Genomic DNA, 72,089 nt, shown 5'->3' with positions numbered 1-72,089 from the left:
ACGAGGGCTTCTTATGTGGGTGTTTGGTTATATATTGCTCCAGATAACCAAGAACATTCAAACACGGTGACATTCAAACACTATGATTACCCATTATTGCAACACGCCTGGCACCTTCTTCAGACAGGCGTGTTCGCTAGCCTATATCAAAATCCAGTTTTCACCCTTCCATTTCCGTTCTAACCAAGTGAAATGGCAAGTGTGAAAACTTTTGTCCTCACCACTTGAATTAGAATCACGAAATATCGCGATTATTATTTAACGAAGATAGACACATCTGTGGTAATTTTTATAAAATGAAGACAAGCCATTCAACCGAAAAGAAATATTACAAACAAAAATGACAAAAACTGCAAAGTGCGCTTTTCAAGAAATACCCATCTTGCCTGCGATAAACATCATCATTTAGTTTTGATCACAGGGTTACAATCCTACTAAGGATCGGCAGTCTGCAAGCGGCTGTATCAAGCAGTGTGTCAGCGTACGAACATCACAAGCACAAACTGAAAGAAAACCTGGACCCCGTTCCGCAAAGCGATCTTAGTGCTACGACTATCGTAAGCCAATGGGGGCGGTCGGGTAGCCTAGTGGTTAAAGCGTTCGCTCGTCACGCCGAAGACCCGGGTTCGATTCCCGACATGGGTACAATGTGTGAAGCCCATTTCTGGTGTCCCCCGCCGTGATATTGCTGGAATATTGCTAAAAGCGGCGTAAAACCATACTCACTGACTCACTCGAAAGCCAATGTTAAAGTATGGGAGTTACGATCACCTGAGCGCTAAGTTGGCTTTGTTGAACGGGGCCCTGAAGGTGTAGTATTTGAAGCACTATAGTCAAAGCTCACGGCTACATATAACAGCTTGCAGTCATCACGTGAAACAACGTCAAACAAAAGGCCCGCTGTTGCTCTTCCTCCACGATGGTCAGCCTCGGGCAATGTCATTTCACGCTCCAAGCTGTCGATACACGTCAATTGCTATGTAGAGGGGTATGCCCGAGTAACTCTCCATTCCGTAAAAATAATGGAGCAGAGGCCGAGGCCCATTATTTTTAAGGAATGGAGAGTTACGAGGATATTCCCCTACTTAAAACTCATCCCTACTTTTACACTTTACAATATTCTGTAGTTGAAAATATTTGAAAAATTCAAATGCTGCTTCAAGATAATGTTCAGTTGACAAGCAACTCTCCATTCCTGAAAAATAATGGAGCGTTCAAACAATAGAATGACGTCACAGATGTGTTTTAATGCCAACTATATATTGCCGTGAGGGGACATGGTTTTATCGCCTTCAATTACGGTCGCGAAAAAGCGATAAAATGAGACGACGAAAACGATAATAGGAGATGAGAAAGCGAGAGCACGAGACGAGAAAGCGATAACACGAGACGAAAAAGCGATAAAGCGAGAAAGAGATAGAACCACTCGACAAGTCCAGAAAGGAAGAGAACGAGAAAGCGACATTTCCCATAATGCCGTTCATTAAATAGTTTTTTGCTGATCCATTCCTTTAATTTTCACATGCAGTTATTTTATCTATTATACCTAGAAATGTTCAACAATTTGTTTTTTTGTTTGTTTTTATAAACGCCGCTCTCAGCAATATTCTGACTCGCTCGCCGAATGACAAGGACGACGCCATGTTTGTTTCTAAACACTGAAAGTAGTCCCTACTTGACCATTAATATTTGCATCTCTGTCCGCATATGACCCCAACGGATGTCGTTTTTATCCTTTGGCTTTTTCCTGCCGAGAAACCTACCAATTATATGATAAATTGTTTTATTTCCCTTAAAAATTACAGACCGATTAGATAAATGTCTTTACCTTATAGTCTCGTATACGATTTTTGAGAGTCTCAGTAACCCGTAACCTAATTCCTTGGACAATAGGAATGGACTTCTTTGTAAATCTTATTAAAAGACTTAATTTCTATAATTCCTTTCAAAATGTCTTCGGAAAATAAATTCAATCCTAATTGCTTGTAAAATGGACACACACACACACACACACAGACAGATAGACAGACAGACAGACAGACACAGACACACACAGACAGACAGACACACACACACACACAGACAGACAGACAGACAGACACACACAGACACACACAGACAGACACACACACATACAGACAGACAGACAGACACACACACACACACACACACACACACACACACCGACAGCATGGCAGTTTATCATATGGAGACAGACATCACATCCCCCCCACCAAACAAAATATTAGAATGACGGCTGTTTTAACGTATGTAATAGATAATCATAGTAATGCCCTTCATATTGTCATCAACGTGAACTGTGTGGCCACACTTATTATTTCATCGTATAGAAACACACACGTGCGACTCTTATAGTGGCCGTGGGAGATATTACTTTACCGTGAGAAAGCGATAATACGAGGCGAGACAGCGATAACACGAGGCGAGAAAGCAATAAACAATATCGCTTTTTCGTCTCGTGCTATCGTTTTCTCGTCTGGTGTTAACGATTTTTCATCTGGTGTTATCGCTTTCTCGTCTGCTGTTATCGCTTTCTCGTCTCATTTTAACGCTTTCTCGTATTATCGCTTTCTCGTCTCGTGCTATCGCTTTCTCTTCTCGTGCTATCGCTTTCTTGTCTCCTGTTATCGATTTCTCGATTATCGCTTTCTCGTCTCGTACTATCGCTTTCTCCTCTCGTGCTATCGCTTTCTCGTCTAGTGTTATCGCTTTCTCATCTCGTGCTATCGCTTGCTTGCGGCCGTACTTGAAGGCGATAAAGCGATGTCCCCTCTCGGCCACCATACAACCACCTTATCGCGCAGTGCAGCCAACTCGGTATGAACGCCATTTCCTGGCTTGCATTTTTTGCAGTCTGCTAATAATTAACATTTGTGGTGAAAACATTAACGACACAAAACAACTCAACTTACAATGCCAGCTACACTACATCGGTTATGTTTTACAGATGTTACCTCGACCCCGCAATGCAGCTGTGGAATGTTTAGTGTCACGTGATTAAACTAAACCAAATTTATGTAAAAACTGACGATTATATCCTATTTATTGTTGCATAGAGTTTGGGTAATCTCACACTGGACTGATAAATAAGAGTGACTTCTATAACCCTAAACGTCCTAAACTATTATGCGTACAACGCATTTTGTCTCTGAAGTTAGGGCGGTGGCAATTAGGTGGAACAGCCGATCAGGAAGCCCTATTTGCGGGATTTCAATTTAAAGGGGCACTGACACTGCAAACACAAAAAACGTCCTTTTTTCCCGTATATGGTCATTGGACGGAAAAACGACGTTATTTGGACGCTTTCAAACCATCGTTTTTCCGTCCAAATAACGTCGTTATTTGACATCGGAATTTACTTGGAGAGAACGATATCATCAGGCTCCTCCCTTTCTTGATCGACATTTTCAATCAAGCAACAGCGTCTACCGGTATTCCTACTTCTCAGATTTCATTGGTTAGTTCTCGCGTGTTAGATTACAGGCCCGAGTATGACGCTATACCCTAAGTGCTTAGCGGAAGTACTGAAATCAATCGTTCTGCGCATACGGATTGCTTAATGCCTTGTCTAAATTGTCCGTTCTGTGGATGCGCGACTTCGCGTATTGTTTCCACTATGTCACCACTATTTGACAATGATTCATAAACACAGTCTCGTGATAAGTTCGGAATCATATAATGTCGCTTTAATTTATTGCACGTACTTGATCGTACGCACGCACGAACACACGCACGCATACACGCACACATACACACACACAAACACACAGACCTAATTAACCTGGACAGGAAATAATGCTGACAGCCTCTGGTCAACACCGCCGCGCTACCACAGAATGTTCGTCCAACTCTGGAAGGGGCATTCTCAGTAGCTTCAAACGCGCTGAAATGTTTTCGCCTTGCATCCAAGATGGTGGACAACTGAAATCGTATGACATTTGGCTATTTTAGGTCACTATCTCTTTTTGGATTACCCAATAAAGTCAATTCATAGTTACACGGTTGTGAAGAATCTTACAACTTTATAACACTTATTCATCTCCATCTCCAATAGAGCTACTCGCACTCACATAAAGTTGTAGTTATTATGTCACTGTTTTATTTCTTTAAAAATATATTACGTGTTCATCAATAACAATTAAGATGAACATTCAATTTCCGATACAAGTAAATGAATAAGTGTGTTTTACGCCACAATCAGTCAAAGACCAAAGTTGTCCGGTTTGATGACACACAATCTACCAGGTATCACATTATGTTCACCCGATCCCCATTTAAGTCTCCTCTGTGTGGATATTCCTGCCGAAAAGGCCCCATGTACCTGGGAATTCCGTTAATACATTCATGCGCGGCATTCTCTACCTTCAGAATATCATAGTTAACATGTTTATCCAACTCGAACTACCATCCCGCTCAAGATGAATGTTTTATGTAATATCCAACAGACCTACATTTACACACACACACACACACACACACACACACACACACACACACACACACACACACACACACACACACACACACACACACACACGTGCATGCACATCGCTATAAAAGTGCAATAATCGTGGACGCGACGTTAAACCCCATTTCACCTCACCTCACTGTGCAATGTGTAATTGCGGCCACCATGTTCCAATTGTCTCAGTGATCGAACGATTGGGAAGTAATTGTAACTTGTATAAACTGCCGGGCAAAAGTAAGTATACACCCATGTTTGATGGGGGTTAAAAATTAAACAAACAAGAAATTGTTATTCGATGGAGATATATTTGCTTCGGGTATCTTAGGCGATACTACATGCATCATATCAATGAGTGTCTCACAACAGGTGACGTGCACATGACGTCTTAAGGAACACGGGGGTCGCAATTTCACAGTACACAGGAGTGACATTAGAAGGGCAGGCATTTTCTTTTGCCCGGTTGTGTATATATATCCTGGGAATATAATTTTAAACAGTTTGAGAATAGGTGTCGTTATTTTCTTTTACTGTTCTAATATATTTGATACTGTACAGCAGTAATGAATAGTTTCCTAGACAGAAAGCATAACTATTAAACGGTTTCTGGTAGTTCGTTGCACTCTTTGGACGACATCCACCTTGTGTCTGCAATCCGACTATCCCCTCTCCCTGTAAGTAACATCATGTCAAGAAGTCTCTGTGTGTCAAGGACGTAAGGAAATCAGCTGATGCCCGATGCTGAAGAGCCGTGTTCACAGCTGACCAACTTGGTATTTTTCTGCACTGACAGAAACTGGATATACTGACACACAGCTATTGTGGATATTTAAATAACCCCTGATCAAATAGATGCCCTTCGTTAATCTCTGTATGGAGTACCGTATATACCTGTGATAACGATACCGGTGGCGATGCTGATGCTGATGGTGGTGGTGATGATAATGATGGTGACGACGACGACGATGATGATGATGGTGATGGTGATGGTGATGATATGCTGATATCCTTGCATTTTACAGTGGTGAAAACGTTATCTGTGATTGCAAACTTTAACATTTGAAAAATGAAAACACATATAGTTGATCATATGATCAAGGCCGCTGGCGTTGCCTAGTGGTAAAAGCGTTCGCTCCTCGTGCAGAAAGTCAAGGTTCGATTCTCTGCATATCATAGGCACAATGTGGGAATCCCCCGCCGTGATATTGCCGGAATACTGCTAAGGCGGCGTAAAATCCGACTCACTCACAAACTCTCATAAATCACTGTGCCTTTGCTCACCAAGGTTCTGCAGAACGCACACGCACACGCACGCACACACAAACGCACACACGCACACACACGCACGCGCACACACACACACACACACACACACACACACGCACACACACACACACACACACACATTATTTGTTATATTAAATGTATCCTCGAGAGTCAGTAAGAAACTAGAAATAACTGCCTTTGTTCTGTAAATCTCACCAAGTTTCAGCTTTCGCTTCTTCCTTTGTGGAATGAGGTTTAACATTTGTAAAATGATCTCTGTTATCTGTCTGTACCATCAACTTAACTGCCCTCACACCCTGCAGTTTTCCCGTCCCATATTGCCAAGCAGGTGACCCACAAGGAGGAATATGGCCCTCCGTGAGTCCAGAATCATGAGTTAAACGTTAACTGTGCCTAGCACAATAAGTTGTGAATACGTAGCCTTGCTGTGGCCAAACATTTTGTAACAATTTGGCAAACTTAGATATGTAAACAGCACATAAAATTCAGTTTTAATTCATCTTAATATATCAGTTGAATCCCATTTGATCGTTGAAGATCCAGGGTAGCGTAGGTCTTTAGCAACCCATGCTTGCCGTCATAGGCGACTATGCTTGTCGTAAGAGACGACTAAAGGGATCGGGTGGTCAGGCTCGCTGACTTGGTTGATGCATGTCATTGTATATCAGTTGCGTGGATCGATGCTCGTGATATCAATCACTGGATTGTCTGTTCCAGACTCGATTATTTACAGACAACCGTCATATAACTGGAATATTGCTGCGTGCGGCGTTAAACAAAGAACAAGAAAAACGGAAAAAAAACCCTTATCCTACTTATGTTGTGGATACCATAACAATAAATCAAACCAATAGATCATTTGAGCTAACTAAATATAAAATATAGTCGATAGTCATAATTCCCGCTGTTGGTCCCACGTGAAATGTTCTTCATGAATACTGTAAATCATGAAATTAACGCAATAATGCGAGTATAGAACCCTGGCCTAAAATGCGTCATGACATTTATGAGAGAAGCCTTGCAAAAATCATTGTAGACTCACAATTTAATAATGTAGTATTGGCTGATAGACGTTCGACCGATTAATACCATTTGCTTACTTCAACTGTTCATCTTATTTCTATTTATGTATGTTACACAGATAATATGTTCATGGGTTTCTTCTCTGAACGTATAGTGTTGAGGACTACTTCAGTTGAGGATAAGTAACATAAATAATGATGATTGTTATTATTATGATATTATTGTCATTAGTATTCCTTCAGATTATTAAAAAGAGTTATTATGTTTTCATATTAAATATAGAGAAAGAGGTATGGATATTGTGGTGGTTATTTTTTAGCATCGGCATTGTTAATATAATTATTAAAGATATTATGTTTTGTTTAATTTATTGTCTAATTCCGCACTCAGCAACTTAAGGATATTACAACATACATACATTTAGGTTCAGTTGTATTATTAAATTTGTTTTATTTTGCAAATGTTACAGAGACCTGATGAAGTGATATAAAAATATATAGTCGCTATTCTTAAAAGTAAGCATATGTTAGATTTATCAATTAGAAATATTGCACGCCAAAGGATAATTATATATCATGACACTATTCTATGTCGAAATCAACTATATTTGTGTTTGCTATTGCAACATGATTGTTATGACACGGATACGTCATGATAAAGCAATGAGAAATTGACATTTGATGATATAAGACAGCTACGCGATAAATCGAAAAGAACAAAGAAGAAGGAAGCGATATTAATTTCACGATAAAACATTGTTCGATCATGACGTCATTTATGGAGATTCGAACATGCGCTCGCAACTTGAGGACGTCGTTAATTTGACGTTGTTTGTGAGAGGGAAGTGTCCAGTGAGTTGTTCCCAATAGATGTAGCTGGAGAAGGTAGATAAACGCAGTGCCCGAACAATCGCATCCGAAAGTGAGAGCGAAATGACAATCGGTATTGGGAGAAAAGGTACAGATAATCGACGAGAAAATTGTGAGAATATGCGGGAAAGACCAAATTCAAACCCTCCTGTTCATAAAATGGATTTATCGGGCATTGCCGCGGTCGGATTCTATTCAGGGAGTCAAGTACGGGTAAATATTTTTAAAGCGTGTACTTTTTCCTAATTTAACAGTCACCCTTAAATAGGCTGTACGCAATGTTGATATCTCATATAAGAAATAAACGATTCGTGGTCGTTGTTTATCGTACAAAAAACAACACCCACTTACGGTTTGTGACCATATACACTGACATTATATGTCATGTTTAAAAGTTGACAAAAACGACATAGGCCGTTCCATCATCATAAGAAACCCTTTCCAAAAGTGGCGCCAACTGCACGATTCCGACAACACCGGGAGCATGTGTCATTATTCACCATAAAAAATGGTGACTCTGGGTGCTTGCAAAAAGGCGAGCTCATCCCGATCAACTAGTGGCACCCGCCACAAACACATGCAAAGACAAGCCAAGTGTTCACCTGAAAAGGCACGGAAACACACGGTACAAGTCAAAATAGAGAATTGCATCAGACATCATTTTGGTCATTGTACGTCAAACCGGAAATGCCAAAGCAGGACCCGAATCCTTTAAACCCGCCCTAACAACCCCCCGAGCACGAAGCTTGCCGAAATCCAAAGTTCTGTTAATTACATACATTATCCCCTAACCTAAAGTCATCTATACTAGTTCTGAAGTAAATCGTGTTTACCCGCATGAATCGCCTTATGTCATTTATAAACAGAATATGCACACTTTCTGACAGTAATGTGTGATAAGTCACGCACCAAACCTATACTCTCGATATACATGTGGCTCTTACTTAAAGCACTATAGGGGCTAACAAGATATTAAAGTGCCATGCTTTCTTGATGTGCTATTATTCTAATTTGAAATAATGACATAAATAGTTACCACTCATCCTTCATTGTTTTTCAAGGTCGGGTTAATCACAAACATATTTGAATATATACAACAGCTATACTTACTTATCTTTATACTTAAAAGCCTTAGGTTTGTCTGTCATGAAGACCCCGAAACAAATATGTCCAATACAGCCCAAAATTTGGCAAAGTGAAGAAAGTCTCTTGGCTCCTTTTAATTATATTTTATAACTATTGTTTAACAGCTGTGTTTTTTCTGTCAAATATGTTCATTTCAGAGATTAGATGTTATTCTAGCATCAGGTCTGTGGTACGTTCAGTGCATCAGCGTTGGCTTAAAAACGATATTTACATATATAAATACATACAGAGAAGAAATGCTTAGCATTTATCTAAGGAAGAATGTGGGACTTTCTTAATACATATGTATGTGGACATATATATATGGACATTTGGATGAAATAGATATACCTCCTTGTAGATAGTGATCGTAGATTATTGTAGAACGTGCATGAAGAAAATGGAATAATTATGTGAGTAATCGGGTAAATACCACGTTTAGCAATATTCAGCCGCATTACGATATTGGTGTCCAACATACAAGACGGACCATGAAATTATGACTTGAATTCGGACCTGGCTTTCTGGTGTGATGTAACACCCCATAATCTCCTGTAGAAAAAGAGCTAAAAGCACGAATAAAGATCACGAGGTTGACTAGTATGTACATTACTACAGTGATCATGTGCCTGATAATGCCCTTCGTAATATCAGAGACGATATAATAGATCTATTATATGGTCTCTGGTAATATTAAATACTAATATGTTATTGTGTGATGAATTTAACAGGATCATTGGTGACATGTGATATTAATATTCCATCAATTTCTTTCCTGGTTGGTCTATCCATGTCTTCAAGAAAATATTAATAAAATTAAAAAGGAGGACAGAACAATTCTAAATTTCAGGCTAGAGCTGTGGAAATCTAGACTTTCCCAATCATTATAGCCTTGCGTTGGTCTCCTTTTTCACTTTATTCTCACGTCACAGCTCATACCACACAATAACAAGACCAGTTTGCCCCCCGCCGGAGCTCCTGGATTTTGGTTATATCATCTAACATGGCCAACTTCGCTCTCAAGTAAACAGGAACATAATCAATGAGGGGTTACGAGGTCGCAGGTCAGGCGTGCACTCGTCAGTTGTCTTATACGGTCAAGAATAAGATCTTCCGGACGATCACTGCACTGGAGGAATATGGATTGTTGATGTTTACAGTGTGTTTGGAACTGGGAGTTGAACACTAAGCACTTTTAGAGAAGAGCTCACAACATGGACTCGCGAACATATTTCTATTTTGAAATTGAAAATGTCGCGTTACGGCATTGTCGGCCTTTTGTAAAATATAGAAAAAGATTAGTCAAAGAGCGACAACGCGACAATGCGACAAATGGCCAAAATGTCGCGTTGTCGAATTGTCGCGCTTTGGTTAATTTTGACACGTTTGCTTGTTTTTGTAAGGGCGTCAATGCGACAATACGACAACGCGACAATGTCCCTTCCAAGATTCCATAGTGATCCGTGCAAATAAAACTGAGTTATGAAATAGAAGTCTAACATGCCAATTAAAAGATAAAGTGTTAAAATGCGCTATAGCAGCTTCTGATTTCATAGCTCTTCAAGAAGGATTATCAATAATGGGATGGGTGATCATCTGCATACCGAGTCTATACGCTGTGATTAACAATAATGCTCTGAGTCAATACATTTTGTCAAATGTATGACATGTATTCCCTGTAGGAACATATTGTTTATACTCGTCCATGTTTTTGACGGACAATATAATTTACATGCTCGGTAATGGTGAGGACGGGCATCATTGTGTGTTTCCGTGCTTTGTTCAGGTGAACAGTTGACTTGTCCTTGCATGTGTTTGTGACGGGTGCCACCTTTGTGGCAGGATACGCTCACCTTTTCGCGAACACCGGTTGGATGGCCTGAACCACTTCAGTCTGATACACCGTGATATAACTGAAATACTGTTCAATGTGGTGTTTAATGCGATCCCGTAGTGTGTTACTGCAACTGTCCAAGTTTTGTGTAGTGATGTTATGTAAAATGTAAAATATAGCATATTCAATTATCCAATTGATTTGATTAGAATATACTTGCGTAAGTGTATTTTATTAACGCCAAAATACGTATTTGTTAAACACATATAATAACAGATCATATAAACGCATGGTGCCTTGACTTATTATTAGCTTTAATAGGCCATTTCGGAATAAAATAGTTCCTCAAAAGATGCGAGGAACATCTGTTTTAGTTTGTTTACAAGAAATGTTTTCCAAAAAATAACCTCCTAAGATGAGAAAGTCTGTTAAGAACTACCTAAGTAAGTCAATCACAATGACAGATCGTCGTTATACATTTACATCAAGTACAAGACGTCAAAATGGCCAACACGATAGACATGACGGGAAGACATGTTCGAAGTTGTTAATTAACCTGTGACGATTTCAAGCCTTTTTCATCACTGATCAATTGGCAGATCATTGACAGGTGATAGTAAAGTGTCAAATAGATACTAAGGTAAATTCATAGATTGCTGTAGATTGTCACTACGATAGTTTGGATTTTGGGTTTTTTCTTTTCTCTAGGGTGGGTTGTTGCGAGGGTATCCTTGAATGGGCATGCAACCAAACTATGACTCCCAGAGTATGCTAAGACGCTACGTTCAAAATTAAAGGCTCTAAATGATGAGACACAACGCTTCTGTATGAATACGTACTATGGAATTCCCAGGGTTTTCCCCAGGAATGTGGAAGTAGTCAGTGTTTACGTCATTTCAAGAATACAGTCACGTGAAACACGTCATGTGACCCACCTCTCGTCCTATGGAAAAGCCGTATATCGTGTAAACTTCACATTGCAAAATTAGTTACTGTTATAACCAAATGAAACACAATCCATTTTCCGATAGAGGTAAATGTGCATAGCGGAGAGATATGTTATCTCAATAACCTTGGTAACATGGTTTGGTTTGACTTCTTGCCGCGTGTCTGAATTCCATTAACATTTTACATATCCTAAAACTGACTAATCAGCAAATCTCGCTGAACTGTGCGCGACAGATACTAGAGCAAGGCATGCCAGAAATACGAAACCTAATGCTTCCGAAAGGAACCCTTGGGCATCACGTGCGTCGGAGGACCAGCGCCATCTGATTGGCCGTTAACAGTTGTACAAGGCGGAGCAAAAAGCATCGTTTTTCCGTCCATTTTACGCTTGAAAAACTCGACGCTTTTCCGGACACTTTCTAGACGCTAACCAATTAATTTTTTTTTTATGAATTTTTAGTCGTTTTTCCGTCCAATGACCATATACGGGGAAAAAAACGACGTTTTCGTTTGCAGTGTGATCTAAAACAATTCTCCGGGACTGGTTGTTGCCTTTGTTATTGTATTTTCCCCGGATGATACACAACGAAACTGAGCGTGACCAGAGACTGGGCTACCGTCTGCAAGAACAGCTAAATTAACTTGGAGGCAATATTTGTTTTACTCATTGTTGAACACTGATTGGTTAACCGTGATCTATAAAGATTTCGACAAAGGGCGCATGTCAATTAATTTCTTCAGCCTAAACAAACAGACAAAAAGAACGACCGGGCTCATCGAACGTCGTCATTTGGAAATACCCCTGATTGTTATTGTTTAATAATAGAAAAGTATCCATGCAGTGAAAGCATTTTCGGATTTCGGATTGCGTCGATAATACGATTACTACTCCCTTGTTGTCATCCACGTTTTCTGTTATAACCCTACACTTGTGTGTATTTGTCGTCATTCTCTTGATGCTTCGTTAATGAATTTATTACAGGTATAATTAGTGGTAGCACCACTCAGATTACCTGACAAAGATTCCCATTTGGCATTTATTGTGTCGGGGGTAATTATTCAATCTAAATCCAGGTTGGAAATAAGGTGAAATGTGTGTTATGTAATATGCACGTGGCAGTCCAGCAAGAGATGAATGATCAGTTGAATTACTTTTTTGCAAATCAACGGATCGTTCCTAGTCATCAAAGGATTAGCAGAAAATACGTTGATTGATTAATCACTGTTATCTTGCACAGTGGATATGTCAAAAGTGAGTATTTACATGTCTAGGTTTACTAAAACAAAGGGAATACACTCATATCATGATCTGAAGTACTGATGTAAAAAATCAACATACTTTGTTCAAAGGGTTAACCGATAATACGTTGATTGATTGCTCATTGTTATCTAACTCAATGGATTTTTTAGGAACCGTGGACATTATGAAAATAGTTGTCACGTGGGCTTTCTCAGACGACCTTTGAGACTTGACACCTATGTGAAACACCTGAAACAATCTAAGTGAGTGAGTGAGTATGGTTTTACGCCGCTTTTAGCAATATTCCAGCAATATCACGGCGGGGGACACCAGAAATGGGCTTCACACATTGTACCCATGTCGGGAATATCGAACCCGGGTCTTCGGCGTGACGAGCGAACGCTTAAACCATTAGGCTACCCGACCTCCCCTAAACAATCTAAGTGATCAGGTGAGAAACGAACACGGGGTATAATATCCCGAAACGATATTAAAATATTTGATTGTTACAGAGACACGTGACATCGAATACGTTTCTTTGTACACCTGCAGATGAGTGGGATATTGTTCCTTTGTGTGGATATTCACGGATACATTCCTCGAACAAGGAAAGTGCCTAAAATTATGCACATAAATTTGGTAGGTTGTAATTATGATATTTACAACCTACCTAATTATATCCTTCATTTGCTGTAGTATTGGACAGATTCATTCTTGTTCCTCTACGTCTTGGTTGGGAAATTCTTCGATGCGCGATAGACGTTGTTTTCACAAGTCTTTTCCTTTGTAAGCGAGTATATATTATAGTCAATTTATAAAATGTGATTCTCTCAGGCAATTTCTAAAATGTGTAAAAATTTCAGTTATTTTGACTGAAATATTTTTCCATTTCTTTAACAGATTGACTAAAATTGATTAAGACGATCAAAAGGGCCTAAAATCATCACAATAGATTATTATGTAGGATTAAAAGCCAAACAATATAGAAATGTACTTTTCATCGTAACATTTTCAGTCTCTTGGTGATGATATTAAACATAAAAATGTTTGGAATTCGTTGTCATAATACAGATGGACATATTTTTCAGTCAATTTGTAAAATAACTGAATATTCAGGCGTCTCATAAATTTCCTAAGTGAAATTTTGCACATTTTGACTAAAAATATAAAGACGACAAAATAAGCAATGCTCAGGAGAAATACTTACTTTGTGCTGCAAGTCAAAATAGTGTAAACGAAAATCGCACAATTACCAAGCAAATGACTTTTCAAAACTTCGCCCCCATTACCGATGCTACCCACAAAAATACCTACATTTCCTTGTCATTTTGTTGATCAATGTGACCATACGCCCATATACTATCATTATAGTGACAAATGCGCTTACGAATTGCGCAGCACAGGTCGCGAACTAGTCGAGGTTTCTGCTATATCATCCGGGCACTCACGGGAAAAACAATAACAAAGGCAACAACCAGTTCCGGGGAATTGCTTTAGACCCCTTTAAGGTGCCGCTTATTACAGTGAGTGAGTGAGTTGGGTTTACATCCGTTTTAAACAGTATTCCAGTTATATATATCACTGCGTGTCAGCTTAATGTGGGAGGAAGGTCCGAAGTGATGCAGGTCTCAGACCTTTACCAATTTGGTGAAACCCACGACCACGGGTATGGTGCTGACAAACCTAGAAATATAATCCGGGCGAACTCGAAACCAATCAACAAGAAACCCTATAAAATACAATGTTAGTCTTAAATTCGGCATACTAGAAAAATAATAAAGTTTGCTCTCCCACCATGTGTACATGTAGTGTAATAAAGTATAGTTTATACCCGGACTATTAAAACACTATGACACGAGTGTCAACTTTATTTTGTTAATAACAATTATTAGTTAGCACGTGAATTACTTGAAACTATAGCAACATTATACTGATCACCAAGCTTTAATGACACACTTAGTAACTAATAACGCATGAACATCAAGTAAACAATTGATTTGTGTACACATATTCATATATGTAAATACTAACTTATATTATATTATATTATATTATATCTCTTTGTTAGGCGAGCGTTTTGGGGCTCCAACTAGCCTCAAGACATACATAACGCATCCGTTATGTATGGCCTGAAGGGAATTTTGGAGACATCTGTAGCATATTAATTCACTCCTTATTATTAATGTTTATACTGCCTGAGGGTTGAATTATATTAATTTGAACTTATATAAAACAAACTGGTTAACCATGGTATTGCGTATCTATCTGGTACGATAAACACCCTGGAGCCAGTTGCCACCATAGCCTTGTTTCGGAAGGGACGTCAGTATTGCCATCTCTCCAATCACAAACTAAGCACAGAATTTCTCTCGCTGTTGAAAAGTACTTGATTGGAAGGCCATTTGCAGGGTTTACAATGCACTGAGTGCATTTCAATTTGTTTCATAAAAAAACAAAAAAACAAACAAAAAAACCATTGACAGCCTGAATACATGTATGATCTAGTATCACGATTTCCATCAGGGTGAGCCCAGCACTACTACATTCACGGACTCCTACTTTTTAACGTAGTTTATGCTGGAACTCAACCAGATCCAATCAATAAACATGGCATACGTTGATGCATGGAGCCCTTGTGTTGATGATATTGGCTTTCCTGTTGAATACTAATTCCCCAAGGGGACACGGGTGGCCCAGTCGTCAAAGGCGCCGCAATTCGCTGTGCAGAGTTGCGTCCCTTGGGCACGCCAGAAACCTTTGATTGTGGGTTCGAATCCCGGTTCGCCCCGATTATGTTTCTAGGTTTGTCAGCACCATACCCGTGCTCGTGGGTTTCACCGAAGTGGTAAACGTTTTAGACCGCATCACTTGGGGCTTTCCTCCCACATTAAGCTGACACGCCGCGATATAACTAGAATACTGTTAAAAGCAGCGTTAAACACAACTCACTCACTCCCTAAATCCCCAATCCGTCTCATTTCCACAAATTAATGTTATCCATTATCCACACATGGTGTACACGAGTGATAGGGATACGCTTACAGCCAATATATGTGCGCTAACTTTTCATCATGTTTTCGAATAAAAGATGGCGTTTCTGATTATTTCACTGTAATGTTGACGTCGGTACCCGTCAGGGGTGTGTTTTGAGCCCAACACTTTTTACCATCTTTTTAAATGAACTCAGTGATGTTGAGAAATATGGTGGTCCAGTCATATTCATTGGTAGTGAGATACCACATCTATTTGCATTAGTTTACGCAGACGGTGTATCGTTTGTTGCGGACAGTGCTTTACAGCTGCAAAAGAAATTGAATGTTGACAATTTCGAAGTATCCACTGGAATGGAAGCAAACCAATCAATCAGATTCGTCAACTACTATCAAAAGAAAAATGGATACCTATCATTTCAAGAAGCCTTAAAAATATTTGACAGTATTTGACGTTTGGAGAACATCGGGCATCAAATTAATTGAAAATGTCCAAAGATCCTTCTGTGAACGGTTTCTTCGATAATATACACCTAATAAGATGGGGTACTTGGGGGAGACTGGCAGACCCCCTCTGCAGTCTATCTAGGTGACAAGAGCAGTGACATATTGGTGCAGACTTCTTCACCTTGACACTCACAGATTACTTCGTCAAGGCTTCTTAATACTAAAATCACTTGATGAGGTGGGAAGAGGGACATGGACTACATACATTTTGTTCAGCTAAGGTTTCTAGTTACAACAAGACATCGGTGATATAATATTATTCCCAAATGAATTTCGACAAAGAATAGCAGAGTGAGTGAGTGAGTTTGGTTTTACGCCGCTTTTAGCAATATTCCAGCAATATCACGGCGGGGGACTCCAGAAATGGGCTTCACACGTTGTACCCATGTCGGGATTCGAACCCGGGTCTTCGGCGTGACGAGCGAACGCTTTAACCACTAGGCTACCCGACCGCCCCAAAGACTATCAGATAACCCGAATCAGAACTGACGTCTTTCAATAGAATTATCTTCGAAATGTAATTACTTTGTTCAGCACAAATCTGTGTTGAATACAGAACGCTATTTAACAAATGGCATTCGATATTACATTATGATTTATATTTCAAAGTTTGATGTAATACTTTTTGTTTAAATGTGAAACTTGGAAGACACATGTACAGCTAGACTCAGCTGAACGATTTTGCGATTTCTATTTGACCAAAAACTTTCAGCATATATATTGAAGATGAATACCATGCGATGTTTATATGTGGACGATTTGTCACTATAAGATGAAAATACATCTCGCCATTTCACACCGATTATCCATCTATTATACAATTTACACTGCTGATGCAAACAGGTGATAATCTTGTCCTTCATAAATTGGGTTTATACTTAGCAAAAACCTCAAATAAAGATATGCCTAATATCTTTTCGCCATGAATGAAATTGCTACATACATAATGTATTGGGTATATGTGCAATTATAGAAATATAATGCTTATATACAACTAAATGTTACGGTACAAAGAGGTATTAAACTGTAACAGAAGCTTAACAGTATCGAGAAGGTACATGCTGTGATGTGCGCAGTACATTCACTATCGGGTGATCATACCTTCGGATCTTGAGGCAAGAAAAAAAAGGTGAGGTGAGGTGATATTGGGTTTAACGTTTAAAATGTGTGAAGCCCATTTCTGGTGTCCCCTGCCCAGATATTGCTGGAATATTGCTAAAAGCGGCGTAAAACCATACTCACTCACTCAAGATTATATAGCGACGTGCATGCACGTGTGTGTAGGGCTGCATATACTAGCCCTGACTGATGCCGATTGATAGTGCTAGCCCCTTAATGCCAAGCGTCAGACAGGGTAACAACAAGTATTATCTTTTAAGGTCTTTTGATATGACGCGGCCGGGGATCGAACCCCGGACCTTCCGTTCTCCGGGCGGACTTGAGCAAAAGAGGTCCAGGGTACAACAATTAGGTGGTTTCCATGTGTGGGCTGGCTTAGTGAGGATTGGGTGGTTTCAATTTGTGACCTGGGTGATTGGGGATTGGGTGGTTTCCGTGTATGACCTGGCTGATTGGGGATTGGGTGGTTTCCGTGTATGTCCTGGGTGATTAAGGATTGGGTGGTTTCCATGTATGACCTTGGTGATTGGGGATTGGGTGGTTTCTGTGTATGACCTGGGTGATTGGGGATTGGGTGGTTTCCGTGTTTGACCTGGGTGATTGAGGATTGTGGGGTTTGCGTGTATGACCTGGGTGATTGGGGATTGGGTGGTTTCCGTGTATGACATTGCTGATTGGGGATTGGGTGGTTTCCGTGTATGACCTGGGTGATTGAGGATTGGGTGGTTTCCGTGTATGACCTGGGTGATTGGGGATTGGGTGGTTTCCGTGTATGGACTGGGAGATTGAGGATCGGGTGGTTTCGCTGTGTGACCTGGCTGATTGGGGATTGGGTGGTTTCCGTGTATGACCTGGCTGATTGAGGATTGGATGGTTTTACTGTGTGACCTGGCTGATTGGGTATTGAGTGGTTTCCGTGTATGACCTGGCCGATTCGGGATTGGGTGGTTTTCGTGTATGACCTTGGCGGTTGAGGATTGGGTGGTTTCCATGTATGCTGTGATTGACTGAGGCATCTTGCTCCGCCTGCATGGGTCGTTGGTCTTGCAGTCAAAGTGTATATTTCTGGTCCAGTCTCCATTACTCGCAGGCTGCTGTGATATAGTTGAAATATATTGCCAACAGCAGAACGCCATGCAGGAATATACACACAAACACAATCTGGCGCTACCATGAGATGGCATGCTGGTATTCACTCTCAGAAGCGGAGTACAGTGTTGAAAGGAGGAGGTTAGTTTGTATCATACAACAAAATAAAATATTTACCTACATATTTGTCTATATTTTCTTAAACAGACCTAAATCATATCATGAAAATGTTTTTGATCTTCCATTTCAATAAGGGGAGGTAGGGTAGCCTAGTGGTTAAAGCGTTCGCTCGTCACGCTGAAGGCCAGGGTTCGAATACCCAAATGGGCGCAATATGTGTGAAGCCCATTTCTGGTGTTCCTATCTGGTGCCGTGATATTGCTGGAATATTGCTAAAAGCGGCGTAAACCCATACTCACTCATTCTATTTCAATATTGCAGGCGTATACATTATGCTGAGTCACTAGCCACGCTGATTACTAATTTTCTATGACATGCCGCTGCATGTATCCAGTGTCATGACTCGTGTCTATATAAAGACGTAAACAATAGAGTTACCTCCCTTCATTCTGACGCGATGGCTGATAAAGTGCCGGTCATAGATTTCGCTGCCTACCGATTGCAGATTAGTGACCCCGAATCTGTTTCAGATTCAGATTTGGAGACACTTGCAGACAGTTTTTATAATGCCTTAAGTACAGTTGGATTTTGTTACATAAAGAACCACGGACTCTCCCAAGACAAGGTAGGTTGCACTTCCTCGATACGAACGAATCCCGCACATGTCGGATCGTCTGCACTGCAGCCCTACGCTACAGCCCTCGTCTCTATAGCCACAGAGTTTCATAACATTGTATTTAGAAGCTACTGTTTATTATGAAACTTCTTGTTATCGATTTGCACGTCGGAGTTAATATTTCAATATATGTTTGAACTTTCAGTTTCATTTTGGTCTGGTTTTCGTAGGCGGAAAATGTATCGCTAGCGGAACTAATGTGCTTTCAAAACACGTTCTTAACGCCCGTTTGTGGAAGCAGTAGCCGATATGACATGTATCTATACAGCAATATTGGCCAACATTCAGTCATTTGGTTCCCACGCATGTACAGATTTACAACAGGCCACCACACTCCTTTACAATTTGACTGGGTTCATATACGCGGTGCATTGGGAGATCGGCGTTTCGAGAAATATCCAGATGTATTCCCAGTCTAGATTTATAGTCTCGTGGCGACTCGCGATCGGCCTTGTTTACCTGACCCGAGTAGCACTACATGGTCATGCGTTGTTAATTACACATTGTCGATTATTATCTAAATGGCTGTTGGATAGCTATTGATTTCCCGGATGTGCTAGCGTGTGGACAGGTTGGGTTGGACGCATTCTCCTTACTTCAGTGTATAACATGCGTCATTATGTTGACCAACATTATTATTGCATGTCATTCAGATCTTCTGATTATATATGTACTACTGATAAAACGTTACAAAGTAGCTAAAGTATTTTGATAATCCGATTTCGTTTTGAAAACGAGGTAAAAAGTCTTCAGACAAAGCGCCTTAAATCATTTCCTATGTTTTATATCAGTGGGAATTAATAACAAACGCATTTGATCAATGTACATAAGGGTTTCACATTTATTTATGTTTATTTATTTTGTAAATTTTTTCGGGGGAGGGTGTTAAAATAGAAGTTGTTAAATATATAAATATAGATATACAGAAGGGAAGTGGTTACACGCGTAACCTGGTCTTAAAAGGACTGCCGAGGATTAATTTTAAAATGTTGGTGTTAAGACCCCCGGGGGATTCTGGGTGAGAATAGGTCCCCAGCAACCTATGCTGGTCGTTAAAGGCGACTAAATGGACCGAGTGGTCAGACGGAATGACTTAGTTGATTAGGTTTTGATGTACTATATCGTAGTAGTCGATACTAACAGCGTGGATCTATAGTGCGCAATAACCATTAGTAATGTGTCGATACTTGCATTATATAAACTGTATTAGTTGCAGCAAGTTATTAATAAACACGTGGCATGTGCCGATAGTTATTGCACACTACTGTTTGATCATCACCCAGGCCAGCACATACCGATAAGGCCACATAACCTATCGTGCATTCATTGCTGAATTATATGCGATATTTGGATTTAAACGTAAATCGATACAGACCAGAGGAAACTGATTCAGACTATAGCTGCATTAGCTATTATATTAGATTATGCCAACCAATATGCAAATCCCAACCAAATACTTGCATTAGTCCGTTCTATTCTGATTTCTGAAAAAGCGCGTTTGCTTATAAACAAGAGAAAAGTCCGGTCACGTGATATGCAAATTAACCTGTGGCAGTGGTGTCATGCGTTCGTCACCACTCGCCCCTTTCCGTAACCTGCAAGAAGACTCGTCCCCCTATCGATGAATGTTATGTGCGAAAATACGACAAACCAATCAGAATGACTTCAAGTTATTCGTCAAAGAATCCCTCAGAAATAATTTTTGATTACACATGTCATGCATCTAAAAATATACCCAAGACACAGTTAAATGTGTTCAATCATACTGACTGTATAATTCCGCACATACCGATGTGCTTCAAATTGCATCTGAAATATATATAATGTATGGGTATTTTTTGGTGAAATGGCCATGAGAGGGGAACGAGGCGCTATTCGGCTTGTCCCGAATGTGGTGTTATGCTAAGTCAACACTGCGCCGGAGTGTGTTGATTGCACTGTTTGCGAAGAATCCGTACGAAATGACGTCATATTTACGCTTCGTCCTAAATAATCAACATGACGTCATCTATTGTTCATGACGATACAGTCGTTTTGACGTGAAGTCGTCCAAGCAATATAATGACTGAGCCTTTCACTCGGAATATACCCACATTTGAATTTAGATTGCATTCACAGTACAACAAGGTGACTATTCGTTATCCTAATAGCATGTAACACTATTCAGTGTACGCATGGACACGATGGGATGGCCGACCTATTGAGAATATCATTGTATTAGATCATGTTAATGTTAACAGCTACGCTCATGGAGGTTACAAGCCACAGACCGTCCCCGATACCTGGACAATTAGGAGATAAACATACTGTGTTTTCAATGTTTTCAATGTAGAGCTAGGTTACCTGTAGATTTAACCCCGCTAAATTGAATTTGGAACCGAACGCGCAGCGTGAGGTTTCAAATGTTAAATTTAAACCACGGATTTCAGCATGATAACGCCCGTGCCCACACTGCGAGAGCAACAAGAGACTTCCTCCAGCGGAATGGAATCAGAACCATGCAGTGGCCTGCCCTCGGTCCCGATTTAAATCCCATTAAGCGCCTGTGGGACGAGATTCAAAGACGGCTGAATGACGTCCGACCAAGGCCGACAACTGCAGCTGAACTGCGTCAGGCGTTCCTCAGAGTGTGGGCTTAAGTGCCTATGGCCTTCATCAACCGCCTCATCCATTCCATGTATCCACTTTAAGAACATTTGATACTTTAATTTTTAGCCTTGATGATCAGTTTTGCCAAGTTTTATCTCTTTAATATGTCTCCAAATATGTTTACAGTGTTTGGACAAATAAGGTTTCTCATACATCTATCCATGGTGACGTTTCTTTTGCGGTCCAGTATATTATGAGCAAGTCCCGAGCGTTATGTATCGCTATCTTCCAAGTCACTTAGCCTAACTTACTTTAAACATCACAGGACCCGTGGAGATTCGGGGTAGAATAGGTCTTCAGCAGCCCATGCTTGCAGTGAAAGGCGACTATGCTTGTCGTAATAGGCGACTAACGGGAGCGGGTGGGCAGGCTCGCTGACTTGGTTGAAGCATGTCATCGTATCCCAATTGTGTGGATCGATGCTCATGATGTCAACCACTGGACCGTCTTGCCCAGACTCAATTATTTGCCGTCAAAAAGCTAGAATATTGCTGAGTGTGGCGTTAAATAACAAATAAACAAACTAACATCACAGAGTGCCCGGCACCTCTTATGTTACCGATCCCCACTGGGTGTAATTGAGAAGCAGTCGAGTCGAATGCAATAATTGTATTAGAGTACTGATTGCCTGACGTTCCGCTGAGTCACCAAGAAACTCGATACTACATGACATGAGGTCGATGTCGAGCAAAGGCACCGGGGCTGTATGGTATTGGGTTCTGGGGCGCTCCCTTGTCGAATTACAAGTCCCAGTTTCAACTGACCATATATAGCTATAGTTATAGCTTCCTACAGCGATTAGGAACACATGTAATACAGCGTCTCAATAGAAGCTCCGCCACTTTCGTTTATATCAAAATGGAGTGACGGAAAGCGTTGAGTTTGATGCCATTTTGAACAATATTCCATTTATATCAGGGCGTGTCAGCCTAATGTAGGTCTCCTCTTTGGTGAAACCCCGGGTATGGTGCTGACGAACCCAGATACATAATCGGAGCGAGCTCGGATTCGGACTCACGGTTATTGGTTACTGATGCACCTAGGGGATGCAACTCTGTACAGCGAATTGCGGCTCCTCAGACGGCAGGGCCAACCGTGCCCCTCAACATGTAGAAACTATACCAGCTTCTGTGCTTTAACAAAATAAGGTGTGGTAGCCTTGGGTTTCTATGTTCAACTGCTTCAAATTCCCACGTGGGTGCTACCGCACTTCCGAAGAGACTATGATCAAGTCTACATAGTCTACCGGCTCCACTGCTGGTTGGCGCACTTGTAGGCTTAGCGCTTTCAGTTAACAAGCAGCCTGTGAAGATCCGGGGTAGAATAGGTCTTCAAACTTGCCGTAAAAGGCGACTATGCTTGTCGTAAGAGGCGACCAACGGGATCGGGTGATCAGACTCGCTGGATAGTCTGGCACAAATTCGATTATTTACAGACCCCCGTCATATAGCTTGAATATTGCTGAGTGCGGCGTTAAACAACAAACAAAAACGAAAAAAATGTTCACAGACAGCAGCAGAAGAAAAAAAAGAACAAAAGACGGTGGTACAAATCTGTTTTTGGATAATGTAAACACCAGTCTCGTCAAATCAACGGGACCTCTGTGAGTACGTTAATAGTAAAAGTAAGAAGTGATATAATCAAACTGAAAGAAAACCCGAGATCACATAAGCATAAAGTGCACGTAGACTTACACTGAATAAACTAGTTATATATTGTTTGATAGGCATTACTTAGAAGTTGACGGATGACAAGATAGACACAATTTTATGGATAACAACTTCTTTAATACTGTGAAAAGCGACGCTTCGGTATAGATCCTTATACCGTTGTCAAGCAAGACTGAATGAGGGACATATTACAGAATATATATAGTAGGTGGAGGATTAACAGCAGAGGAAACTATTTATACTCTAAAGGCTTGAACATGTCAACTCAGGGTTAAGTGTTAGAATGACATCAGCAAGGTTTCTTTTTGGTGTTGAATAGCAATGATTCAACTGATGATACAAGCAGTAACTTAACAGTTACGTTCCTACTACTATTAATAAGTGACAAAATATCGATGATCCTCACTGGGACCCCGTGGCCATTGTTTCCTTTGGAGACCTGTTCTGACACTTAAGCAAAGGCAGCTTGATCCTTCGTTGTCATTGTAGTTGTCGACGCCACAACCAGATTTACAATTCATGCGCACCTGTTAAGACATTCGTCACCACTCGCCCCTTTCCGTAACCTGCAAGGAGACTCGTCCCCCTATCGATGAATGTTATGTGCGAAATACGACAAACCAATCAGAATGACTTCAAGTTGTTCGTCAAAGAATCAATCAGGAATATTTTTTTATTTTACACGTCTTGCATCTAAAAATATACCCAAGACACAGTTAAATGTGTTCAATCATAATGTATAATTACACTTGTCCCGATGTGCTTTACGTTGCATCTAAAATATATATCATAAATGGGGAAATATATGTGAACCATTACGCAACGAGTTGACAATTGTTTTAGGTATGCCCGTTTTCGCTAAGACGGAACCCGGTCGCATAAATGGCCACGAGAGGGGCACGAGTCGCTGTTCGGCTTGTCCCGGAATAACACGAGTTGGTCACGAATGCTGTTTAGAGTTACTATATAATCTCGTGTGGTTTGGTTTTGTTTATTCTCATTCTCGCGTATGTGCCTTATATGGAAAAAGGCGCGGCCGAGCGTGGGACCCATGTGCACGACGTCAATGTGTTGACGTGCTGGGTGTGTTAGGTAACGTAAGGGACTATTGGCAGATAACAGGACTGTGTTGACAGGAGATAGTGTTATCTTTTAAGGTACGTAAAAGGTATAACAATTTGGAATATGTATCAGATGACTCAGTTGTCTTGCAAATGCGGTGATAGTAGTATTCTTCAGCAACCCATACTTGTCGTTAAAGGCGACTAACGGGATCGGGTGGTCAGGCTCGCTGACTTGGTTGATACATGTCATCGATCCCAATTGCGCGGATCGATGCTCATGATGTCAATCACTGGATTGTCTGGTCCAGACTCGATTATTTTACAGACCGCCGTCATATAGCTGGAATATCGCTGAGTGCGGCGTTAAACAACAAACAAACAAATCTTGCAAATGTAACTTGTCTTAGATATATGAACATATGTGTGTCCTTGTAAAACTGTCATTCAATGTCATTCAACGTCTTTCACTGTCATTCATACTTAACAAAAACAGTGACGGATCATGCATATCTTTGGGGATATTTTTTGTTGTGAAGACTGAGCATACAATTTCATAATTAAATACCCCCGAAGTATTCATGATCCCAGATTGCTTTTATCTGGTATATGAGTTTGCTTATTAAGGACAGGAAACGTAAATATGACGGCAACCTGGTCTTGGTATGTCTGAAAAGTACGAATTTGTGTCAATTTATGTTTTTTAGGTCGATGACTTTTTTAGGGTTTCGAAAACCTTCTTCAGTCAACCGAGGGACGTGAAGGAGGCGTGTGAGTCTCCGACTGGTAGATTTAATGGCTACCAAGCACTCGAGAAGGAACGGCAAGTATCTGAGCTAGATATATATATAACTAAGTGATTACTTCATCGAACAGAATAACGCCTCAAATCTTTTCTACATGAGCTGTTTATGTCTAAGTGCCACGCAGATAGTGTCAGTGGTTAATCTAGTCATTCAGGACATAAACATCTGTTTTCTGATTTGGTTTTATTCGCATGTCCAGCAATTTCATGGCGTTATCCGTCCGTTTCAAATGAAATGTTTGGTCACCAAATACTCAATAAAACCCGCGATACTGCAAAAGCATGAAGTTTGTCTCCTAATTGCCCCTTAATAATATTAAGCGATTTGTGTTGGTAGTACTCTTTGCCGATATATCACAACGGGTATCGACCCATTCTCCCTTGGTAATCTCCCTTGGTTGCCCGTTTCTCTCTGTCTTATGTTTGGTGAATTAGTTTTGCGTTATCCTTCTGGCTGAATAATTAAAAGACCAGCTGACACAGTTAGTGAATATACACTCTATGTGTGAGTACACCTCTATTTTGAGTCCGTGGTCTAGTGGATAGAGCGTCTGCCCGATGAGCAAAAGGTCAATGTTTCGATCCCCTGGCCGCGTCATACCAAAATACGTTTAAAGATGGTACTTGTTGTTACCTGCCTGGCTCCCGGTATCAAGGGGATAAAACAAGAACTCGAAGACAGTATGCTGTGCCTGAGTGGGTGAGTATCCCTGCGACACGACCGCCTCCGTGGTCTAGTGGTAGAGCGTCCGTCCGGATGTCCGGAGAGTGGGAGGTCGGGGGTTCGATTCCCGGCCCGCGTCATACCAAAAGACGTAAAAATATGGTACTTCTCGGCATTAAGTGTCTAAAACAAGGAGCGGTCGGCTCGGAGTCAGTGTACTGTTTCTGAGTGGAGTACTCAAGTTAAACTGCGGCATGGTGTCCCAGTGGGCTAGCACTATAAAATCGGCATTAGTCCGGACTAGTACAAGCACACACACACACACACACACACACACACACACACACACACACACACACACACACTATAGTTCTTCACACTAGTTCTCCAGTACTATCTCCTCAGTGCATGCGTTGTTCTGCTGGTCACGTTGATTGCCTTATGTTCCAGGCTGACTCCGTCGAGGCCGGGGGATCTGAAGGAGACCTTTAATTATTCATCATGTGACGATCACCTCAACATTGTAAGTACGAACCAAACATTCCGTTCGTCACCACTTGCCCCTCTCCGTAGCCTGCAACAAGAGCTCTTCGGCTTGTCCCGGAATAACACGAGTTGGTCACGAATGCCAAACATTCATTGCAGTGAAGCGCTCACAAAGGTTGTGGAATAGGCTTGCTTGATTGCCAGACGGCTTTGACCACGTAATGCCACACCCACCCAAGAATAGCAAGGGCCTCCTAATGTCCACATGTATTGTAGTATTTGGATTGTTTTCGAAAGGTCTCAAGCAACCTTTGCTGATTGTTTGAGGCCAATCAGTGGCTCGGGTTGTCAGGCTCGTTAATTTGGTGGGCTGCATGTCATCATTGCAATCCGGAGCGTGGGAATTTGTTAAAAATATAAATCACTGGTTTGTCTGATCCAGATTCGATTGTTTACGTCCGGCGCCACACGACTGAAAAATTGCTTAGTTTGCCTCAACACAAACAAACAATACATAGATGCCACTTGCATTATGTATATATTCTTTTGGTTTAAACCGCGATATTCCAGCTATATGACGGCGGTATATAAATAATCGAATAATCGGGTTTGGACCAGACAATCCAGTGATTGACATCATGAACATCGATCCACGTAATTGTGGTATACGATGACAAGCATCAAGTAAAAGGCGACTAACGGGATCGGGTGGTCAGGCTCGCTGACTTGCTTGATGCATATCATCGATCCCAATTGCGTGGATCGATGCTCATGATGTCAATCACTGGATTGTCTGGTTCAGACTCGATTATTTACAGACCGCCGTCATATAGCTGGAATATTGCTGAGTGCAGCGTTAAACAACCAACCAACCAACCAACCCTTTACTTGTATAATGTGTCGTGATAAACGTATCGTTATAGAGCCACACTCACTCACTCACTCACTACATCGGTTCTTGTAAAGGTCGAGGGCCCTGTTTCACAAAGCGATCGACTGTCATTCGCAAAGCATATACTTGAACATAGACTTACGACAGCCCAGAGCTACAGATACGCAGCGTATTTGCATAAAACAATATTCAAAACCAAATTACTTTCAGTTAACTTGTGAACAGAAACGCATGCATTAAACGAAAAACATTAATGTATAAAACAGCTTGCGTAAATACCCATGAAGCTTTTTCAGGATGCGTACAAAGGAGTTAACTTCCGAAACACAATTACAAGCTAATTTACTTTCCGGGTCAAGCCTATATATGTAGAACAGTTATATACATCTAAAACATCGGGTTTTTTAGATCTTAAAATATTCAATAATTTGGGGAAAACCCAATAGAGTGATGAATACACAAGTGAAAAAATATTGGTTACCCAATGAAAAATGTAATAACCCAATTAAAACAGAAACGCTAGAGTAAAAACTCAATTGCTCAAAAAGTTATCTGGAGCTCTGCAGTCATACCACTACGATTTGTGATGTGTCTTAGGAGATGTTCATGTTTCACCTTAAGATATGTCCACTTGTTTCAGAAATACCCTGACAGTGTCCCGGGTATGGAAGCTGGTTTTTCGAACTTCTTCACCCACGTCACACAGCTAGCCCATCGGGTCCTGGACGTGATGTCCATCTCACTCGGCCTCCAGGTGGGTATACACTGTAGGAGTGCTAGACTTCTCAGAGTCCTTTTGGTCCGTGGCTATGACAGGGGACTTCCAATTGTTTCCTGACCAGTGTTCTGTCCCCCCCCCCCCCCCCCCCCCCCACACACACACACACACACACGTGGATGTGAACGTCCAGGCCTCGGGTTTGAATCATTGATTTACCATCGTCAAGACTTCACAGGTTTGTCTGCACCACCTTCCCCTATCACCAGACCCGTGCAGATACGGTTAGAATAGGTCTTCAGCAACCCATGCTTGCCGTAAAAGGCGACTATGCTTGTCGTAAGAGGCGACTAACGGGATCGGGTGGTCAGGGTCGCTGACTTGGTTGATCCATGTCATCGTATCCGAATTGCGTGATCGAGTCTCATGATGTTGATCACTGAATTGTCTGGTCAAGACTCGATTAATTACAGACTGCCGTCATCTAGCTGGTGCAGCGTAAAACAACAAACAAACAAACAAACAAACACTATCACCCATGAATACATACACCCCCTTTGTGGCTAGTCGCTAATTTCAACCAACGAATAAAGACCCGCCCTTAGTGCTGATTCTCGAAAGCCTCTTAGCGCTACAACATTGACACTCGCCTTACGACCGCTGTAAGAAAGCCTCGTAACAATGTCGCAAAGCATTTAATGACGCCGCTTTGTGAAACGGCTTTAAGAGTAATAAGATGTGGTTTACAACGTAGTTTAGGAGATCGTATCGCGAAAAGTCTTTAGTGAAACGGCACCCTGGACCTCGTTGTACAAAATAACCTTAGCGCCGCCACGACTTTAGTAAGTCTATGTTAAGGTATGTGAGTTACGATCACCTTAGCAGCGCTACGACTATGGTAAGTCTATGTAAAGGTATGGGAGTTACGATCACCTTAGCGCCGCTACGACAATGGTAAGTCTATGTAAAGGTATGTAAGTTACGATCACCTTAGCGCCGCTACGACAATGGTAAGTCTAGGTTAAGGTATGTGAGTTACGATCACCTTAGCGCCGCTACGCCTATGGTAAGTCTATGTTAAGGTATGGGAGTTACGATCACCTTAGCGCCGCTACGACAGTGGTAAGTCTATGTTAAGGTATGGGAGTTACGATTGCCTTAGTTCCGCTACGACTATGGTAAGTTTATGTTAAGGTATGGGAGTTACGATCACCTTAGCGTCGCTACGCCTATGGTAAGTCTATGTTAAGGTATGGGAGTTACGATCACCTTAGCGCCGCTACGACAGTGGTAAGTCTATGTTAAGGTATGGGAGTTACGATTGCCTTAGTTCCGCTACGACTATGGTAAGTTTATGTTAAGGTATGGGAGTTACGATCACCTTAGCTCCGCTACGACTATGGTAAGTCTACGTTAAGGTATAGGAGTTACGATCACCTTTGCGCCGCTACGACTATGGTAAGTCTATGTAAAGGTATGGGAGTTACGATCACCTTAGCGCCGCTACGACTATGGTAAGTCTATGTAAAGGTATGTAAGTTACCAACACCTTAGCGCCGCTACGACAATGGTAAGTCTAGGTTAAGGTATGTGAGTTACGATCACCTTAGCGCCGCTACGCTTATGGTAAGTCTATGTTAAGGTATGGGAGTTACGATCACCTTAGCGCCGCTACGACAATGGTAAGTCTATGTTAAGGTATGGGAGTTACGATTGCCTTAGTTCCGCTACGACTATGGTAAGTTTATGTTAAGGTATGGGAGTTACGATCACCTTAGCTCCGCTACGACTATGGTAAGTCTACGTTAAGGTATAGGAGTTACGATCATCTTTGCGCCGCTACGACTATGGTAAGTCTATGTTAAGGTATGGGAGTTACGATCACCTTAGCGCCGCTACGACTATGGTAAGTTATTGTTAAGGTATGGGAGTAACCAGCACCTTAGCGCCGCTGCAGCTATGATAAGTCTATGTTAAGGTATGGGAGTTACGATCACCTTAGCGCCGCTACGACTTTGGTAAGTCTATGTTAAGGTATTAAAGTTACGATCACCTTAGCGCCGCTACGACTATGGTGAGTCTATGTTAAGGTATTAAAGTTACGATCACCTTAGCTCCGCTACGACTATGGTAAGTCTATGTAAAGGTATGGGAGTTACGATCACCTTAGCGCCGCTACGACTATGGTGAGTCTATGTTAAGGTATTAAAGTTACGATCACCTTAGCGCCGCTACGACTATGGTAAGTCTATGTTAAGGTATGTAAGTTACGATCGCCTTAGCTCCGCTACGACTATGGTAAGTCTATGTAAAGGTATGGGAGTTACGATCACCTTAGCGCCGCTACAACAATGGTAAGTCTATGTAAAGGTATGTAAGTTACGATCACCTTAGCGCCGCTACGACAATGGTAAGTCTAGGTTAAGGTATGTGAGTTACGATCACCTTAGCGCCGCTACGCCTATGGTAAGTCTATGTTAAGGTATGGGAGTTACGATCACCTTAGCGCCGCTACGACAGTGGTAAGTCTATGTTAAGGTATGGGAGTTACGATTGCCTTAGTTCCGCTACGACTATGGTAAGTTTATGTTAAGGTATGGGAGTTACGATCACCTTAGCTCCGCTACGACTATGGTAAGTCTACGTTAAGGTATAGGAGTTACGATCACCTTTGCGCCGCTACGACTATGGTAAGTCTATGTAAAGGTATGGGAGTTACGATCACCTTAGCGCCGCTACGACTATGGTAAGTCTATGTAAAGGTATGGGAGTTACGATCACCTTAGCTCCGCTACGACTATGGTAAGTCTACGTTAAGGTATAGGAGTTACGATCACCTTTGCGCCGCTACGACTATGGTAAGTCTATGTTAAGGTATGGGAGTTACGATCACCTTAGCGCCGCTACGACTATGGTAAGTTATTGTTAAGGTATGGGAGTAACCAGCACCTTAGCGCCGCTGCAGCTATGATAAGTCTATGTTAAGGTATGGGAGTTACGATCACCTTAGCGCCGCTACGCCTATGGTAAGTCTATGTTAAGGTATGGGAGTTACGATCACCTTAGCGCCGCTACGACAGTGGTAAGTCTATGTTAAGGTATGGGAGTTACGATTGCCTTAGTTCCGCTACGACTATGGTAAGTTTATGTTAAGGTATGGGAGTTACGATCACCTTAGCTCCGCTACGACTATGGTAAGTCTACGTTAAGGTATAGGAGTTACGATCACCTTTGCGCCGCTACGACTATGGTAAGTCTATGTAAAGGTATGGGAGTTACGATCACCTTAGCGCCGCTACGACTATGGTAAGTCTATGTAAAGGTATGGGAGTTACGATCACCTTAGCTCCGCTACGACTATGGTAAGTCTACGTTAAGGTATAGGAGTTACGATCACCTTTGCGCCGCTACGACTATGGTAAGTCTATGTTAAGGTATGGGAGTTACGATCACCTTAGCGCCGCTACGACTATGGTAAGTTATTGTTAAGGTATGGGAGTAACCAGCACCTTAGCGCCGCTGCAGCTATGATAAGTCTATGTTAAGGTATGGGAGTTACGATCACCTTAGCGCCGCTACGACTTTGGTAAGTCTATGTTAAGGTATTAAAGTTACGATCACCTTAGCGCCGCTACGACTATGGTGAGTCTATGTTAAGGTATTAAAGTTACGATCACCTTAGCTCCGCTACGACTATGGTAAGTCTATGTAAAGGTATGGGAGTTACGATCACCTTAGCGCCGCTACGACTATGGTGAGTCTATGTTAAGGTATTAAAGTTACGATCACCTTAGCGCCGCTACGACTATGGTAAGTCTATGTTAAGGTATGTAAGTTACGATCGCCTTAGCTCCGCTACGACTATGGTAAGTCTATGTAAAGGTATGGGAGTTACGATCACCTTAGCGCCGCTACAACAATGGTAAGTCTATGTAAAGGTATGTAAGTTACGATCACCTTAGCGCCGCTACGACAATGGTAAGTCTAGGTTAAGGTATGTGAGTTACGATCACCTTAGCGCCGCTACGCCTATGGTAAGTCTATGTTAAGGTATGGGAGTTACGATCACCTTAGCGCCGCTACGACAGTGGTAAGTCTATGTTAAGGTATGGGAGTTACGATTGCCTTAGTTCCGCTACGACTATGGTAAGTTTATGTTAAGGTATGGGAGTTACGATCACCTTAGCGCCGCTACGCCTATGGTAAGTCTATGTTAAGGTATGGGAGTTACGATCACCTTAGCGCCGCTACGACTATGGTAACTCTATGTTTAGGTATGTGAGTAACGATCACCTTAGCAGCGCTACGACTATGGTAAGTCTATGTAAAGGTATGGGAGTTACGATCACCTTAGCGCCGCTACGACTATGGTAAGTCTATGTAAAGGTATGGAAGTTACGATCACCTTAGCGCCGCTACGACTATGGTAAGTCTATGTTAAGGTATGGGAGTTACGATCGCCTTAGCTCCGCTACGACTATGGTAAGTCTATGTTCAGGGAGTTACGAACACCTTAGCGCCGCTACGACTATGGTTAGTCTATGTTCAGGGAGTTACGACCACCTTAGCGCCGCTACGACTATGGTAAGTCTATGTTCAGGGAGTTACGATGACCTTAGCGCCGCTACGACTATGGTATGTCAATGTTCAGGGAGTTACGATGACCTTAGCGCCGCTACGACTATGGTAAGTCTATGTTCAGGGAGTTACGATCACCTTAGCGCCGCTACGACTATGGTAAGTCTATGTTCAGGGAGTTACGATCACCTTAGCGCCGCTACGACTATGGTAAGTCTATGTTCAGGGAGTTACGATGACCTTAGCGCCGCTACGACTATGGTAAGTCTATGTTCAGGGAGTTACGATCACCTTAGCTTTGTACAACGGCATCCTGGTTCCAGCTGGAGGAAACCACGGAGAGCTTTGACCAATGTGACCTCAGATTACGCCAACAGGAAGTAAGTCTGTTGCAATATGTGCATAGCATCCTGTTATCTACTCTAGACATTGCGTCAGGCAACGGTAGGTTCGCACAAAGTTCCTGCAGAAAGTAGTGTACATTACACACATTTCATTGCGTAACATGAAATAGACACGCGTCACAACTGTACTGTATTGCGGATGGATATGAGAGGAGGAACGTAGTGAAATACTGACGATGTTGGTTTACAGACTATTTTGCATAAGCTTAATGGTGGTCAAAATGGAATAAAAATACATTTTAGAAACATTCCTCATGGTAATTTCTGAAATAAAATGAAAACGGTTTTTTTTCGAAATGCCAAGTCGAAGTGTTAATTTGCTTCCAATTTAGGCACCGTCATACAGCTGGAATATTGCTGAGTGCGGCGTTAAACTACAAAACAACCAACCAATTTAGGCGAAAAGTTCGGAAATTTACCTCGGAAAGAAAAACAGACATTTCATAATCGCCCGAAATGGGTGGGTGAATCCGTAAGCAAAATGATTAAAACATCTTATTGCCACGCTAATTTAACAGTCATATTTTGCGTTCCATAAATGAACGACAAAGGAGTTTTGCATTTCCCTCGTTGACTCCCTCTGCAGTTGTCCTTGTCAACACTGAACTTTTCAGGGTTCTTCATAAGATTAAAGGTTGGCCAGTGAAGCGAAGCGCACATAAAATACATAGAAGACGGTTAAAGACTTGTCAAATTAAAATTTACCATACTGATGTTTTATTGTGTTGAAATCTTAGCTTCAGATAGCAAACAATTGTTCATGGGTTTCCATTATCGCTGATTTGGTCAGGAGATAATCCTTAACAGCTCTACATGTTTTACCGTCATACATCTGTTTACACTGTAATGAATGCATCCAGTGACAGGATATTTTGTTGATGCTGGGTACATGTACATGTTATTTGGCAAACAGATTTAAAAGTAAAATGTTTGGATTACGGCTAAATCTATTTTCGTCAAATTATGTTTACAAAAAAAGTGCAAGTTAATATTTTTTTACAGCATTACATTCCAAAAACTAGTACATGTGAAGTAGACCCGGGAAGATCCGGGGTAGAATGGGTCTTCAGGGTGGTCAGGCTCGCTGACTTGGGTGAAGCATGTCATCGATCCCAATTACGTGGATCGATGCTCATGATATTAATCACTGGATTGTCTGGTCGAGATTCCATTATTTACAGACCGCCGTCCATAGCTGATATATTGCTGAGTGGGGCGTTAAACAACAAACAAACAAAACATAGAAGTAAACGTTCAGGTACTGTACTGGTCCACAAAAAGGGAAAATGTCATCATCAACTAACTTCACTTTCAACTGTTATCATTTAGTATATGTAATTCTATTCATGAATCTGTGCGGGAAAAAAAACATTTTGGGTACATTTTCAGAATTGAGGTAAACGTCTGAGACCTGCATCACTTCAGGCTTTCCTCCCACATTAAGCTGACACGCCGTGATATAACTGGAATAATATTAAAAGCGGTGTTAAACCCAACTCACTCACTCACAGAATTGAGAAAATAGACATGTGCATGGAATATTTGAATTAATCTGACTTCGCCACTTTTCAAACAAGGCTTGGGGGATTTGCAGACGTAACGGTTTATGGTAACACATTTTGTGTGTGAAAACAAATCCCATATGGTTGTGATGATACTTTGGTTAATTCTATTCAATGTTTTGTCCTTCATTGTTTTCCATGATTTTGGAATATTAGCATAATTTGATTATATTCTAATATTGTTCCTTTAATGTGATATGTTTCTTTTGTTCACCAAAATGTCATTGGCAAAACATATATCTTTTACATTGCGAATCCCATTGTTAAACAGGGTTCTATAACTAGTTTCTGAACAGTATCCCCATAGGGCTAGGACACGTATACACACAAAAGCCGCTGCACTATTCTAGTAGATGAGCGGCGGTCGGGTAGCCTAGTGGTTAAAGAGTTCGCTCGTCATGCCGAAGACCCGGGTTCGATTCCCGACATGGGTACAATGTGTGAAGCCCATTTCTGGTGTACCCGCCGTGATATTGCTGGAATATTGCTAAAGCGGCGTAAAACCATACTCACTCGCTCAATCTAGTAGATGAAATATTTATGACGTCATGAAGCACCTTTCACTCACGCCATTAGCAAAGAAATATCATATTAGGTATATATTAATTAACTTTAATATCGGGGTATTGTATCCCAGGTGGCACTTTATTTGCATCCCAACATTGAAACTCGCTCTGCAGAACTGGGTCCCCCATATAGTAGTTGGGAGGTTTCCGAACTCACGCATCAAATTAATGATTAAATTAGAGTTCATGACACGTGGTGGGGGCACGGGTGGCCAAGTCGTCTAAGGCGCCGCGATTCGCTGTGCAGAGTTGCGCTGCTTTGGGCGCGCCAGAAACCTATGATTGTGGGTTCGAATCCCGGTTCGCCCCGATTATGTTTCTAGGTTTGTCAGCACCATACCCATGCTCGTGGGTTTCACCGAAGTGGTAAACGTCTGAGACCTGCATCACTTCGGGCTTTCCTCCCACATTAAGCTGACACGCCGTGATATAACTGGAATACTGTTAAATGCGGCGTTAAACCAAACTCACTTACTCACTCATGACACGTGGTATCTGTTTGCAGGATAGGAATTATCTCCGAAGCCGGCACCGGAGTCTGGGAGGGAAGCAAAGCCCGGCAACACTACGGAGCATCTACTATCCGCCTCTACCCGGGGATGGTTGTAAGTACTGCTTGATAGGTTTCGACTTGACATAATTTCCACTGTCTATCATCTACAGTGAAACCTTAGGATCCAGGGGCACGGGTGGCCCAGTCGTCTAAGGCGCAGCCACTGTCGGTCAGTCGACAATGAAATCCTATGATCAGGGGCATGGGTGGCCCAGTCGTCTAAGGCGCAGCCACTGTCGGTCAGTCGACAATGAAATCCTATGATCAGGGGCATGGGTGGCCCAGTCGTCTATGGCGCAGCCACTGTCGGTCAGTCGACAATGAAATCCTATGATCAGGGGCATGGGTGGCCCAGTCGTCTAAGGCGCAGCCACTGTCGGTCAGTCAACAATGAAATCCTATGATCAGGGGCATGGGTGGCCCAGTCGTCTAAGGCGCAGCCACTGTCGGTCAGTCGACAATGAAATCCTATGATCAGGGGCATGGGTGGCCCAGTCGTCTAAGGCGCAGCCACTGTCGGTCAGTCAACAATGAAATCCTATGATCAGGGGCATGGGTGGCCCAGTCGTCTAAGGCGCAGCCACTGTCGGTCAGTCGACAATGAAATCCTATGATCAGGGGCATGGGTGGCCCAGTCGTCTAAGGCGCAGCCACTGTCGGTCAGTCAACAATGAAATCCTATGATCAGGGGCATGGGTGGCCCAGTCGTCTAAGGCGCGGCCAATCTCATTAAAATTTGATCTTTTGCACGGATACGACGCCTCTCTGCGTCAAGATCCTACTCCGACACGAACGGTTCCGACTGATGAACCCTGAGCGAGCGCCAATCCATGTAAAGGAAGCATGGCCAATCGAATGACAGCCTTCTAAAAAGGATTAATTCGACAAAATGAATAAAATGTTCATTCGAAAAAAACCCGCTGAACTTCGTTTTCGAGATACAGAAGTCAGGAATGCATGTTTGAATGCTTTTTGCTCACTGTGACCCAGAAGTTTCGCTGATTGGCTGAATAGAAAGTTCATCTGACACGACCTTTCATCGATCTTCTTCACACAGAGAGTTATTTTAATGAGACTAAGGGGCCGCAACTCGCTGTGCAGAGTTGCTTCCCTTTCGCGTGGCACAACCCATCGATAGTAGGCTCAAACCACAGATTTGTTTGGGTATATTCCTAGGTGTGTCAGTACACACTCGTCCTCGTTGGTTTCACCAAAGGGTTGAACGTCCCATATGAAACCGGCACCCCCTCATATAACTGAAATACAGTTCAAAACTTACTCACTTTTTGATCCCGAGAAACAGTTTATATGTTTGCACGGAAACATCAGGATTTTATAGGACCCAGTTCTTGTCATATATGCAGCAACTGGAATTGGAATAAAGTGCTCTCAATATCGATCCTTGTCTTTACTTATCCACGACCTTTGGAGGTACGACTGTATTCAAAGTTTACGTGACCCGTGAACATCCCGGTTAGAAACAGTCTCCAGCAACGCCTGCTTGCCGTAAAATTGCGACTATACTTGTCGTAAGAGGCGACTAACTGGATCTTGTCGACAGGCTCGGTCGATGCATGTCATCGTATCCCAATTGTGTGGATGGATGCTCATGATGTCAGTCGCTTGATTGTCTGGTCCCGACTCGATTATTTACTGATCGCCGTCATGTAGCTGTAATATTGCTGGACGCGGTGTTAAACAACAAACAAAACAAATCAAAGCTTATGTTTGCCTTCTTTATTTTCTTCATTTTGCAAACCCGACCATAGAAACGATACTCTGGGTGTGGAATTGTGCAGCCATAGAGAATACTATTCATTCTCCTTAGATATCAAATTGAATTGATTTTTTGGGGTGTCTGACCTAGCGAAAGCGACACACGTGTTTCTACATCTCATTCCATCCTCTCTTCACCCATTCGTTGATAAATACTAATATCGTATCTGAACTAATCAGCTTGTCTGAAAATGTTGCCTCGTCACCAATCCTTCTGGTCAGAGCCGAAATAATTAGGTTAAAATCTGCTACTGATGGTGTCGTCGTACCCTGACGCCTTGGTTAGTTGTTCATGCAAGCAGCCACGGGCCCTCATCCCCATGCTTTCTTGTTGCTCTATGGCAACTTCAAATTATCAAGATTTAAAATCTGTTATATTACATTTCAAATATGACCCCCAAGACCAGAAATGTACAGAAATGAAACATGTGATTCTACTAAGGCTTGGACGAGTCCGAATTTACTACCCGGGTACCCACACCCCTATTACCCGACCCTACCCTGGTACACACTGTAGGTCACAAACGATAGGTACAAAATGTCCGATTGGGCATTTTTTAACATCGCACTGGCAAAACGTATTTAGATACATGTATTAAACAATCTGGCCATGCATACACTGAAGTTGACTCAAGTTATATCTTTATTCAAAGATATGAAAGGTCAGAAGAAATGGGTGCATAGTCAGAAGGAATGCGAACATTTGTGACTTGTAGTGTAACCATAGAGTTCCAGATACTTTTTGTCATTAAACAATATATCACGTGACTAACCACGGGTCCGGGTAGTCCAGTGGGTACCCGGGTCCTACTCAGTACCCACCCGAGTACCCGTCCCAGCCCTAGATTCTACTAAAATTACCCTGTACTGTACTGTATCCACTTCACGTATTTGGGCCGATGGTTTTGGTTTGGTTTGGTTTGTTGTTTAACGCCGCACTCAGCAATATTCCAGCTATATGACGGCGGTCTGTAAACAATCGAGTCTGGACCAGACATTCCAGTGATTAATATCATGAGCATCGATCCTCGCAATTGGGATCGATGACATGTATCAACCAAGTCAGCGAGCCTGACCACCCGATCCCGTTAATCGCCTTTAACGACAAGCATAGTCACCTTTTACGGCAAGAATGGGTTGCTGAAGACCTATTCTACCTCGGATCTTCACGGGTCTTGGGCCGATGGCCTGTCGTACAATAAGCGTTTGAATTGAATATTTATGTGAATTTCCAGCTATCAAACCAGGACAGCTGCGATGCGGTGAGCACACAGACTATGGCACCCTGGCGCTGCTCATCCAAGACAAGATCGGGGGGTTACAGGTGGGTATTTCCACACAAGGACTACAGAGACGTCAGCTAAGCACTGATGTTCACATTGGGATTGGTCAGTCGGTCGGCAATCACCTCTTTGTATACACATAAGTAATACTCGCAACTACTGGGCTAAATGTGTATTATGATAGTGTCATTGTGGGCCACTTAAAATGAGATCCGCGGGGAAATCGGAATCTCTCATGGGGATGTATGGACTGCACAGGAACTATTTTATCTAACAGGGGCGGTCGGGTAGCCTAGTGGTTAAAGCGTTCGCTCGTCACACCGAAGACCCGGGTTCGATTCCCGACATGGGTGCAATGTGTGAAGTCCATTTCTGGTGTCCCCCGCCGTGATATTGCTGGAATATTGCTAAAAGCGGCGTAAAACCATACTCACTCGCTCACCCACTCACTATTATATCTAACAGATGCAGCCACAATTCCAAACAATGATTTAAAATACGTAATTTAATAATTTGAAAAGCTGCATCATTAATCGGTTCGCAACAATGTATGACAACTGATTGTTAATTGACCAGCGGGTGAAGTGTTTGCAAGCCGACTGTGAGTTCGGTTCCCGTCATTGTACAATATGTGATGTCAACTTTTAGGCCTCCCTCTGTGAAATATTGCTAAGGACATACATACAGAATTATTCTTATCAATTGTTAAATTACATAACATCCCTTCAATACGCTGCTTCCTCTTCAATAGATAATGACTACCGATGGGACTTATATTTCGGTACCCCCAATAGAGGGCACAATAGTCGTCAACATTGGCGACCTCATGCAGAGGTGGACCGCCGACAAACTCAAGGCAACGGTACGTCTGGGTTATTCCTTCAACATCTATATACATGATCGGCCTACCTTTAGAATTCAGCACCACAATGTCTACAGTCACATCACATACGTGCTTGTCCTCGTGACCTACGCGGAGATCGTACGCACGAGAAGTTATGATGCTGAAGTCTAAGGGTGCTCCTGATGATTCTTAGGGAACACCCAGCGTGTGTGGTGCTAATTATGGTGTCTGTTGTTTAACTCTGCACTCAGCAGTATCACAGTTATATGACGGAGGTCTGAAAATAATCGGGTAAGGACCAGACAATCCAGTGATTGACATCATGAACATCGACCGACACAATTGGGATCCGATGCCAAGCATCAACCAAGTCAGCGAGCCTGAGCACTTGATCCCGTTAGTCGCCTCTAACCACAAACTGAAGACCCATTCTAACCCGGATCTTCACGGCTCTGCGGTTTTTATGTAAAACCGGAGAACACATTATTTTTCCTGTATTTTCAGGAGGTAAATATATATTTGACAAAAATCCCATACACGGATACTTGGCTTCAATTGGGATACCTTACAAGCATCAGCCGGGTCAGCAAGCCTGATCATCGGATCCGTTAGTCCCCCCTCACCATTAACATGGGTTCTTGAAAACCAATTCTAACCCGGATTTTCACGGAGTCTTCTCAAAGTACTAAAACACGGATGATTTTAATGTAAGCCTAACAATGTTTCAGGGTGTCTTTAAACGAAGATTTGTATTTCAGGTGCATCGAGTCGTCATCCCAGAGGAGGAGACAACCAAGAGGCAATGTCGGCAGTCGGCGGTTCTTTTCGTGGATCCCGATGATGACGTCGTCATTAATTGTTTGGATGGATCTGGGAGATACAGCCCAGTCAGTTCTCACGACTTCGTCATCGGCAGGATCAAGGCCACGTATGGAGACGCTTGATTGCATCACAGCATGCAATATATACAAAGACTTTTTGTGCCTGGGTTTTACAATTATTGTTTTTGTTAAGCTTTTTTATTGTCAGTTCTGTGAATATGCTGATGCACATCATTGATTGCAGGTTATTGTTTCATACTGCGGAATTGGGTAGTTCTGACAACAATGATAATAAGGTAAATAAATGGATAAGTTGAAAGACAGTAGTAGTTTGAAAATTTGGCTGCGTTCTTAATTTCTTCATTGAGTTCTAAGTCCACCATCTTCGTGTGTCTTTGTCACTTTACACACAGTACCTTTGTCGCTTGTGTCATTCCATAGTAATTTATGAGGTTGTCTTGTGGTTATTGCTAAATTCTTCTTGCGACGGGAAGAGAATATTGCTAGGGTTTATATACTGTACTTTACCAATTAGAGTTAATCGTCTCTTCCTCAAGCTTGCAAGTAGTTAATAAATATGGTGTGGGCTTTCCTGGCGTTAATGACCCAGAGATCTTCAGATGTGTGATAATTTCAAATTCTTCAAACTCATCTGAATCAATGTGAAACTACTAATGGCTTTTGTTTGATCAAAGTTCAATGAAGTCCAGAAAATTTATGGGAACTTAAGTAACTAGAGTGTGAATCGAGGCTCTCAACCAATCAAGAAGCTGCAATGTCCACCGATGTCCCGGAGAGGGGGGGGGGGGGGGGGGGGGGCGGTGATGTTGGTGGACGAGGGATCTGAGAAGTTATTTAGACAACCTATTTTTTCAACACGTTTCCCGCTGAAAGGTGGAGTCAAACTATTTAATTTTTGGACTCCCACAAGAACTTTAGCCTGTTCAGAGAAGGTTTTTGTTTGTATAAAAACTAAGGATAATTTATTGTTTTGGGTTTTAATGCCAGGTCCTCCAAAATATGAAATAGTCGGCGGAACCTGGTATGTCAGTTGGGATGTATTTACTTTTATTCAAATGTTCCGTTCGTCCATGGTCGTTCATTTTTCTTTCTTAGAAAAGTTTTTTATTATTGGAGGAAAAATGGTATTTGTTATCCCCCATCATGGTTTGTGTGTTGGAGGTTCATCAACGTTTGTGATATACGTGAACCCCGAAAGCCGAGCAGTTCGTTTGTGTATAGGAAGAACCATGACAAATGCATTTCTTTTTAGCCTTTGAGTCATTTGTGTGTAGTTATATTGATGCACACACATGTACAGATGCGTGATTTACTCTCCACGCCGTGATATTGCTGGAATATTGCTAAAAACGGCGTAAAATCACACTCACTCACTCACGCAATGCAGAACAGAACAGGAGTTTATTACCTTCTGGCCGAAGTGTGCGGTACAAATGAATATGTATAATGCCAGATGGCGGATTTAGGTTTAATCGGACGATTTAATATTTTCAAAATACACAACGGCCATTTTTGGACAATTCAAAGTGCTTTGAATTTTAACATGTTTGGTCTTTCGAGATATTCTTTTGGTATATGCAGTTGTTGTATTACTTTGCACAAATCTGGCTTGCTAGTTTGGCGTTGCGGGTCCGAATAGGAAGAACACGAAGCACTGGACTTCGTTTAGAGAGCTACTTTATTGAACATAGAGGGAGGATGAGGGCCCTTTTTGACAACTAGCCCTTGTTCTGTCATACCCCGGATCTTCATACACCTGCACCGCCTCCGTGGTCCAGTGGATAGAGCGCCTACCCATTGAACGGAAGGTCAGAGGTTCGATCTCTGGTCACGTCATACCAAAATACATAAAAGATGGTATTTGTTGTTACCCTGCCTGGCGTTCGTCTTTAAAAGGGAATAAACAAGGACTGGCCGGCTCGGAGTCAGTATACTGTGTCCAAGTAGGATATTCATGTTAAAACAGGGCTCGCACTGGTGAAACTACTTGCTGATGTTCAATCCTTGACATCGACAGATATGCCAATGTCGTACGACATGAATAGCGGCGCCTCAGACGACTGTATCCCTCTTTAACATAGTCTTACGACGACCTGTTTACCTGTTGAAGCTATGTTTTTGTCATTCTTGTGTATCTATTTATTGACCGATATTACTGAAATTTGCCTTGTAGCATGGAATGGAAGGTATCTTTCTTACAATACGCTTTACTCACTATGTTTTTGCATATCGTGATACGGGAGCACGGGTGGCCAACTCGTCGAAGGCGCCGCAATTCGCTGTGCAGAGTTGCGTCCCTTGGGCACGCCAGTAACCTATGATTGTAGGTTCGAATCCCGGTTCGCCTCGATTTTGTTTCTAGGTTTGTCAGACCATGCCGTACTCGTGGGCTTCACTGAAGTGGTAAACGTGAAAGACCTGCATCACTTGGGGCTTTCCTCCCGCATTAAGCTGACACACAGTGATATAGCCAGGATACTGTTAAAAGCGGTGTTAAACAGGATTCACTCACTCACTCATTTCGTGATACGTTTAACATCAATAGTGACTGTTTTTATGTATATCTTATTTTATCACTTTTTATCTCCCACCCCAACAAGTAGGAACGGGCTATATTGACACGGTATCCGCCCGTCACGTGTCGTTTCGTTTCCAGAGCATAAGTCATAAACCATTCCATATTTGGAACATGATACCTGTATAGACATCAGACATGCACTGAACTAGTGTCTTGTGCTATTCAGAAATGTTTTATTTTTTATTTTGATGTGTTTCAAGGCAACAAGTTAGACAGGTTCAAATGAGGGAAGAGATTTTTTCCAGGGCATAACTCATAAACTGTTTCGCATTTATTTGTACAACTGTATACACATCACGCACGAGCCGATTTGCTGCCTTTTGCTATTCAGATAGGTACATGTATAGTTTATGTGTTTCTATGGCAAGAACGAATGAGCATCTCATAAACAAGACAATATTACTTGATGAAATCCGTTTGAAAATCCATGCTGAAATAGGTCCCCGTGTAGCAACCAACCCAGGATTGTTTTGAACGGCGAGTAAATGAATCGGATGGACAGGACTTGACGACTTGGTTGATTGTGTGACACTGTACCCGGACAGAGGGGGGTGTTGCTCATTATGCAGTGTGTACTAAAACATAAGCATAGCTTCAGGAATTCAGGAATTGTTTCGCTGTTGCTAAATTATTAATTATGATTTAGAGTTTTAAACATTTTCTAAAAGCTCTGACTTTTGACAGTATTACTATTAACGTCCTTTAAATATATTGAAAGTATTTAAAGAATCGCTGGAATCATTTTGTTCAGTAATCTATTATCAGTTGTATCCACAAGCTTTCAGCTTAACCTTTTGTGGTATATGACACACATTTGCACATGTTTAAAGGGTGAGGATATCTACGACTTTGTCTTCTTGTTCTATTGTGGTAAACAGTTTTTGTTGATTAAAAACATGTACAACAGAATCTTTATAAGAAATATTAATCAGAAACATTTTCCATATGATAATTTTAGATGGTGATAGACATTACGTTTCTTGCAAACTTCCCCCGCTTGACATGTTATCTCACTTGCACGGCATCAAGGTAGGACATGCTAAATGAGGGACATTTAAATTAGACCGGGTAACGTCCTTTAAATATATTGAAAGTATTTAAAGAATCGCTGGAATCATTTTGTTCAGTAATCTATTATCAGTTGTATCCACAAAGCTTTCAGCTTAACCTTTTGTGGTATATGACACACATTTGCACATGTTTAAAGGGTGAGGATATCTACGACTTTGTCTTCTTGTTCTATTGTGGTAAACAGTTTTTGTTGATTAAAAACACGTAAAGCAGAATCTTTATAAGAACTATTAATCAGAAATATTTTCCATATGATAATTTTAGATGGTGATAGACATTACGTTTCTTGCAAACTTCCCCCGCTTGACATGTTATCTAACTTGCACGGCATCAAGGTAGGACATGCTAAATGAGGGACATTTAAATTAGACCGGGTAGGTCAACTGCCGAAGATTGTTAATTCTCCAAGTATTGTTACAAAAGATTGTACAGAGGTATTCAGCAATAACCAATAATGTACGGCAGCGTCATTACGAGAACAGCTTGCCTGAGTTCTTGTATTATATTTCAGTCATGGTTGGTTTAGCACGTCAGATTGCTACAGCGTGTTGTAGTAATCTCCGGGGCGTCATAACGTCAGCAATGCACCTTGGCTATCGCCGACATGAGAGTCGAGATGCATCGTAAAACTATGGGTCCTGCGTGTATCTCGATGTCCCTAAGAACCATTGTATCCTTCCTTCTGTCTTCACACTGTATTTGCATCCCTCCCACAGTGGAAACACTACGGAATTAAACATGTCACCCGTTGTTTGTTGTTGTATATGACGTTCTTGCCATAACGTCTTCCACACAACGTTGGGGTTTCGGCCAGAAGATGTCCCCAGCGTCAATATGTCAACGCCAGCGAGACCCGTGAAGATCCGGGGTAGAATAGGTCTTCAGCAACCCATGCTTGCCGTAAAAGCCGACTATGCTTGTCGTAAAAGGCGACTAACGGGATCGGGTGGTCAGGCTCGCCGACTTGGTTGATGCATGTCATCGTTCCCAATTGCGTGGATTGATTTTCATGATGTAAATCACTGGATTGTCTGGTCCAGACTCGATTATTTACAGACCGCCGTCATATAGCTGGAATATTGCTGCAGCATTAAACAACAAACAAACAAACCTGATGGCTGCACAAACTAGACAATCAAGTTATGGACCAGAATCGAAATATCAATACCCAAAGTAAATTATGACATGTGAGTGAGTATGGTTTTACGCCGCTTTAAGCAATATTCCAGCAATATCACGGCGGGGGACACCAGAAATGGGCTTCACACATTGTACCCATGTCGGGAATCGAACCCGGGTCCTCGGCGTGACGAGCGAACGCTTTAACCACTAGGCTAACCGACCGCCCCTTATGAGTTAATACTAGTACTCAGTGGCTAAAAACATTATCTGAAAGCCAGGCCATTTTACAAATACCAGTGAGTAAGGAGGGGTGACAACTCCATGTAAAGGTCACAGTAGGGGATAGCATCACGCATCGTGTTGACAGGCGACTGTCATATTTAGTAAATTCCTCTGAACGTCACCATAATATTTCTGGAATAACTTAACCAGACCTTTGGTGGTGGAACCATGCTAGGTACACGATTATGTCTAGAAAGAGTGCTACTGTCGTCCTGGTTATATGTGAGTGAGTGAGTATAATTTTACGCCGCTCTATGTCGGTGGAAAGCCTGTGATGCAGGGCCTAGACATTTGGTGAAACCCTCGCGCACGGGTATGGTACTGATAAACCTGGAGACATCATTATGCCAGCCTCGTTCATCCTATACAACGTACATAGCAACACTGTCAATCCTGTGTTTGTATGAACGTATCAGGCCAATTAAAATGATGACAGTGTTATGCTATTGACTTTATATGCATAAACAGATTTCAATGTAGATTCGAACCCACATGTAACCGCGCGTTGTTCGTGATATGCCTGGAATTTGTATGTAAACAGAGTAGTCTCCCTTTGATCAAGAACCCCTCCCCTCTTCGATTGACCACGATCTTGACATTATAAACATGGCATGTTATAGCCCAGTCAATCTACGACATAATAGTACCGAACCTCCAACTAATTGCAACATTATCTATTTTTAGTTTTTCTTGTATAGGAATATATTGCCCGTAACATGCCAAAAGTCTAGAAAAATCTAAAATCGTAAGAGGCGACTAACGGGATCGGGTGGTCAGGTTCGTTGACTTGGTTGATGCATGTCATCGTATCCCAAATGCGTGGATGGATACTCATGATATCAATCACTGGATTATCTGGTCCGGACTCGATTATTTACAGACCGCCGTCATATAGCTGGAATATTGCTGAGTGCGGCGTTAAACAACAAACAAACAAACAAATAGGGGAAATTCTTAAAAACTATATTTTGCTGATGTCAGGAGTTTTGCCCTCTTTTATTAACACAAGCATTACCCTAAAGTAGAGTTATTATTTTTAACCTAATATTCAAACTCATGGCACTGATGGAAGCTATGTCATACATGACAATCGTAGATGCGTTTGAGGATGATTACTATGTAAATGACAAAAGTGCCCCAATCCCCTGAATATTTGAAAAGCAACGAAATAATGTATGTTCATTTCACAAACATTTAGCATGTAAAAACTTGTACGCAGTACGAAACTGCCCTGGGATCGTATCGTCAGCATCGAACACACGGCAGGGCGATCATGCACACTAAAACATATATAGACAAGCACGTGTTTGTGTCATGTTACTTTTAGTTTTCATGTTTTATAATCAAGATCACATATCTTACATGTGTCACCTTTTTGAAAACCGCATAATTTAACACTAATTCGTACCGAATCACTCGGTGAACTGACTTCGTCGGCTTGACGTAAGGATTAATTCCCCTTTACCTGTACGGCGTTCCATTCGTTTGTTGTTTGTTTGTTATTTAACGCCGCACTCGGCAATATTCCAGCTATATGACGGCGGTCGGGAAATAATCGAGTCTGGACCAAACAATCCAGTGATTAACATCATGAGCATCGATCCACGCAATTGGGATCGATGACATGCATCAACCAAGTCAGCGAGCCTGACCACCTTATCCCGTTAGTCGTCTTTTACGACAAGCATAGTCGGCTTCTACGGCAAGCATGGGTTGCTGAAGACCTATTCTACCCCGGATCTTCACGGGTCTCGCTGGCGTTGACATATTGACGCTGGGGACATCTTCTGGCCGAAACCCCAGCGTTGTGTGGAAGACGTTATGGCAAGAACGTCATATACAACAACAAACAACGGGTGACATGTTTAATTCCGTAGTGTTTCCACTAGAGGTGTAACGATACAGGACATTCATCAACCAAGTCAGCGAGCCTTTTCCGTTGTGACCACCGGATCTATATTTCATCCGTCTCATACTAAATTCCGCCATATAACTTGAATATTGCTGAGTGCGGCGTTAAACAACAAACCAACCAACCAACCCAACAAACCTTTTATGGCAAGCATGGGTTGCTGAAGACCTATTCTACCTCGGATCTTCACGGGTGTGAGATCATTATGAAACGTATATACTCAGTGTATTGATTTCCTACATTATTTGGTGTCAAGGCGTGTTAATGGTTTGTGTTTCTTTGTTGTTTAACACAGCAATAATTCACAGCAATATTTCGGCTGCTTGTGATTATTCGATCGTGGACAAGACACACGAGTGATTGCTATTATGAGTAACGCCCCATGTTGTTTGGGTACAACGACACACTATCAACCATGTCACCTAGTCTGGGGTACAATGACTCGCTATCAACCAGGTCACCTAGTCTGGGGTACAACGACACACTATCAACCATGTCACCTAGTCTGGGGTACAATGACTCGCTATCAACCAGGTCACCTAGTCTGGGGTACAACGACACACTATCAACCAGGTCACCTAGTCTGGGGTACAACGACACACTATCAACCATGTCACCTAGTCTGGGGTACAACGACACGCTATCAACCAGGTCACTAAGTCTGGGGTACAACGACACACTATCAACCATGTCACCTAGTCTGGGGTACAATGACTCGCTATCAACCAGGTCACATAGTCTGGGGTACAACGACACACTATCAACCAGGTCACCTAGTCTGGGGTACAACGACACACTATCAACCATGTCACCTAGTCTGGGGTACAACGACACGCTATCAACCAGGTCACTAAGTCTGGGGTACAACGACACACTATCAACCATGTCACCTAGTCTGGGGTACAATGACTCGCTATCAACCAGGTCACCTAGTCTGGGGTACAACGACACGCTATCAACCAGGTCACTAAGTCTGGGGTACAATGACTCGCTATCAACCAAGTCACCTAGTCTGGGGTACAACGACTCGCTATGAACCATGTCACCTAGTCTGGAGTACAATGACACGCTATCAGCCAAGTCACCACTTCTAGGGTACAATGACTCGCTATCAACCAAGTCACCACGTCTAGGGTACAATGACTCGCTATCAACCAAGTCACCAAGTCTAGGGTACAATGACATGCTAACAACAAAGTCACCACGTCTGGGGTACAATGACACACTATCAACCAAGTCATCAAGTCTAGGGTACAATGACACACTATCAGCCAAGTCACCAAGTCTGGGGTACAATGATTCGCTATCAACCAAGTCAGCAAGTCTGGGGTACAATGACTCGCTATCAACCAAGTCAGCAAGTCTGGGGTACAATGACACGCTATCAACCAAGTCAGCAAGTCTGGGGTACAATGACACGCTATCAACCAAGTCAGCAAGTCTGGGGTACAATGACTCGCTATCAACCAAGTCACCGAGCCTGACTACCCGATCCATTTAGTCTACGGGTAGGTTGCAAAAGGCCTATTTAACCGGAATCCCCACAGAGGGGTGTCATGGCGGAGTGGTATAGCGTGGCTGCATGCGGACACTACTGCCCGTATGCTTTACTGTGTATGTAAACATAATAATGCATCAGTCCTACACTGACTCGTCTGAATGAAGTGATCTATAATATGATAACAAAATAATAGTCTTTAAAAATGAAGGTAGGATATGAAGATGTGAGAACTTGTTTCTCGATGGAAAGAGTGTTGAGGTTGTATCGGTGAGGTGAAATGGGATAAACGTCGCGTCCAAGATTATTGCACTTATATAGCGACGTGCATGCACGTGTGTGTGTGGCTGCTTGTACTAGTCCGGACTGATGCTGATTTATAGTGCTAGCACACTGAGAAACCATGCCGCAGTTTAACATGAATACCCTACTCAGACACAGTGTACTGACTCCGAGTCGACCAGTCCTTGTTTTAGCCCCTTAATGCCGAGCGATCCGTGAGACCTTTGCATTGCCTCGCAAGGTGAAAAGCTTTACATTTCATTAAAAAGTTTATATTGAGGTTCAAAATGTGCCAATTGCATCTTCTTTCAAAATGTTGATGGGGAAATCCAACCGATCCTATTTTAGGGATCAGAACAGTGGGGTATAAAAAACAAATTGTCAACTGAAAAAGTTCACGCACAATTCAGCAATTTTCTGTTGTACACAGGCTACAAAGCTGCAAATAAGTGGCAGAATGTAGTCACCTGCCCACAGTAGAGTTCTTTCATATTGGATAATATCAGACAACCATTAACAAGATACTCCAGAAATTGTCATGACTTACTCAAATGATTAGACGATGCAGGGGACGTAATCTGGGTTTCTTCTGTAAGAATACGATTAATTACACACGGGTTGAGCCATGTCTGGCTCGCACAAAATGTAGAGGACAGAAGAGTGTTTCTGATTATTTTTAAACAAAGGCGTAAAGATATATATCCACAATGGTTCATGGGTGTACGAGAATCAAATTGTGTACATTATTATTTTGAATTCAAAAGTTATATTGCATCTGAGACCTACCTTACGTCAATAAAAGCAGTGCATCTCCGACGATGGTGAACGAAATTTAGATGCATTGTACATACTTTTAACTTTAGAGCAGCTATATTTTTGAAAAAAACGGCAACTGAAAATACATGCTGTCCATGCCTTCACCACTCAAATGAAGACGAATATCAAGTACTATGTCCAGAGTACGCAAGTTTAAGACATGATTGCATATAATGCGAATATGTTATTTAAGTTCTTATACCTCACATTTCTCACGAGGGCCGAGAAGCCAATATCAATCTGGTATGAAATTCATGTTTGTTAACCCGTTATACATGCTCTGAAACTACAATGTCAAAGTTGCGCTGAAACTTGTACAATATTATTGTATACACGATGTACTTTTGGCCATTTGGCCATATATACAAATAAACTGTCTTTCTGCCTGTCTGTCTGTCTGTCTGTCTGTCTGTCTGTCATCATGGTCTCCTTTATGAGAAGTGCTCCCTCTGAACAGGGCGTAAGGCTGATTGAAGAGTAATTCATCAGTTATTTGAGAATGATGTTTTTTTTGTGAATACAAGCCAGAGTGGTATTAACTGACCTTAAATCCCATGACATGCCAAAAGTGACACACAGCTCATAACGTTATTACTTTTCACTGAGGACCCCTTCAAAGCACACCCACTGAGTGCCTACAGTTCGGGGGCACCTGTTTGTTCTAGTGGGTGGACTTGAAGAGAATTGACCCTTCGTCACGTGTAGCACCACTCTCAGTATCGATTCGGGCAGTTGAGGTCATGGGCTGGTCGCCGTGACCTGTACAACGTGACCAGACACAGATTACTATTTTTAGAAATGATTTTCGGAATGATCATTGTTGTTTCCGCGGAACCAAAGTAAGAATGATGATTTGTGGGATTCTGTTCTCGTTCATGGGTGTATCGTAACGTAATGGCTGGCGATTGAATGAGTGTGATTATGAATGGATCGATAGAGGGCTGGCGTAGACTGGATGTGGAGGCTTGAATGAAGCTTAGGAATGAATGAATGAATGAATGAATGAATGAATGAATGAATGAATGAATGAATGAATGAATATAGCTTGTGGATAAATGAGTGAATATATGGCTATCTGAATGATGAGATGGGCCAAGTGATGGATTCACCGACAGAATGATTGACTGGATGAATGAATGAATGTAGGTAGTGTTCTAGTCAATGAAACTGGTTTTACGAGTGAATCATTGGTATTTGTGAGTGAGAGAAGAAGTGAACAAATGAAGGAACGACAATACAAATAATTCACCAGACACCTGGGTATGTCACATGGAGTCGTCGTTGTTTCCACTCATATGAAGGCACATCCTGCTCAGAGGACTCACATAGTGACTTAAATCTTCTCGGAAAACAAGAAAGAAACTACAAAGTTACGTTGTAGGGACGTCTGTCTGTGGACATTTAATCATGGACAGGGACAATGGGGTAGCCTAGTGGTTAAAGTGTTCGCTTGTCGCTCGTAGCCCCAGTTTCGATTCCACAGATGGGTTCATATTACTGGAATATTGTTATACGCAGATGAAACCAACTCACTCACTAATCATGGCATCGTGATTTGCGAGACCCGTTAAGATCGGGGTGGAATAGGTCTTCAGCGACTATGCTTGTCTTAAGAGGCGACTAACGCGATTGGGTGGTCAGGCTCATGTTGGTTGATTCATGTCATCGAATCCCAATTGCGTGGATCGATGTCAATCACTGGTTTATCTGTCCCAGACTCGATTATTTGCAGACCGCCGTCGTATGGCTGGAATGTTGCTGAGTGCGGCGTTAAACAATAACAAAAACAAAACCCCAAACAAAACAATCCTGATCCGTGGACAGCATCGTGTTTCTTATTACCTGGGGAATACTCCACTACGTGGTGGCACGTGTGACCCAGTCGTCTATGGCGCCGCAATTCGCTCTGCAGAGTTGCGTTCCTTGGGCACGCCAGAAACCTATGGTTGTGGGTTCGAATCCCAGTTCTCCCCGATGATGTTTCTATGATTCAGCACCATACACGTGCTCGTGGGTTTCATCTAAGTGGTAAACGTCTGAGACCTGCATCACTTCGGGCTTTCCTCCCACATTAAGCTGACACGCCGTGAGATGACTGGAATATTGTTAAAAGCGGCGTTAAACCCAACTCACATGAACGCCAGACTGTACACTGATAACCTGGACAGTGAGTGAGTGAGTGTGTTTGATTTTATACCGCTTTTAGCACTTTCCCAGCAACATCAGGGTCGGGGATATCTGAAATGAACTCCACATATTTGAAAAATCGAACCCAGACCATCGACCTGACGAGCGAACGCTTAAACCAGTAGACTATCCCATCGGTCCTTATCATCTCATCGGTATGTACCAGTCTGTCCCACACTGAATATTTTTAAAGTTATGAGATGCTTAAAATTTCAATGAGATGACCCGAATAAGGAGTCAAATGTTGTACGTAGATTGCTGAAGTTTTATTAGCATCAAACAAACGCCAGCTTCCAAAGACCACCAAACTCGCCTGATTCCACCCAGTACCGGTCGTGCATGAAACCAGGTTTTGATGACATTTTGAAAGTTGTTGAATACATAAACCCAAAACGAGGAGGGCGTACAAAAGAGTCGTTTTATTGCAAATAGTTAGTAGCTGACGATGGGAAGCAGAGGTTGAAGAGATTCGTTTTTATTAAATTCATGTTTTTATACCTATTATCAAATATGAATGTGTTCAGTGGTTGGCTGGCCACTGTATGGTGTGTTGACATAGGGCTGAGTGACAACGTTGTCACAGAGCATGTTAAAACAGGAATTATACAACAGCGTAGTGTGAACCATTGTGCTGTTTTATGTCCCCTCCCCTGGAGCGGGCGTTTAAATAAAGCTACTGGTGATATATAGCCGACTTGACTCAGCACATGATTTACAAACATCACGGGAACATATTATTTTATAATGAACACAAAAAGCTGTATCTTATTGAATCTTACAAGGGACATTGTCGCATTGTCGCCCTACCAGAAAATAAGCAAAAAGTGTCGAAATTAACCAGAGTGACAATGCGATAATGCGACAACGCGACAATGTCCATTCTAGGATTCCATAGTTTTTCCACGTATTGCTACTTTGATACGAATTGTCTAAAGGAGAGATTTATGAAATTGATATGAGTGATTGATGTTTTTTGCCGCTTTTAGCAATATTACAGCAATATCATGATTTGGGAACACCAGAAGTGGGATATCACACATTGTACCCATGGTGGAATTGAACCATTGCCTTCGGCGAGACGAGCGAGGTCTTTAACCACTAGGCCCCCCTACTGTCCTTAACACAGTGTACCCATATGGGATTCGAACCAGGGCATTCAGCGTGACTAGCAAACGCTTTAACCACTATGCTACCTCACCGCCCAAGCTGCTTCTAAAGTGGGATCTGTGTTTGTTGTCTAACGCCGCACTCAGCAATATTACAGTCTGTAAATAATCGAGTCTTTCAGAGACAAGCCAGTGATTGACATCATGAGCATCGATCCACGTAATTGGAATACGATGACATGCATCAACCAAGCAAGCGAGCCTGACCACCTGATCCCGTTAGTCACCTTTAACGACAGGCATAGTCGCCTTTTACGGCAAGCATGGGTTGCTGAAGACCTATTCTACCCCAGATCTGCAGGGGCTTAAAGTGGAATCAAACATATGTTCTTGTCACGGTGGATCATATTCCCAGCTTGTTGAGGTGGGTGTGTGTCTCCCAGAAACTGTCTCGCTGCCTCTTCAGCAACAGCAAGTTAATTGTCAGCGTTACATCGTCAGCATCTCCGTCTACACGATGACCCCGTCTCGGCAGAGCACGAAGTCTCAGCTGTGAGGATTCGGCCTATTCTCCCACAGGATCCGCCGTAGGCCTTCTGCTAGACCTCGGCTGGAAATAACTGTCTCTGACAACCTTTGATTGATGAGGTGTTTGTTCTCGACTGTTTGGTTCTAAATCTAGATCAGCTGATTCCTGGATCTGAAGAAACGCTTTTAGATAATTAAAATAAAAAGACGTGAAGAGTAATCAATTATTCTGTAAATTATTAGTTATCTCGCACCCTTGTCACAGCCGCGGTACAGTCGCATTGAGCGCCTTTGTGTCTGAAACATCAAACCTAACGCCTCACTGGTCAAACTCGTTTTCTTACTTGTCGTGAAACAATCTCCACATATATCCTGTACTTTATAAAAACCTTGGCACCAGTCCAATAAAGTGAAAACTATGGAATCCTAGGAGGGACATTGTCGCTTTTGCGCCCTTACACAAACAAGCAAAAAGTGTCAAAATTAACCAACGCGCGACAATGCGACAATGTCCCTTTTAGGGTTCCATAGAAAACAATATCTAAGTCTGCTACTACACGACACTCATTTTGAATATGTAACAATTTATGTTGACTTTGTGGAAAATCCAATAATATGAAAAATATTTTTGAAGTTTGGTTCGATCTAGACAGTCCCTTTAAAGCGGTAGAGAATGTATATCCTATCCTAAATCAAGATCTTGTGTAACGTTCAATATATTGGGAAGATCTAATTGTCCTGTGATGACTATTTGCGTATAAAGTGAGGACAGAGAGAGAGAGAGAGAGAGAGAGGGAGGAAGAGAGAGAGAGAGAGAGAGAGAGAGAGAGAGAGAGAGAGAGAGAGAGAGAGAGATGATATTGCTAGCTTGATTGTTTGGCGAGAACGCGATTGATCTTGACGACGCACGTTGTGATGTTTTATACCAGGCGACTCCAAGTCTACTCGTGAGATACGCCACCCATCTCTAAACAGAGATTCATTCATGTAAATTAATCGTTTCTCAAACTAACACCCTCACAGACACTGGACATAGTGTTGCCTGATTGTACGCCCACCGTGTGGACCTGTCAATCACGTCTCACATCCTACTCCTTGACACGACCCGTTTAGTTCCGGGTAAGAATAGGTCTTCAGCAACCAATCCTTGCTGTAAAAGACGACTATGCTTGTCGTAAGAGGCGACTAACGGGATCGGGTGGTCAGGCTCGCTGACTTGGTTGATACATGTCATCGTATTCCAACTGCGTTAGCGATGTTTATGATATCAATCACTTGATTGCCTGGTCCAGACTCGATTAGTTACAGACAGGCGTCATATAGCTTGAATATTGAGTGCGGCGTTAAACAACTAACAAACAAACTTTTTTACATAGACTTTATGCATGCATGTGGACATATCCCCACCACGTGTCTTTAAATTAGGTTACTTAGACATAAAACAGATTGCTATGTTGCCATTGAGGAAGGTACATCATTTAAATAAGATGGCCCTTCCCAAACTTGAAGAAAATGTGGTGGCGAGGTGAGAGGTGTCATGGTGGCGAGGTGTCATGGTGGCGAGGTGTCGTGGTTGCCAGGTGAGAGGTGTCGTGGTGCCTGTTGTAGTGGTGTGGGGTGCCGGGTGTTAGTGTGTCGTGGTGCCTGTTGTAGTGGTGTGGGCTGCCGGGTGTTGTGGTGTCGTGGTGCCTGTTGTAGTGGTGTGGGGTGCCTGTTGTAGTGGTGTGGGCTGCCTGTTGTAGTGGTGTGGGCTGCCGGGTGTTGTGGTGTCGTGGTGCCTGTTGTAGTTGTGTGGGGTGCCTGTTGTAGTGGTGTGGGGTGCCGAGTGTTGTGGTGTCGTGGTGCCTGTTGTAGTGGTGTGGGGTGCCGGGTGTTGTTGTGTCGTGGTGCCTGTTGTAGTGTAGTGGGATGCCTGTTGTAGTGGTGTGGGGTGCCGGGTGTTGTGGTGTCGTGGTGCCTGTTGTAGTGGTGTGGGGTGCCGGGTGTTTTGGTGTCGTGGTGCCTGTTGTAGTGGTGTGGGGTGCCTGTTGTAGTGGTGTGGGGTGCCGGGTGTTGTGGTGTCGTGGTGCCTGTTGTAGTGGTGTCGTGGTGCCTGTTGTAGTGGTGTCGTGGTGCCTGTTGTAGTGGTGTCGTGGTGCCTGTTGTAGTGGTGTGGGGTGCCGGGTGTTTTGGTGTCGTGGTGCCTGTTGTAGTGGTGTGGGGTGCCTGTTGTAGTGGTGTGGGCTGCCGGGTGTTGTGGTGTCGTGGTGCCTGTTGTAGTGGTGTGGGGTGCCTGTTGTAGTGGTGTCGTGGTGCCTGTTGTAGTGGTGTGGGGTGCCTGTTGTAGTGGTGTCGTGGTGCCTGTTGTAGTGGTGTGGGGTGCCGGGTGTTGTGGTGTCGTGGCGCCTGTTGTAGTTGTGTGGGGTGCCTGTTGTAGTGGTGTGGGGTGCCGGGTGTTGTGGTGTGGGGTGCCTGTTGTAGTGGTGTGGGGTGCCTGTTGTAGTGGTGTGGGGTGCCGGGTGTTGTGGTGTCGTGGTGCCTGTTGTAGTGGTGTGGGCTGCCTGTTGTAGTGGTGTCGTGGTGCCTGTTGTAGTGGTGTGGGGTGCCGGGTGTTGTGGTGTCGTGGTGCCTGTTGTAGTTGTGTGGGGTGCCTGTTGTAGTGGTGTGGGGTGCCGGGTGTTGTGGTGTCGTGGTGCCTGTTGTAGTGGTGTGGGGTGCCTGTTGTAGTGGTGTGGGGTGCCGGGTGTTGTGGTGTCGTGGTGCCTGTTGTAGTGGTGTGGGCTGCCTGTTGTAGTGGTGTCGTGGTGCCTGTTGTAGTGGTGTGGGGTGCCGGGTGTTGTGGTGTCGTGGTGCCTGTTGTAGTTGTGTGGGGTGCCTGTTGTAGTGGTGTGGGCTGCCGGGTGTTGTGGTGTCGTGGTGCCTGTTGTAGTTGTGTGGGGTGCCTGTTGTAGTGGTGTGGGGTGCCTGTTGTAGTGGTGTCGTGGTGCCTGTTGTAGTGGTGTGGGGTGCCGGGTGTTGTGGTGTCGTGGTGCCTGTTGTAGTGGTGTCGTGGTGCCTGTTGTAGTGGTAAGGGGTGCCGGGTGTTGTGGTGTCGTGGTGCCTGTTGTAGTGGTGTCGTGGTGCCTGTTGTAGTGGTGTCGCGGTGCCTGTTGTAGTGGTGTGGGGTGCCTGTTGTAGTGGTGTGGGGTGCCGGTTGTTGTGGTGTCGTGGTGCCTGTTGTAGTGGTGTCGTGGTGCCTGTTGTAGTGGTGCGGGGTGCCGGGTGTTGTGGTGTCGTGGTGCCTGTTGTAGTGGTGTGGGGTGCCTGTTGTAGTGGTGTCGCGGTGCCTGTTGTAGTGGTGTGGGGTGCCTGTTGTAGTGGTGTGGGGTGCCGGGTGTTGTGGTGTCGTGGTGCCTGTTGTAGTGGTGTCTAGGTGCCTGTTGTAGTGGTGTGGGGTGCCGGGTGTTGTGGTGTCGTGGTGCCTATTGTAGTGGTGTGGGGTGCCTGTTGTAGTGGTGTCGCGGTGCCTGTTGTAGTGGTGTGGGGTGCCTGTTGTAGTGGTGTGGGGTGCCGGGTGTTGTGGTGTCGTGGTGCCTGTTGTAGTGGTGTCGTGGTGCCTGTTGTAGTGGTGTGGGGTGCCTGTTGAAGTGGTGTGGGGTGCCTGTTGTAGTGGTGTGGGGTGCCTGTTGTTACTTAGACATACAACACATTGCTATGTTGCCATTGAGGAAGGTACATCATTTAAATAAGATGGCCCTTCCCAAACTTGAAGAAAATGTGGTGGCGAGGTGAGAGGTGTCATGGTGGCGAGGTGTCATGGTGGCGAGGTGTCGTGGTTGCGAGGTGAGAGGTGTCGTGGTGCCTGTTGTAGTGGTGTGGGGTGCCGGGTGTTGTGGTGTCGTGGTGCCTGTTGTAGTGGTGTGGGCTGCCGGGTGTTGTGGTGTCGTGGTGCCTGTTGTAGTGGTGTGGGGTGCCTGTTGTAGTGGTGTGGGGTGCCTGTTGTAGTGGTGTCGTGGTGCCTGTTGTAGTGGTGTGGGGTGCTTGGTGTCGTGGTGGTGGGGTGCCTGTTGTAGTGGTGTGGGGTGCCTGTTGTAGTGGTGTGGGGTGCTGGGTGTCGTGGTGCCTGTTGTAGTGGTGTCGTGGTGCCTGTTGTAGTGGTGTGGGGTGCCTGTTGTAGTGGTGTGGGGTGCCGGGTGTTGTGGTGTCGTGGTGCCTGTTGTAGTGGTGTCGTGGTGCCTGTTGTAGTGGTGTGGGGTGCCTGTTGAAGTGGTGTGGGGTGCCTGTTGTAGTGGTGTGGGGTGCCTGTTGTAATGGTGTGGGGTGCCTGTTGTAGTGGTGTGGGGTGCCTGTTGTAGTGGTGTGGGGTGCCTGTTGTTACTTAGACATACAACACATTGCTATGTTGCCATTGAGGAAGGTACATCATTTAAATAAGATGGCCCTTCCCAAACTTGAAGAAAATGTGGTGGCGAGGTGAGAGGTGTCATGGTGGCGAGGTGTCATGGTGGCGAGGTGTCGTGGTTGCGAGGTGAGAGGTGTCGTGGTGCCTGTTGTAGTGGTGTGGGGTGCCGGGTGTTGTGGTGTCGTGGTGCCTGTTGTAGTGGTGTGGGATGCCTGTTGTAGTGGTGTGGGGTGCCTGTTGTAGTGGTGTGGGGTGCCTGTTGTAGTGGTGTCGTGGTGCCTGTTGTCGTGGTGGTGGGGTGCTGGGTGTCGTGGTGGTGGGGTGCTGGGTGTCGTGGTGGTGGGGTGCCTGTGGTAGTGGTGTCGTGGTGCCTGTTGTAGTGGTGTGGGGTGCCTGTTGTCGTGGTGGTGGGGTGCTGGGTGTCGGTGTGGTGGGGTGCCTGTTGTCATGGTGTCTTGGTATCGGGTGGCGTGGTATCGGTTGGCTTGGTGGCAGGGTGCATGGTGTCATGGTGTCGTGGTATCGGTTGTCGTGTTGGCGGGGTGCATGGTGTCGTGGTGGTATGTGTCGTGATGGCGAGGTGCATGGTGTCGTGGTGTCGTGGTGTCGTGGTATCGGTTTGCGTGGTGACGGGGTGCATGGTGTCGTGGTGGTGGGTGTCGTGATGGCGGGGTGCATGGTGTCGTGGTGTCGGTTGGCGTGGTTGCAGGGTGCATGGTGTCGTGGTGGTGGGTGTCGTGATGGCAGGGTGCATGGTGTCGTGGTGTCGTGGTGTCGGTTGGCGTGGTTGCAGGGTGCATGGTGTCGTGGTGGTGGGTGTCGTGATGGCAGGGTGCATGGTGTCGTGGTGTCGTTGTATCGGTTGGCGTGGTGGCAGGGTGAATGGTGTCGTGGTGGTGGGTGGCGTGGCGGCGGGGTGCCTTGTTTTGTGGTGGCGGGGTGCATGGTGTCGTGGTTTCGTGATGTCGTGGTAGCGGGGTGCATGGTGTGGTACCGAGGGCTGGAAACATTAAAACATGTTCCCCATCATCCCGACTGAGACATTAATCTTTAATCAATAGTTTGACGGGGGAGCTGAATCATTTACAAACTGTAGTAATGCAGAACCTACTTCAGAGTACTCGTGCACTTATCTGGCTGGCACATTCAATCGGAACACTCCTGTCACATTCATTCGGAACACTCCTAGCTTACCGCGGTCTTAAGACACAATCTCGGATTTGACACAGTTGACCCACGAAATGACTCCCTGGCACAGAGACACTTACGATGGTTATGGGATGGAGCGTGACAGTACCAACAGACCATATTGATTCTTAGACATGTTAAATGTGTCCATTTGATAGGCTGACGCTTGATAGGATCAGACATTGCCATTTCCTTTCAGAGATGAAGAAACAGGTTGCGTAACAGAGATTAAAGTCTAGTCTATTGATCACCTGACTGTGAAGGAAACACAAGAGTTGATAAGAAGGGTGCCGTTGTACAGAACAACCTTAGCTCTACGACTGTCGTAGGTCTATGTTAAAGTATGGGAGTTACGATCATCTTAGCGCTAAGATCGCTTTGTACAACGGCACTCTGGGCCGTAGCTAAAGAAATTAAAATGTAAGCAATCATATTGCAGTACAGTAAACTACGTTTATAACGAACACGCTTATAACGAACTGTCGGATATAACGAACTGTTTCTTGGTGCCGTCCATTTTCTGTATAGATTGTGTACATATGCTTATAACGAACTACGGTTATAACGAATTAAAATTAGTTATCCCTTTTAATTCGTTATAACCGTAGTTTACTGTACTTAATTTTCTTAACACTCATAAGCTTATCAAACACAAACACAAGCAGGTCCGTGCAACATATCTAAAACAGATATCACGAAATATCCTTACCGCGCTCTGTACATAACACATTTTAAGTATATAACAGTTTGATTATTGTGATCCAACCCAGATATCTTCTTAAAATATAGATTGTCAATGCAAGAAAATAACGACTCTAGATTATCCACCAAAGCAGATTCCATATGGCGTGAAGGGCTAAATAGCTGTAAAAGTTATATAAATGGACCACAGAAAATCAGTTGTGACACCAGGTGTTCGCGAAGGGGAAAAGAAATGTAACAAGGAAACAACAACATCAACTCATCAACGATAATTTTGACACTGCTGGGTGGGTCAACCTGTAAATTAAATAAAGATCAGGTAACTATAACAACCAACCAAAAGAGGAACACACTAAAGAAATTCCTTTTAATTATAAAACGCTGTTTTGCGTTTCACTTACATCACGTGTAGAATTAACGTTAGCGGAAACGTTTATCCTCAAAATTTAGCATTTGCACGCCAAAACATTCTGACTCAATGAGCAACAACAAATAATTCTTCAAAATCTAAAGAATAATATTCTCGATTATCCAGCGTATCATATATCTGTTTCACTATGTTTAATTAGATGGGAGATATATTACTCTGGATAATCGGGGTTAGGAAAATGAGAGAATTGTTCTTTCCAAGCATGCTGATACCTCCAGGGTTATTTGTAGGCTTGCATGTTGCAATGTTAGTGAAGAGATAGTTCAGACATCACGTGATCACTAAGAAGCATTACAAGGTGCGCCAACCAACACTACCGGGTCACGACAGGAATATCTAGCTGACCAATCAGATTAGCGTATTCTCAAAAGCCATGTTGCGCATGCAGACCTTAGCCAGATGTCAACTGGTGCACGCGAGTCCTTAGCCGGTTTCCGTCAGTGCGAATTAATATCTTTACAGCGTATATATTGTCATGTAGCTGCAGTGATTGCCTGATCCAGCCGTTCACTTAAAACCTTTTACTGAACACCGTACCTGAAACAGGTTCCAAATTGAAATACTTCGAGCGGAATACATTTCATTTTCCGACCAATCAGATTAGAACACCTTTTGGGGGGAAATTCAGCTCTTTTATGGATCTGGGGTTCTGGAAAATTAAATTGGAAGCACAGATATTTTTAACAATGTAATTCATTTTGAAACGTGTTATGCTAAATAGAAAATAAATTGTATGTTTTTAAAGATTTTATTAAAGCTGAAATGCTCAATTCTTATTATGTTGGTTGAATTGTAGCTGTAATGATGTTTGCGTAGTGAAAATGAATTTCCTCAAAATCGATTTGTTAAAGAATGTTTCATTTTACCCCAAAAGAGAATAATTCTTCCTTCTATACGATAATAATTGTATTTTATTGTACCTTGGGGCGGTGTAATTTAATGCAAATAACATCTTTCTAAAACTAATAGAATCAGTCATATTACTTCAACGATCCGATTCCGTGTCTTTCACCGTTCGGTTTCACGACCGCGCTTTTCCAGTGGGAGCCCATGAGAGAGCTGAAGCCACTTTGAAGTACATATGAAACAGTAAGATTGTGAAAATAGGGATTCCATGAAACCCACGGAGCAGCTCAGTAATTAAATGAAAACCCTGTTTTGGTAAGGGAATTCATATACTCTCTAAAATATTCAGGGATTTCATGAATTCACTAAATATAATCACAAGTGATTTCATAAATCCCTATATTGCTGTTGACGTGTTCAATGACATTTTATGCAGTTCATTCTGTACATCACCATGACTAAACAAATTATTGATAACAAAAACAAATGTAAGTCAAATTCGTTAATCTACCCAAATCAGCTCTTGTCAACATTTCTACACGCAGAATGAGAAAAATATAAATGGCTTACAGCTAATGCACGCCTTGGGCAATTTGCCTGTCATACATGCGATATTTTATTGTTTTAGACCGCGATCAAGGCGGAGAGATGACTGTTAGATAACCGTTTGTTTCGAAATAGCCTCCTTTACACAGCGTTGTGTTTCAGATATACCAGGAGTTGTGTTGAGTTAAATGTGAGCCTGGTATATAATAGATGTATGCTTCAACTACGCTGGAGATAGCAGGTTTTATATACTTGAACCGTTTTTTGACATAAGAGACATGCGATTACTGCTTGTTCCAACGTATAGGAACATGTGTTAACCGCTTTTCTCGACAGAACTGTGCTCAAGATAAGGATAAGATAAGGATAAGATAACGGTGCTTGTGATAACCGTGTGTTTTAAGGTAACGGGTCTTGTGATAAGCGTGTATTTCGACATAAAGGGCTATTGATAGCCGCCTGATTCGTGTATTTATATTAACGACTGTTTAATGATGGCAGCTGATCATTGTGCTTCAGGTGCTTAATATTTGTATTTGTTTGTTTGTTGTTTTTCGCCGCACTCAGCAATATTCCAGCTATATGACGGCGGTCTGGAAATAATCGAGTCTGGATCAGACAATCCAGTGATTGACATCATGAGCATGTATCCTCGCGACAGATGTCGTAATCTGCAGGCCAATATCACCATTACAAACATCGCTGTCTCATTCCGGAGCATGCTACTTGTGTGAAAAACCATCCTTCGTTCTTCATTTTTAGGATCAAATACGTGACGTTGACTTATAACACTATGACCAAACGAGAGTTTAAAAAAACTGTATTCGAAAATCTATGCTCAAAATAATTAGTAAACTGTCCTGAGTTAGTGAATCAAATGGTTTTATATCATTTGACTATATCAAACAATGTACGTTCACTTGGAACTGGTCCGAACCCTATGTTTAGTGAGTGAGTGAGTGTGGTTTCTAACATTGTGCCCATGAGGGGAACGAATCCGGGTCTTCACCAGCCTGACGAGCGAACGCTTTAACCACCAGGCTAACACCCACCCACCCACCCCCACCCCCCTCCCACCCGCACACACACCTCCCCCACACACACACTCAATACTTTGGACCATAATGCACAACATACACACCAAGAATCGCTTCCCTTGACCATTTGGGGTGGTCCCGTCTTCATATATTGCTTGCGTTCTGCTAAATGTGGATAGATATTCGCTCTAATGCCATACTGCTCGAGAGGACTCAGCGTTAAGGGACTTTAGGGAGTGTGCTCCTGGAGAGGGACAACCTGTGACAACAGCGTGAGTGGCAAGCCCTTGCAGCACTGACATCAGCGCACTAAGACCAGACAACGCAAAGCCACACATCACAGCATAAGTGACTGCGAACGTCAAGCCACACATTAAAGCATGTGTGGTTGCGAGCGTTGGGCCCCACGGCACAAGATAGGTTACCAGATACACACGTGACATCATACGTGACTGAGAACTCTGTGTTCTATGCCCTCTGTCCTATGGCAAGCGCTCTGTGGTCTAGGCCCTCTGTCCTATGGCAAGCGCTCTGTGGTCTAGGCCCTCTTTCCTATGGCAAGGGCTGTGTTCTATGTTTTCTGTCCTATGGCAAGTGCTCTCTGTTCTATGTTTTCTGTCCTACGGCAAGTGCTCTGTGGTCTATGCCCTCTCTCCTATGACAAGTGCTCTGTGTTCTATGTTTTTTCCCCTATGGCAAGTGTTCTGTGTTCTATGCCCTCTGTCCTATGGCAAGCGCTCTGTGTTCTATGCCCTCTGTCTTATGGCAAGTGATCTTTGGTCTATGTTAGTGATCTGTGGTCTGTCCTTTGGCAAGTGTTCTGTGTTCTATGACCTCTGTCCTATAGCAAGTTTTCTGTGTTCTATGACCTCTGTCCTACGGCAAGTGTTCTGTGTTCTATGCCCTCTGTCCTATGGCAAGAGTTCTTTGGTCTATGCCCTCTGTCCTACGGCAAGTGTTCTGTGGTCTATGCCCTCTGACCTATGGCAAGTGTTCTTTGGTCTATGCCCTCTGTCCTATGGCAAGTGTTCTTTGGTCTATGCCCTCTGTCCTACGGCAAGTGTTCTGTGGTCTATGCCCTCTGTCCTATGGCAAGTGTTCTTTGGTCTATGCCCTCTGTCCTATGGCAAGTGTTCTTTGGTCTATGCCCTCTGTCCTACGGCAAGTGTTCTGTGTTCTGTGCCCTCTGTCCTACGGCAAGTGTTCTGTGGTCTAGGCCCTCTGTCCTACGGCAAGTGTTCTGTGGTCTAGGTCCTCTGTCCTACGGCAAGCGCTCTGTGGTCTATGCCCTCTGTCCTATGGCAAGCACTCTGTGGTCTAGGCCCTCTGTCCTATGGCAAGCACTCTGTGGTCTAGGCCCTCTTTCCTACGGCAAGTGTTCTGTGTTCTATGCCCTCTGTCCTACGGCAAGTGCTCTGTGTTCTATGCCCTCTGTCCTATGGCAAGCGCTCTGTGGTCTATGCCCTCTGTCCTATGGCAAGTGTTCTGTGTTCTATGCCCTCTGTCCTATGGCAAGTGTTCTGTGTTCTATGCCCTCTGTCCTACGGCAAGTGTTCTGTGTTCTATGCCCTCTGTCCTATGGCAAGCGCTCTGTGGTCTATGCCCTCTGTCCTATGGCAAGTGTTCTGTGTTCTATGCCCTCTGTCCTACGGCAAGTGTTCTGTGTTCTATGCCCTCTGTCCTATGGCAAGCGCTCTGTGGTCTATGCCCTCTGTCCTATGGCAAGTGTTCTGTGTTCTATGCCCTCTGTCCTACGGCAAGTGTTCTGTGTTCTATGCCCTCTGTCCTATGGCAGGCGCTCTGTGTTCTATGCCCTCTGTCCTATGGCAGGCGCTCTGTGTTCTATGCCTTCTGTCGTATGGCAAGTGTTCTTTTCACGTAAACCACGGTACACTGATGACTGTGAACAAGCTAGAAGGGCGAGGGAGAAGGCTGAAAAGCATTTACGCAAACACCCATTAGTCCATAAGTTAAACGAATTTAAGATATAAAATGCCAAAGCAAATAAACTCGGAGAATCATTAGCTAACCATTCTTCCTCTTCAAATTATACATCGAAATTTCTGAAATTTTTAGAACAACAAGAAAAGAACAATGGTGAGGACAAGAAAGAACTTTTCTCCCAACATGCACTGCACACTGCTTTAGGGCAAGCACGCGATACAGCTACAGGGGCTGAAGATATCCTGTATCAGCTACTGGAACATTTACCTGACACATGTCTTGAAGTACTGTCAAGACTTTTTGACAAGATATGGGCTCCTGGAACTACCCCTTCATCTTGTTCCGGGGTAGAATTGGTCTTCAGCAACCCATGCTTACCGTAAAAGGTGACTATGCTTGTCGTAAAAGGCGACTAACGGGATCGGGTGGTCAGGCTCGCTGACTTGGTTGGGGCCTGTCATCAATCCCAATTGCGTGGATCGATGCTCATGACATCAATCACTGGATTGTCTGGTCCAGACTCGATTATTTCCAGACCGCCGTCATATAGCTGGAATATTGCTGAGTGCGGCGTTAAACAACAAACCACCCAACCAACCCTTCATCTTGGCCGAATGCTGTTGTCATGACTGTGACTTCACCTGGTCGAGATCATACTGATCCTTCTAATTATGGGCTAATATGACTTACTAGATGTGTTCAATAACAGATTAATATGGTACTTAGAAACAAATAACGTTCTATCAAATATTCAATGTGGTTTTAGGAAAAATAAAAGTAACATTGACCATTTGGTTGGATTGGAGACATTTGTGGAAAATGTTATAATTAATAAAATAATTCATTTCTGTGGAGATATAACCACATATTGATCCAGTCTTACATCTAGCTGACACTCAAATTAAAGTTGTAATATAATGGAAGCTAAATATAAAGGAAAAACGTTTGATCACCGTCTTATCACATATTAACTTTTCTTAAAGCAAACTGCCTGAAGGCTCTGGATCTATTAAAAGTTGTTACCAATTCTAAGTGGACAAGTCTACCATTCTTCACTTGTATAGATCACTCATCCGTTCTAAACTCGATTATGACTCTATCATCTATTGTGGAGCCTGCAAAATCAATCTTTAACTTTTTTATTCTATTCACCATCAAAGTCTAAGATTCTGTCTTTGATCTTTCCGAACCTCTCCAAATGACAGTCTGTACGTTAAGGTCGATGATCCATCTCTTAAACAACGCCACTTCGAATTATCCTTACAGTATATCACAAGGTTATATTTAATGTGTTTAAACCCATTAATGACGAGGATCACGGGTGGCCCAGTTTCAGGCGCCGCGATTCGCTGTGCAGAGTTGCGTTCAATTTGGCACGCCAGAACCTATGTTTGTTGGTTCGAATATTGTTAAAAATGGCGTTAAACCCAAACTCACTCACAGTGAGTCCAGATTTGACGAGGTCATTAGTCGACGATGACCTATTGACCATTCCAATATACTAATGAATATGTTTTGAGAGGTAAGGAAATACTCCATTTTGTATCTATTGTGATGAAAGCATCACCGCCAAGCATGTCCATGTTTTTTCCATCTCAAGAGATAACTGTTTCAAGGTTTCATCCACTAAGGATCTATTAGATAATATTAGTTCTCATTTAACTTTTCTTTTTAAAGAAATAAACTTGTATAATAAATTGTGTTGATATGTCTTGTATAAAATAAATGACCTTCTACATTTGACTGAATGGATTTATATCTGATATTGTTAGTTGCTGTATCCTCGAAGGGGGTTAAAGTAGTATAAGGTTGTACAAGTAGTTAAAGCAGTATAAGGTAGTATAAGTAGTTAAAGCAGTATAAGGTAGTATAAGTAGTGGAAGTAGTATAAGGTAGTACAAGTAGTTAAAGCAGTATAAGGTAGTATAAGTAGTGGAAGTAGTATAAGGTAGTATAAGTAGTTACAGTAGTATAAGGCAGTATAAGTAGTTGAAGTAGTATAAGGTAGTACAAGTAGTGGAAGTAGTATAAGGTAATATAAGTAGTGGAAGTAGTATTAGGTAGTATAAGTAGTGGAAGTAGTATAAGGTAGTATAAGTAGTGGAAGTAGTATAAGGTAGTATAAGTAGTGGAAGTAGTATAAGGTAGTATAAGTAGTGGAAGTAGTATAAGGTAGTATAAGAAGTTGAAGTAGTATAAGGTAGTATAAGTAGTTAAAGCAGTATAAGGTAGTATAAGTAGTTGAAGTAGTATAAGGTAGTATAAGTAGTGGAAGTAGTATAAGGTAGTATAAGTAGTGGAAGTAGTATAAGGTATAATGGGATGGTATAAATCCTGCCGGGGACCAGGCAGGTAGTAAAGGTGCTGTCGGTCCCCATGGTTCCCGGTATGGGGATCACCCTTCATTGGCTGACGATCTATAGCCCGCTTTTATCATGTATATCGTGATATGTTCCTTACTAGTTTTATATCTATATCTGTGATAATCTAGCTGTTTTACTGGTCACTGTCGACAGGTTTGTATATTTTAAATGTATTTATTATAAATGTATAAATTGTTCTCGTCAGGATATGGCTGAAATATTGCCGATGTGACTCATGTAACTCATGCACTCACACATACTCACATAAACACACATACAAACACGCACACACACACACACGCACACACACACACACGCACACACACACACACACACACGCACGCACACACGCACGCACGCACGCACACACACACACGCACGCACGCACACACACACACACACACACACACACACACACACACACACGCACGCACACACACACACACACACACACTGATACGTATGTCACTAATTAAGTTCAACAATATAATCATGGATAAAGACAACAATACGTTGCTACTTCTTAATGAATCACTCCTTATTTTAAACCAGGTGAGAAGGTTTATACACAGTTACTACCACTGTCCACACAGACATAGTATTGACCCACAGTGTATTTACGTGAGACAGCCAAATACCAAACAATATCGAAATAATCTATAATGAAAAGATCCGGTCTCAAATCTAGGTAAATGCTTTTTAAAAATGTATTTTGTAGTGTCTTATTTTATTCAATTCATTAGTATGTCATAATGAAAGGTCAGTATTTAATTAAGCATGATGTATGGTTAAAATCCAAATGCACCTGCCACAACAATGCTGACTTTTGAAGGGATTTCAGTGACAAAAAATATGTCTGATGCAATTCCCTATTTTGACTTCTACCATATGTTCCCGTTTTTCGGGTAAATAATTGACTTGCCTTTGCATGTGTATGTGATGGGTGCAACCGGTGGGGCAGGATGCGCTAAACCTTTTCGAGAAACACCTGGTATCACTATTTGATAGCGAATCATAAACACAATCTCATGATATAGTCGGAAACGTACCACCGACTCTGCTTTATGCATATATTTCTATTGGATATTGGGAGGGTTTGTCGCTTTATTTCTTAACACTGTGTATCTATTGGTATAAAGAGGCGAGGCAGAGTCTCCATTGTTGGCAATTCAAAGGATTTCACTCGATCCTTCACATGTACAACTGATCATTATTCGATCATTCACCGTGTACATCAACGCCTCTGTTTATGCTCTTTCCTGTCATTAATTCTGCATTTTGATTAACCATATTACATGAGGTGCCTCTTAGAAGTATGGCTTCCTGATTAACAGGTATAATTTAATGAAGGTACAAGTGAAGTTAACAGCAAACTTATACATGTACTGCTATTCTGACATTTACGAGGAAATATCTTCCTCTGTATTTTAATTATCCATGTTAACTTGGACAAGAATACTGATGGGCGTGTACGCGAAGTTTAACGTACAGGATAAACAGAATTGAGGATGCTTGTAGGTGAGGTGAAATGGTGTTTAACGTCGCGTCTAAGATTATTGCACTTATAAAGCGACGTGCATGCACGTGTATGTGTGTTTGTGAGGCTGCTTGTACCAGTCCGGACTGGTGCCGATTTATAGTGCTAGCTCACTGAGATACCATGCCGCAGTTTAACATGAATACCCCACTCAGGCACAGTATACTGACTCCGAGCCGACCAGTCCTGGTTTTAGCCCCTTAATGCCGAGCGCCAGACAGGGAAACAACAAGTACCATCTTTTAACGTCTTTTGGTATGCCGCGGCCGGGAATCGAACCCCGGACCTTCCTCTCTCCGGGAGGACGCTAGACCACTAGACCACGGAGGCGGTGGGGATGCTTGTAAGCAGCTGTGGTGATGAAGACGACAATCAAGATGCTTATAATGCTGGTGGTTGCAGTGATGATTGATACGCAGTCTAACATACAAGTGCATCATATCGCTGCCACAGTCGCCATGGTGACAAATTAAAATCTTTGAATCTCTGAATCTTCGGGCTCATTTTCAGCACAGGTCAAGACGTCGTTAATAGTGCTGCGAGAACCAAAGACGGTGTATATGTGACATTAGGGTTGTCGATAAAAAACATACAGACAAACATAAATGGATCTTAAATGAATTGAATTCAATTTGACTTCCAAATCACCGAGCCTGGTCACCCTTTAATTGGATGAAAATGCTGAAGTAAAGCACGTTATTGTCACGTGTCTGTACCCAATATCTGAAGTTAGACACGTTATTGTCACGTGTCTTTACCCAATATCTGAAGTAAAGCACGTTATTGTCACGTGTCTGTACCCAATATCTGAAGTAAAGCACGTTATTGTCACGTGTCTTTACCCAATATCCGAAGTAAAGCACGTTATTGTCACGTGTCTGTACCCAATATCTGAAGTAAGGCACGTTATCGTCACGTGTTTGTACCTAATGTCTGAATTGAGGCACGTTCTTGTCACGTGTCTGTACCAAATAACTGAAGTGAGACACGTTATTGTTACGTATCTGTACCCAATATCTGAAGTAAGGCACGTTATTGTCACGTGTCTTTACCCAATATCCGAAGTAAAGCACGTTATTGTCACGTATCTGTACCCAATATCTGAAGTAAGGCACGTTATCGTCACGTGTTTGTACCTAATGTCTGAATTGAGGCACGTTATTGTCACGTGTCTGTACCAAATAAATGAAGTGAGACACGTTATTGTTACGTATCTGTACCCAATATCTGAAGTAAGGCACGTTATTGTCACGTGTCTGTACCCAATATCCGAAGTAAAGCACGTTATTGTCACGTGTCTTTACCCAATATCCGAAGTAAGGCACGTTATTGTCACGTGTCTTTACCCAATATCCGAAGTAAGGCACGTTATTGTCACGTGTCTGTACCCAATATCTGAAGTTAGACACGTTATTGTCACGTGTTTGTACCCAATATCTGAAGTTAGACACGCTATTGTCACGTGTTTGTACCCAATATCCGAAGTAAAGCACGTTATTGTCACGTGTCTGTACCCAATATCTGAAGTTAGACACGTTATTGTCACGTGTCTGTACCCAATATCCGAAGTAAAGCACGTTATTGTCACGTGTCTGGACCCAATATCTGAAGTAAGGCACGTTATCGTCACGTGTTTGTACCTAATGTCTGAATTGAGGCACGTTATTGTCACGTGTTTGTATCCAATACCTGAAGTAAGGCTCGTTATTGTCACGTGATTGTACCCAATATTTGAAGCCAGGTACGTTATGATCACGTGATTGTATTCTTTTTAGTGAAGTCATTTACGAACACTTCGGGGACGTGTCAGATTGATTTAAATCTGAGCCTGAAAGTTTCTTGCAGTGTAATCTATATTTACCTTCGTGTTGCGCAAGTTTGACTTGAAGACAAAACAAAGTAGGTGTAGGCGACATTTCAAAGCCTAGGTGCTCATCTTAGACTAGATCATATGAGGCAGGAGTAAGTTAGAATGCATGACGTGTGAGAATGCATAGCGTTGGGCAGAAAGGCGAAAATACTGATCTAGTTCCAGTCGGGCAATTCATGAATGAGCCCAGAGCACGATTGTAGAAGGGACACTGTCGGGTTGGTGCCCTTACAAAAACAACAAGCAAAAAGTGTCAAAATGAACCAAAGCGCTACAATGCGACAATGCGACAATGCGACAGCGCGTGATTTTGACCATCTGTCGCATTGTTGCGCTTTAAATAATATTTTTCACTTTTTCCTAAATATCCCTTCTAGGGTTCTATAGTTATCCAATAAAACGAGGTCGACCCAGTCGCCTGTAACCCGTAACTTCGTAACCCCCATGTGGGGAATAACGATAATAACGTCATGGACGCAGACATGTTACGTTGTGCTACCTTGTGTTACGTCGTTTTATGTTGTGTTACGGTCCTACGTCGTGATGTCTAGTTTTACGTCGTATTTCGTCTTGTTACCTTGTTGCGTTACGTCGCGTTACGTCATTTTATGTTGAGTTACGTCGATTTCCCATGTAGGGAATAACGTTAATAACGTCATGGACCGCAGACGTCAAAATAAGAGAACGTCACCCCTTCAGGTAGCATGTCTCATCCCTCATGACCCTGGTACCACACGAGAATCAATAGGTGCGCGACGTGTTACTCTAAAACAACGCACAAAATATGACTGTTTGTGTAATTCAACAAATAACGAATACCAAAGGCGCCCACTACTATACCTGAGAATTATGTGTGCTATGTTAGACAAGTACCATTTAACCATCTCCCAATAAATACATCCCATTACATGAACGAACACAGATCTGAAAGGCTTGGGTTGACAAAAAAGACATCAAGGCTACCAATCTTGAGCCGGTAGTATTTTGATGTACGCAAGAGATATGCTCTCCGTTCTGTCTTCTATGCCTCAAGCTCAGTTCAGCCGATCAACTACCATTTTTTACAGTCCTTGATTTTACCCTGCGTTCTGTTCCTCATTGATAAAGCGCATCAACTTCAAGGGATTCAGTGACGGGACTCATTTCCTCTCGCCGGATATTGAATTATTGTGATGCAATTGTGACGTCACAATTGACGTCAGAGACAAAAATCAATGT

At 42.8% G+C, this 72,089-nt stretch overlaps 3 protein-coding genes across 3 annotated transcripts; 1 reads left to right on the top strand and 2 right to left on the bottom strand.

Moving 5' to 3' along the window:
• Window positions 1-19,081: 19,081 nt before the first annotated feature.
• Window positions 19,082-40,971, top strand: LOC124115296 (2-oxoglutarate-dependent dioxygenase htyE-like). The gene is made up of 8 exons (XM_048383854.1): window positions 19,082-19,262; window positions 25,401-25,516; window positions 26,613-26,685; window positions 28,181-28,294; window positions 35,874-35,973; window positions 38,933-39,021; window positions 39,732-39,842; window positions 40,583-40,971. Exons 1-8 carry the CDS (start codon window positions 19,095-19,097, stop codon window positions 40,766-40,768), a joined length of 957 nt encoding a protein of 318 aa, XP_048239811.1. The 5' UTR covers window positions 19,082-19,094; the 3' UTR covers window positions 40,769-40,971.
• A 14,612-nt stretch (window positions 40,972-55,583) lies between these two features.
• On the bottom strand, window positions 55,584-58,493 carry LOC125372995 (mucin-2-like). The gene is made up of 2 exons (XM_048383774.1): window positions 58,458-58,493; window positions 55,584-57,443 (listed from the first exon to the last, which is right to left on the bottom strand). Exons 1-2 carry the CDS (start codon window positions 58,491-58,493, stop codon window positions 55,584-55,586), a joined length of 1,896 nt encoding a protein of 631 aa, XP_048239731.1.
• On the bottom strand, window positions 58,490-59,353 carry LOC124115329 (early nodulin-75-like). The gene has a single exon (XM_046476259.2). The coding sequence runs from the start codon at window positions 59,351-59,353 to the stop codon at window positions 58,490-58,492; it is 864 nt and encodes a 287-aa protein (XP_046332215.2).
• Between the last annotated feature and the right edge of the window lie 12,736 nt (window positions 59,354-72,089).

This window comes from Haliotis rufescens, unplaced genomic scaffold, assembly GCF_023055435.1.
Source record: "Haliotis rufescens isolate VD_foot unplaced genomic scaffold, xgHalRufe1.0.p SCAF_5, whole genome shotgun sequence".
In the NCBI taxonomy this organism is placed as follows: Eukaryota; Metazoa; Mollusca; class Gastropoda; order Lepetellida; family Haliotidae; genus Haliotis; species Haliotis rufescens.
The sequence above is the reverse complement of the archived record's forward strand: the minus strand, read 5'-3'. Positions and strand labels throughout refer to the sequence as shown.

Coding starts and splice junctions, on each gene's coding strand:
- LOC124115329 (XM_046476259.2), bottom strand. CDS start 59,353: ATGCACCCCGCCACCACAAAACAAGGCACCCCGCCGCCACGCCACCCA.
- LOC125372995 (XM_048383774.1), bottom strand. CDS start 58,493: ATGACACCTCTCACCTCGCCACCACATTTTCTTCAA. Junction 57,444..58,457: donor CGCCACCACATTTTCTTCAA/GTTTGGGAAGGG, acceptor CCACTACAACAG/GCACCTAGACACCACTACAA.
- LOC124115296 (XM_048383854.1), top strand. CDS start 19,095: ATGGCTGATAAAGTGCCGGTCATAGATTTCGCTGCCTACCGATTGCAG. Junction 35,974..38,932: donor GCCTCTACCCGGGGATGGTT/GTAAGTACTGCT, acceptor GTGAATTTCCAG/CTATCAAACCAGGACAGCTG. Junction 39,843..40,582: donor CCGACAAACTCAAGGCAACG/GTACGTCTGGGT, acceptor TTTGTATTTCAG/GTGCATCGAGTCGTCATCCC.